Source organism: Diabrotica virgifera, chromosome 8, assembly GCF_917563875.1.
Source record: "Diabrotica virgifera virgifera chromosome 8, PGI_DIABVI_V3a".
NCBI classification, from domain to species: Eukaryota; Metazoa; Arthropoda; class Insecta; order Coleoptera; family Chrysomelidae; genus Diabrotica; species Diabrotica virgifera.
The window spans coordinates 20,603,343-20,675,431 of NC_065450.1; the positions used below are offsets into that span (position 1 = coordinate 20,603,343).

Below are 72,089 nucleotides of genomic sequence, written 5' to 3' on the forward strand. Positions count from 1 at the left end.
TGTATAAATTTAATGTATTTATGGTGCTTTTAAAGATATCAGAAAATGCCTGCATTTTTTATATTCTGTGTTTTCATTTTCTTTACATCCCAAAAATCTCAAGTAAAACCAAAATGGCGCATTAAACAATATTACTAAAAAAATACCTTATCACCAACCTTAGACGGATAAGACAACTTAGAAATCCAATCGCCAACCAAACCCGGCTGCGCCGACTATCAAAACCATTTTAGAACGCACCCTCTTATTGGGTGACAGAGGTCATGTGACCAGTGTCACAAGTGTATCATTCTCATTAACAGAGTTGCCACATTTAGCAGATTTCTACTTTTTTGGTAGATTTTTGATATTTTTTTAAAAAATTCTGTAGTTTATTTTTTAACCAGGAGGAGTAAACTTAAAAGGCAGATTCACGCCTAAGAAAGTCACTAGAATAATAACCAAATACATCTTCTTTTTTGGTTGATCATGTCGGCCCTCAACGGTAATCCATAAATATTATATTATATTAATACGTCGCTAAAGAGTTCTAAAAACGACTGCTTTTTATATAAAAGCAGACTAACAATCTAAAAATTAAAGGAATAACACAGATAACACAAAAAATCGCTGGTATAACTTAACTAACCTATGAAATTCCACTAGTGTCAAAATTTGATAAATGTCATTAGTGTCAAAATTTTATAAAGGCCGCGTCTCACCATCAAATAATTTGATCAAACAGTTTGAGCAAACTCCGGAAGTACGTCAAAGTGACGTCACAATTGCAGTTTTTTTGAAATTCTAAAAATCTGTTATCTCACTATCAGTCTAGTTTGATCAAATTTTTTGTATTGAGTTGTCTAACTTGTTTGTACTTTATTTAAAATTAAAATTTTTCATTATTATCCACAATCAACACTCAGGATGTGACGTCACTAACTGTCACTTTCAGTTTGCTCAAACCAGTTTGATCAAATTATTTGATGGTGGGACGCGGCCTTTAGAGTGGAGTAAACTTGCCGGCAGTTGGACCAATTACAAACAAGCATTATAGCGCGGTAAATTTGAATCACTCCTCTTGGTTAAAAACAAACCATTAGTAGGCAATATTTTTTAGTAGATTTTTGGTATATTTCAACAGAATTTGATCCATTTTTTTCAAATCATGAGGAAACTATAATAAGTATTTTTGAAAAATTTAAACGCAGAATGGAAGACTGCATTATTTAGAAAAACCAAAACGTTTCTTTTGAACGAGATATTTGGAATTAAAAGTCACACTAAATTTTTTCTTTTTTTCACCCCTGTAACTTATTAAAATAAACATTATAGAAGTTTTCAGGGACTTTCGGTCCTCGGTAATAACGTAATCTATCTTTGTGCGTTTAAATTTTTCAAAAATACTTATTAGTTTTCTAAGGATTCACAAAAAATGAAAACATTTAAAATACATTTAACATTTTAACAGGCGACATTTTGCGCCTATCCCCTTAAGTTAGCTGTTGTTTTTATTATAAAAAATCCCAAATATATTCCAAAAATCCTTAAGTATATTTTAGTTTTTGATTTAGTAGATTTTAGCTAAAAAATGGTAATTACCAGTTGGTGGTTTGGAATAATTAGGTTTCCAATTTTGTGGAATTCCTCTTGGGACATTTAGGACGGATGTGCATATCACTGTATTACTGTATATTTACATGGCCTAAAAAGAATCTACTGATTTTGTGAAAACAAAACTACTGAAAGAGTAAAAACTGACCTGTCAACCCTGTCTACGAAAGCTGATACAAAGATTAAGGTTATCAAATCTCAAATCTACTGATAAAACAATGGAATGGAAACCAGCTATTAAAAAAACAAATAAACAGGTTGTTAAATAAATCGAAAATTTCCATCAAAATAAAATATATAATAATAAGAAAAAATAAGGTTATAAAGTAAATTCTTTTTCTCCTCTGGAAGTTGCCGCAAACGTGTCACACCTCTAGAACAACACAAGGGTCGTGACGTGACAGATAACTACTCAACTACGTACAGAGTCGGCCAGGGCGTAAATTAGTTTAGCATTATAACATTTTTAAGTCGTTGCGATTGTTGAAAAAACTGAACCACACTGAACTGTGATATGTAGTTGTCACAATCATTGTGACACAATGGTAATAAATTAGTTGCCCGTATAACTAAAGGTTGTAACATCGTAATGTCAGTCGGGGTAGGGGACGTTGGCCGAAACAACTGAAAATGCTCTCAGGCAACGTTGTATACAGTGCATTTGTTTGTACTAACAACCAATGCGTCGAAAAATTGCTACTTGGGAACTTACTTAAAATTTAAAAAACTGATTATGAAACCGAGCGTTACAATCATTTTGAAAATTCTCCAAACCAATTATATGAAGATTTCCTTATTTAGATCTGGTATTTACCAGTTTCATTTCTCTGTCCATCTATTATCATCATCTACGTCCTGAATCTTATTTTCGGTAATGACATTGAGAAATTGTAACAAAATGTCTGAAAATTAATTTAGAAATAGGGTGAATACTATTAAAAAGCAAATTTATTTTAGTGATAACAAAATATTGAAATATACCAAACATCTAATAAAAAACATTGCCTACTAGAATTTTTTAAATAATATCAAAAATATACCAAAACAGTAGATATCTACTAAATGTGGCAACGCTGTTAAGGAGAATGATGCACTCGATGCACCTCATTGCACTGGTCACATGACCTCTGTCACCCAATAAGAGGGTGCGTTCTAAAGTGGTTGGGATAGTCGGTCCCAGGCCGTGTTTGGTCGGCGATTGGACTTCTCGGTTATCTATCTGTCTATGGTTGGTAATAAGGTATATTTTAAGTAATATTGGTAATGTTGTTTAATGCACTATTTTGGTTTTTTTTTGGGATGTAAAGAAAATAAAAACACAAAATATAAAAAATGCAGGCATTTTCTAATACCTTTAAAAGCACCATCAATACATTAAATTTATACAAAACATCTTTAACATAAATTCTGGCTTTTATATTAAAATTAGATTTTTTAAATTTACATATTTTTTGTTAAAAAGGTGATAAAAAATGAGCGCGTGTGTTTTTTAAAGGTGGAATATCCATATTTGACGGTAATCTGAGATGCGTTTATAAATTGCACATCAGGTAATTTTGTTTAAGTCCTTATTTATGTATTTATATAAATTTAAATACCTGCTATGATGTCAAAATAGTTTACTTTTTATATAGGTAAAAAAACATAACCAGTCCGACTCTTTGAGCAACCATTGCACGCAGGCACTTTTTATGGTCGTTTCAGTTGTCTTATGCAACGCTTAATGTTGACTAGGCAACGTCAAGACAACTCAAAAATCGTCCACCAAATTAGTGCAGAATTGGGTCGTCTTCTAGGCAATAACAACGTTGTAACAAAACGTTGCCACGCGGTAGACAACGTTGTCGCGTCGACAAATTGCTACTTGGGATCCCAAACCCAATAAAAATATAAATTGTCTTTCGGGCTGGAGACCAATCGTTTTATCATCGTGTGTTAGTAAACTTTTAGAGAACATGATAAAAATAAGGTTAGATTGGTATGTAGAACATTTTATGATCCTATCGCCTTTCCAGACTAGCTTTCGTAAAGGTAGAGGGGTGTCTGAAAACTTAATTCATCTGGTCAATGAAATCTCAATGAATATCTCAAAAAGGAAACCAGCAGCTGCTGTTATGTTAGACATTTCTTCTGCATATGATAAAGTGTCAATCATCCAATTATTGGACGCTTTGGGAGATCTCAATTTGCCATTGTTCCTTATTGAATTGGTTAAACATTTATTGACTAATCGTTTGGTGTCTGTTCGTGATCCCATTTCCTTAAATCTGCTAGGACCAAGAACTACCAATGTGGGCCTTCCTCAGGGTTCCCCTTTGAGTCCAGTACTATTTAATATTGTCATCAATATAATCTCATTTTGTGTGCCAGAGGATGTTCTAATTACTCAGTATGCAGACGATGTTGCCCTCTATTGCTCCGGTAACAGCTGAGTGGATGTTGTGGAAAAATTAAATGGTGCAGTAGAAAGTATTTCTAATAAACTTCATGATATGGGAATGTGTCTGTCATCTAGCAAAAGTCAAGCAATTTTTTTTGATAGAAATAGGAATAATATTCCGAATTCACTAATATCAGTGAATAACACACGTTTAGATTGGAAACAAGAAGTTTCTCATTTGGGAGTTATTCTAGATAGTTCCCTTTCTTGGAGAAGTCAAATTGAAAAGATGGCATTGAGGGCTTCCAGTGGAGTCAATATTATTCGTTGTTTGTGTCGAACTTGGTGGGGAGCACATCCTGCAACTTTACTCACTCTATATAAGGCATACATTAGATCACATCTTGACTATGGATCTATTTTTCTGGGAGGTTGTGCACGTTCTCTACTTGCAAAATTGGATAAGGTTCAGTATAGAGCTCTTAGAGTTGTAGGGGGATTTATGAGGTCTTCTCCAGTTCATATAATTTTGTCAGAGTGTGGAGAAACACCGTTAGATCTTAGAAGAATATGGCTAGCATCTAAATTCATTTTAAAAGTAGTAGCCTATGACAACCCAATATATGCCTCAATTGAGCAATTTCACAATGTTTTTCTGGGTTACTTTAGTTTTTGGAGAAGAAAATATTTCCCACCAATACTGGCTGCTTTCCAGAATACTTTACATGAAATTCATGAGGTAGCACATAGCTCCTTATTTCCTTGTCACTCCTTTCCACTTAATATTCAGATTTCTCCTATGGCTTATGAAACTGTCAATATGGGCAAAGAGGCAAATAACCAAACCAAGTTTATGGAATGGTACCTCAATAACTGGTCAGAATATAAACTTATTTTCACAGATGGATCCAAAGATAAACAAGGTAATGTAGGTATTGGGATATACCTTAACGAGAGAACACAGTTAACAGCAAGATTACCATCCGCTAATTCAATTTGCTCAGCAGAAGTATTTGCCATTAAAAAAGCATTAGAGTTAATCCAACAGAATAATTTTACAAAGTGCCTCATCTGTAGTGATTCTAAAAGTGCTCTAGAAAAAATCACAAGACCAAGCTACAAGGCGGCAATAGACTCACAAACTCTCCAACTAAAACAAAAACTATGTGAATTTGATGAACAACAAAGAGAAATTAAATTTGCATGGATTCCAAGTCACACTGGAATTATTGGGAATGATAGAGCTGACCATCTTGCGAATCTTGGAAGAAAGCTGCCTATTAGTGAAGAACCAAAGGCCCCCTTTAAAGATTTTCAAATTAAATATAAAGAAAATCTATGGATTGGTTGGGAAAATCGTTTCCAACAAATAGGACAGGCAAAAGGAATTACTTATTGCTCACAAGTTACAGTTCCATATAAAAAGGCATGGTTTACAAAATTTCCCAACCTGGGGAGAGGTATAATCACACAAATGTGTCGTATGAGAAGTGGACATTGTAGTGTTCCTGTACATTTATTTAGATTGAAGGTAGTGAATTCAAACCAGTGTTTATGTGGCAGTGTAGGAACTTTACAACATGTTTTATTGGAATGTACTAGGTTCCAAAGAGAGTCCCAGTTGCTTAGAAGGGAACTAGAACGTGATCCGACATTAACTGATGTGTTGTTTAAAAATTTAAACTCAAAGACATTAATCGCAGTGCAAAAGTTTTTAACATCAACAATGACTCGTGTGTAGCTTGCTTAAAACTTTAGACTTTAGCTTGCTTGCAATGCATGTGCTTTGTGCTTAGTGCGGTTTTGCGTGGTAGTACTAGACCATTAATAGTAGAACTTTAGTTATGGAACTTATAAACAATTACAAAGTTTTTTTTTAGCTCTTAATTATTTCAGATTCAGGAGCTATGAGCTTAAGCCCAGATGTACCTCAGGTACGGCTCTTGAATATTCAAGTCTATATTCACGGATCCTGGCCGGATAGCCCTAGTAGCTAAGGCCATTCAAATGAAGAGAAGAAGAAGAAAAAATAAATAATAAACAAAACAAAACAAGTTGGTTTAAGAGGTCAGCATGAATGCATGAATGTGTTTAAAAAAATATCTTTTTCTTTTGAGTCCAATTTAAATTTAAAAAGCTTTTAGGGATTTTAAAAACTAAAGTACATACAAATAATAATTTAATTTTTGTTGTTGTTTATAACCTGACTTGTTATAAATAACCGGACTTGTTATAACTCAAAGGTTAACTACACTCCGAGTTCCTAGAGTCTAGAGCCTTCCTTTTTTCCTTTGGTTAGTGGCATAGCGTGGATGGAGTACTGAATATAAATACGGACAATGGACGGTAAATTTGAAATTAAAGATTTTGGGGATTATGAACACAGATATGTGGACACTCAGCTCTCCCCATCCATAGATCTTGAAGACTATAAAAACGAACCCCAAGCAGCAAAATACTCAGGTAAGATTAATAAAGAAAAATGTAAACATAAGCTTTCATAAGAATATTGGATGGCAAGAAAAGAAGTAGTATGGTGATTTAGATTTTCATGTGTATGTGTGTGGTGTATTTCCTTAATACCTAATACAGTGGAACCTGCTTAATTCGAACTTTTATAATTCGAAGTCTTCTTTAATTCGAATTTTTATTCTGGTCCCTAGAATTTCCTATATAAGTAATAGTAAAAAGTCGTGAATAATTCGAATTATATTTTGGATAATTCGAACTTTTCTGCTATCTTTTCTGAATACCTATCTTCTAATATAATAATAATGATTCTAAAAAGCAGCTAAAAATTTCGGATTTCTTTGGAAAATAATTAAGTCAGTCTTTTTTATAGCTTGCAAATGTTTTAATTGGTAATTTTGGCCAAATTTTGTTAGCCCATTTTTTTAAGTTGACAAAACTCAGTCAAGAATAGGAACAAAAACATCTCCAAGTGATGAAAATGAGCAACTACTGTTTCTTTGCTGATCTACTACTGATATTTATCATTTGCAGATGTTTTTGTAGGTAATCCTTGTTTTTGTAGACTTATTTTTTAATTGGAATTTTTGGATATTTCGAATTTTTTTAATGGTCCCCGGAGATTCGAATTATCCAAGTTTCACTGTATATACAAGTAATTGGACTTCGAAAGTATTAAGTTTTCATCCAAAGTAATCAAAGGGAGAACTGGAAGTCGATATTTGAACTCTTTGTGTAACTTTGCTTCAATTGATATACAATTTTACTAATTTTGAGTAAATTTTACTAAACTTTGGGTCATCATTGTTTAAACATTTAATAAAATATATTTAAATTTCTAGTAATGGACGGTAAACTTGAAACTAAAGAAGAATTTGAGGAACAGAAACACAGATGTATGGAGAATCAACTATCCACCTCAATAGAACTTGAAGATTGTAAAAACGAAGCTGAAGAAACAAATAACTCAGGTGAGATTAATAATGGAAAAAGTAAAAATGGATAGTATGTTCTTTCACGGTTTTTGCTATAAATTTTAAACAACCGCCTGTATTGACACGAAATTTGGCATACCTATAGCCAGTGCTGTTTTTGTAACAATATAGGTTCCTGTATGCAATGTTCTTGGGGGTCTGGGAAGTGTTCATAAGGGGGGTCCGCCCTCGGGAAACTTTTTAAATTTAGGCCCAATAAGGGCGTTTTGGGAGCAAGGAAAAAATTCAGGAAGTTGTCTATAATTTTGTTTTTTTTTTTAATTTTTGTCCCAAGAGGTACCGGTACAGCATACCGGCACGTACCATCACAAAAACAGCACTGCCTATAGCTAACATGTCAAAGAAAAAAGTGATATTGTGCCGATGTGTGCTTTTATCTTGGGAGTGAGTACTACCCCTTCTCGGGGGTGAAAAAATGTATGTTCAAAATAAGTCTGGAAATGGATAAAATGACTAATTTTAAGGAATTTTTGTTCTAAAGAGCTTTTTTACCAACTCAACACTTTTTGAGTTATTTGCGAGTGAATATGTTCATTTTTCAAAAAAAACAAACATGTTTTGTAGTTGATTATTACAAGTAATTAAAAAAGTAAGTATTTTATTGAAAAAAAAAAAACATTCTTAGCAAAAATATAGCCTGTAAAAAAGTGGTGTATGCGTGAGGTCTCTATATCTAGTAGAAGCAGGGTTATAGGTAATGAAAAATAGGTTGATATTAAAATATCCAATATTATAAAATATCCAAAATATTGGTATTGATTATAAAATATCCAAAAAATAAAGTACTTTTTGTGGAAAACTCGTTACAACTGTTTTAAAGCGTTTAAAACAAAATCTTTATTTTGGTTTTTATAAAAAAAGTTTCTAGCATCAAATGGAAGCAAGTTACGCTCAAAGTAAAGTTAGTCCCTTTTATTTGGCAAAAAAATCGGGAGAATTACCCCATAATTAGCAAATTAAATGAAATTAATCATTACTGCTTCGCAATTTGCTTTACTGATGATGTGTTTATATGATCTGGTAAAAAAAATTTGGTTTTAAAGTAAAATTTTTAATTTGAAAAAATTGTTTTTTTCAAGATACTTAAAAATTATTAGATATATCAAAAATCTCGAACAGTAAAAATAGTCAGCTTTGTTTTTCTGGAAAAGTCAGCGTTGCTTGGAAAATAATGACAGTATTATTTCCCCCATAACTCTAAAAATATCGACCGCACGAAAAAAAAATTGTAATGAAAGAAATTATAGAAAATCACATTTTCAACAATTTTAGTTCTCATACTTTTTGTCGAGAATTTGAAAATGGAGGAGATATTGAGAAAAACGGTTTCAGTTTAAAATCAAAATGATGGCTAACACAACGCCAGAATTCAGTTGAGATTTTAAATTTATACTACTATTCATGCTCCCTAAAGATTAGAAGAATAAAATTTGGGACAGCTCGGCATGCAAGGTTAGGCCTGTTATTTGTCTAACCTGACTGGACTATCCCTGCTATCCTTGTTATCTACCACATATGGAAATTGTTGTGAGGAAAAAAGTTGGGCATCTGGTCGAAATAAAGCTACTCACGAAAAATTAGCTTGTTAGTAGTAAATGGTTAAAATAGGCCTGGGCTCCCTGACCCCTGAGTATTACTTTTGGTGCTAAATACTTTTTTAAAAATAAAAATTAACCTTTTTTTAAACATTTTAAAAAAGTTGTGATGAGTTTTCCCCGAATAGTGCTTTATTTTTTGGTTATTTCACATTGAAATATTCGATTTGGTATTAGATGAATAAGAACCTATTTTTGATTAGCTACAACTTTGCTTCTAGTGGGTCTACAGATTTCATACATACATTATTTTTTCACTTTTTTATAAGCTAAAAGTTTTTGCTATGAAAAAATTTTTTGGATAAAATACCTACTTAATTTTTGAGATATTTGCGAAAAACCGTCCAAAAACGTGTTTTATTTTTGTTGAAAAATTAATATATTTATTCACTCGCAAATAACTCGAAAAGTATTAACTTAGTGAAAAACTCTATAACAAAAGTTGCTTCAAATTAGTCGGTATATCCACTTCCAGACTTATTTTGAACCCATGTTTTTTCACCCCAGAGAAAGGGTTGTACTCACCCTTAGGGCAAAAGCACACTTCGGCATATTATCACTTTTTTCGTTGACATATTAGCTAGGTGTATGCCTCACCCCTAGGGCAAAAACACACATCGGCATAATATCACTTTTTTCGTTGACATATTAGCTAGGTGTATGCCAAATTTCATGTTATTTCAAGCGGTTCTTTAATATTCGGAGCAAAAACCATGAGTAGATATGGTTTATTTTTTAACCAGGAGGAGTAAACTAAAAAGACAGATTCACACCCAAGAAAGTCACTAGAATAATCATTAAGTACATCTTCTTTTTTGGTTGATAATCTCGGCCCTCGACTGTAATCCATAAATATTATATTATATTAATATGTCGCTAAAGAGTTCTAAAAATAATTGTTTTTATATAAGGTGTCCCAAAAGTAGCGGAACAAACAAATATTTCGCAAACTAAACATCGGATCGAAAAACTGAAAAATATTTTTTCAATAATTTTTAAAAATCCATCCAACTACATCAAATATGATCCCCCACTCCATTCCCTAGAGGTGGGGTGGGGGGTAACTTTGAAATCTTAAATGGAAACCCCAAGTTGATAGATGGCGCTAATAAATAGTCTTTTTTCAATTATAGCGCCATCTATCAACAATTCTAAAAAAAGTTTGAATAAATGTTGCTTAATTTTTCATGACGAATCCAAATCTGCAATAAAAAATGGAGGTTGCTATTTAAGATTTTAAAGTTACCCCCCACCCCACCTGTAGGAGGTGAGGTGGAGAGTCATGTTTAGCGTTATTCGATAAGTTTTTTAAAAATATTTAATATATATTTTTTGGTTTTTCATTTGGAAGTGTATTTCTCGAGATATTCGAGACTGTTTCTATAATTTACCTATGGTATCACAATAAATTGTTTTTTCCGATTATAGCACGCATCTATCCGTAATTCGAAAAAATGTCTCGAATAAAAGTTACTTACTTTTACATAAGGAATCCACATCTGAAATAAAAACTCAGGGTTACCATTTAAGATTTCAAAGTTACCCCCACCCCACCTGTGGGGGATGGTATTTGATGTCATTGGATAGATTTTTAAAAATTATTGAAATCATATTTTTCAGTTTTTTGATCCGATGTTTAGTTTGCGAAATATTCAACTGTTCCGCTACTTTTGGGACACCTTGTATAAAACCAGACTAAAAATCTAAAAATTAAAGGAATAAGGCAGAAAATACAAAAAATCGTCGATATAATTTAATTAACGTATGAAATGCCAATTGTGTCAAAATTTGAAAAAGTCATTAGTGTCAAAATTTTATAACAGTGCAGTGGAGTAAACTTGCCTGCGGTTGGACCAATTACAAACAAGCATTACAGCGCGGTAAATTTCAATCACTCCTCTTGGTTTAAAAACAAACTATAGACTAGCCATGGTTTAGATTATCATGTGTATGGTGTATTTCCTTAATATATTTTGTCAATTTCTAGTTATGGAAGGTAAACTTGAAATTAAAGAAGAATTTGAGGAACATGAACACATATGTATGGAGAGTCAGCTATGCAGCACAGGAGATCTTGATAACTGTAAAAATGAACCGGAAGAAACAAATTACTCAGGTGAGATTAAAAATGGAAAATGTAAAAATAAGCCTTCATAAAAAATATTATATTGCAACAAAAAAAACATTGCAAAAATATTATACTCCATCTAATTTACTTACCGTTGCACGTCATCCGCGTCATAGCCCGAGACGTTACATGATACCAACACGAAATATTTAGGCGGTAGGTGTGTTCTTTTTTAGAATCACTTTGCCGAGTACACTGGCGTTACAGCCACTAGGCATATTTTATTATATACGCGTAGAAATAATATTTAAATATTTCTATTAATGTCAACTTAAAGAAATACACAATAATATGTTTCATTTAATTTGTATATCTTTATTTATACGTCCATAGTATAAATCATGGACATATAAATAAAGATGGACTAGGCATGCTCTACTCTCTTTTCATCTAAATTTGAAGCCGAACAGTTTATAGGCGCAGAGAAAGAGACGAGGCGATAGACTGTGACACTTCCCGCTTAGTCAGTGGCGTACCTTCCAATAATTGAAAGGTATTTGAAACAACTTTTTTATTTGAATAAATGATGATTATTGGTATTTTTAGTATCGTAAACATATACAAATATTTGAAAGAGGTTAGAAACAACGAAAAATAAATAATTTTAATTTTCAATGTATAGAATATATTTACAAACATTGTTTTACACAAAAGAATAAAGATGAATGAGTATTGAAAATCTCAAATTACTATATGCTATATATATACAATATTTTATTTAAACTAAAATAATACATAATAGCGTGCATCGAAAAAATAAAAGTTGGAAATGTTATATCTAATAGCGTGACAAAGTTGGTAGTGTTATTTCTTAGCATATCAGTATTTTTATTTTTTTTTTCTAAACAAATTTTCTGGCTTCCAATAGACCTTGATTTTTATTATATATCTGATTTTTATGGAAATTTCAATTTATTTTATTTGGAATAAAATATGTGCTAGCTCATCTAACATCCAGAAAATATTTTCCAATGTAAACCGAATTTATTTGTTCAATTTTTATGAGCTATTACATTTCCCTTACAAAAGAAATTCGCATATTAATGTATTTTTTCTAATTTTTGGCTTACGTAGGATATTCTGAGCATTTTACGGTAACACCAGAGTTCGAATGCTTGGATTATTTGTTGTGTTGCTTCTGTCACTATCCAGGTTCAACACCATAGATCAAGGTGGAGAAAACATAGCATTTAAGTACTCTAGTTCTCAATAAAATACCCAGCTGGCGCTTGCATAGATTGCGGTGCAGTGCAATTGCGGTTGCAGTGCTGTAAAAGACTGTACGTGCCTTTTCCAGAAGTGTTCTTGTTTCTAGTGAGTGGTCCCAAGTTTCATCAAGATTACTTCCAAGGTAAGTTATTCTTCTCACTCTTTTGAGATGTGTTCCGTCGACATTGACCTTCACCCTTCTGTTTCGATGCTTGCTGATGACAATCGTTTTTGTCTTCTTTGTATTCCATTTCACTCTAAATTCTCTACAGGCTGTCATTACTCGGTCCATTAAGCGTTGCAGTGCTTCAGCATTATCTGGCAGAATACCCGGGTCATCAGCGTATCGCAGGTTATTTATACATTGCCCGTGTATAATTATACCAATATATTTTACAAATTAATATACGTATTTATAATATTAAACAAAAATCTTACATAACGTTATCTAGAACAATACGAGTTTGACATGTATAGTATAGATATCTTTGTTTCACACTCTTAAGCACAAAGAGAAACAGTATAGCTGGTAGCTGATGTGGCAAATATGAATGTGTTTTTTATATGTGCTTTTAAAAAAGCAGACTTAAAATCAAAAAATTAAAGGAGTAACACAGAAAACACAAAAAATCACCAGTATAACTTAATTAACCTATGAAATGCCAATAGTGTCAAAATTTCATAAATGTAAATAGTGTCAAAATTTCACAACAGTGGAGTAAACTTGCCTGCTGTGATAGATAAATATGTATTTTTAAAAAAGCCGACTAAAAATCTAAAAATGAAAGGAGTAACGCAGAAAACACAAAAAATCGCCAATATAAGTAACCTATAAAATGCCAATAGTGTTAAAATTTCATAAATGTAAATCGTGTCAAAACTTCATAACCGTGGAGTAAACTTGCGTGCAATTGGACCTAATTCAAATAAACATTACGGCGCAGTAAATTTGAATTACTCCTCCCGGTTTAAAAACAGAGCATAATTGGTATAATGGTCAACCATATTAATGATTAAAATATTTATAAACGATATACGATAAATAAGAAAACATAAAAACTAATAATGTCCGCCTGGTATATTATTTCACAAATAATGACATGATTTCGAAGTCAGTTAAGTATGATATAATACCCGAGGGCGTTATTGTGAAAATTTAAATAACTAGTTAAATACTGTCAAGTTGAAAAATAACAACCTAAGTAAAACTATGGTTACCACAATTACGTTAGGACTATTGCTGGTAAATGTACTTATTTGTAAACTAATTACAGTAGAACCCCGATTATCCGTGCTCCTCGGGACCGGACGTTGGCACGGATAATTGAAAAGCACGGATAATCCGAACATTTATTTCTGATTGTAATACATATGTACATATATCCATACATATAGCCCTACCATAAAAAGACAACAGAAAAAATAAATCTTTCATTACGAGTCTCCCTCTCCGCGTATAGAGTTTCGTCGAGTGATTTACAGTGCCGCTATTTTGATAAAACCTCAAAAATGCAATTTAAGTAATAGAAAATCATAGCATGGATAATCCGCAGCCCGGATAATCCGCACACGGATAATCGGGGTTCTACTGTAATTCAAAATTCGTTCAAATTTTTTGCATATAAAGAATAATTTAGTCCGACATTAAACGTTGAAGGCACCACGGGTATTATAGATAATAACGCTTTCGGTCATATCACATATCCAGCTGTTGATTCTTTACTGGGAACCTGCATATTATATTTCGTCGAATCAATATATTTGTAGAAATTATATTGTAGATTAGAATAAATAAATAAATGAATAAATGTATTTATAATACTAATACTACAAAATCTACTTTATTTCGCAAAATTAAGTTTTATTTATTTTATTTCAATTCAAGGATTAAGTAATATCATATCCCTGTGCTACGCCAATGGATGTTGTTTATAATACAATACTTGATAATATACTTACGAATAAAATGACAGTTCTGGATGTAAATATGCAGTTTTTCTGCATACAACACAGTTACGCACCATGATTAGGACAACGATTACGATTGTTCAATTCAAAGTCAAAATACGCTAACAAATTCACTTAAATGTCACAAATAAGGAAATTCTGAAATTATCAACACAAACGTAAACAAACACGACGCCATGTTCCTTCTTCTTGAAAGCGCGATGATTGGTTGATATTACCTATGGTGCCAAGTTTCACAAATAGTTAAAATTGTCAGAATATAGTTTCATTTAATAATTAAAAAATTAATGTTTTTCTTTTAATTCCTTGGTTACGAAATAAGTATATTTATAAATGGTTTCTAGTAACTAAGTAATATATTTTGATTTATAAATTAAAAGTAAATTATACTAAAAATTGAAAATTATTTTGAATATTGACTTGAAAACAAAATAATATGACAACGTCAAATTAAGGATTTGTGCCTATGACTGTGACAATCTCGTGACTTCAAGCAAAGATGTAAATAGCCCGGTCCATCTTTATTTATACGTCCATGGTAAGCACATTTGTTCGGAATACACTGTAACTATAATCGAACGAAGGTGATATTTTGGCATAAATTGGTAACATTTATTTGACAGTTGCGGTGATGACACTTCATATTTGTTTATATTCTTTACTATAAGTATTTGTTTCATTATTTTTACTGTTTTTATTATGTACTTTAACGTAAGATTATAGTTTAATGCTTGTTTTCTATTTCTAAAGTTTTTATTTATTTACATTGAATATTAATTTGTTTTGCTGTATAATCCACTTCCGCAAAAATTTTGTGATGTATTTGATTTAAAATGAATTCAAGAATTTTTTGTAATTGAGCAACAATTTCAACTTAGATCTCTAACGTAAATAATGACGTGCAACGGTGTAAGTAAATTAGACGGATTAATAAAAATATATCATAGTGTAGTTTCAATATTTCAGATAAATATGAGTGTTTATTAGTCTAATTCGGGGTTATCCACACATATACGATAGGTGAATCCAATAAACATTAAACATTTTAAAGACTAGGAAATGAAACAAAATAGTTGGAAATCCCACGGCACCAAGGAGCATACCTTCGTGTATTTCCTAATCCATGTAACACACAAAACGGTTACCTATATTTATATTATAATAAATAATAGTATAAATATATAAACACAAAGTTTGTTTACGGTTCGTATAATTTATAGGCTATGTTGTTGAATTAAGTCATTGTTTCTACTCATGCGCAAAAATTCCGCTACGTCGAATTATAAATTGACATATTATTTTCTTACGCTCCAGTCCGTTTCTTTCGTCTCCGTTGCGTCTACGACTACGCTACGTCAAAATGTATAAATCCAACTTTACTTAATTAGGGAATCCAACGATCTGTCAAACTATTCCAATATGTCTGGCGGCTGGCATGAATACATTGAAGGCATATGATAGTATTCGCGGTGTGCAAGTACTTGGAAGGGGAAACGAGAAACGACCGTGCGCGAGTCGCGGAGAAATATTGCGACTATCTTAAATAATCCATATTGTCAATTGAAATTGTCAAATTGACGTATATTTCATACCTTCTGTCAATGAAGCAGAAAAATTATATATTGCTCCACAATATTGATATGATATGCAATTATTATATAAAGGTAAATTTAATTAATTTTATTTTGCTTGCAGTACTGCATTTTAATAACTAATTTTATTTACTACATACAATTGTTGACGTTTTCATAACATAACCTGAATCTTATTTTTTCTTCTTATTATTTTTTTGGACTATGGCCTTGACAATTATCCAGTAACCAGGACTAATATAATTGGCCAATATAATTAAAAGTGCGAATTTTAGTATAGAGCGTAGAAATAGGGGTCGCTTTGCCGAACTTGCACGGTCCCAATAGTGTTATTTTAATATTTTAAAGTAATTTTCGTATTTTATGTCCGTGTAAATATTGCTAAATAATTCTGTGACATAGTAAAAAATATTGCTTACGTCAATTAACTTTAATAAGTAGTTAAAAAGTTTTAATTAAGTAATTTGGAAGATTGAAGAAAGCTAGGTTAACAAATTTTATGTTTTATAAGTTTAATAAAAAATAATATTGAGCATCCGTAAAATTAGATTTTAGGTAAAATCATCGGGGTAATATATATTTTATTATTTTAGGTACCTAGTAATACCACATTGTATCTTAAATTTGAAATTTTAATTTAAATAAAGTATCCAATAAAATCGCTTGTGTGCAGTGTTGCCAGAGAAATTTTTGTAAATGCACCGGAATGACTGGAATAGTGACACCAGTGATGTGGGAGGGAGGGGATGCGGCATACGGTGAAGTAGATGGGCTCGGTTTCACTCGCAAAAACGCTCCATCCAATATGGCGGAACAACTCTTTGGTAGTATATTCTGCTCTAATAAAAAATATACATTTATAAAATTATATTATATTATATAAATATATAAATAATTAATAATTTTAATAACTAATTAATAACATATTCCATATATAACGTATAAAAACCTGCCCGTCGCCATATTGGATGTAGCACAAAAGTGTCAAATCAAGTGGTCCCATTTAGTAAATACAAAATCATCGCCTATGTCGTATCCCCTCTCTTCCATATCACTGAGTGACACAAAGTACTAAGCCAACACATTTTGTACAAAAACTTTAAAAAACGTCGTTTAATATTATTTGAAGCAAATTTCTTGTCACAAAATTTTAGGTTTTTACTTTAGGAGACTTTAGTATCGAAAGTTTGGTTGTTAATTGTATCAAAATGGTACAATTGTAACAACTCCGGCAACGCTGAATTGCCTGCCAGTCGTCCTGTCATTAAAAATCACGTGGTTTGGATTGCCTAATTTTAGTGTTGACTTGTCAATAGCACACCCGAATACACTGAGAAAAGTCTCACACATTTCTGGCGTGTATCACCAAAATTTTAGTTGCACTGAGAAAAAGGTTGCATACAGGGCCGGCTTTTGTCGACATTCTTAAAAATGGTGGAATTATTTTTGATTTACAAAAGGTTGCAAAACGACACAAAGTAATGGTGAGAATAGACACCATGAATAAAATACCTTTTTTATCCTGATTTTACCATTGAAAGACCAATAATAAAATATATTATAGTAGGCGTGACTTCTTCTTCTTCTTAAGGTGCCGAGACCGCTTGTCGATCGTTGGCTCTCATGTTGCCCAGCATATTAACAATCATTGTCTTATTTGCAGCCGCACGAAATAGTTCAGTGCTAGTTTTGCCAAACCATTGGCGTAGGTTTTTAAGCCAAGAAGTTATACGGCGGCCCACACTTCTTTTTCGCATTATTTTACCTTGCATGACAAGGTGAAGTATGTCCTATTTTTCTGGGTGACGCATTACATGACCAAATTATTCCAATTTGCGCCTTTTAACCGTGTTCACTACTTCGCAACTTTTATTCAAACGTTGCAAAACCCTTTCGTTTGTGACTCTTTCTACCCAACTGATCTTCAGAATACGGCGGTAGACCCACATCTCAAATGCTTCTAGGTTTTTTAAAAGCCATTCTGTCAAGGTCCATGCTTCAACACCGTAAAGTAGTACTGGGAATGTAATATATATTATATTGTTATATAAAGAATTATTATATTATGTCATATACGTTATCAGCGATGGGTCGGGCGTACTGGGAAAATCCACTAACTCACAAAAGTAAAGTTTTGAGAAAAATGCATTTAAACATTATTTATTATACCTTATGGCTTACCTCTTAAAAATCGGGTATACTGTCTGTTCAAATTTTGGTAGTTACCTAGATATGATTTTGAAGGATGTTAACCACAGGTGGTGTGCACATACATGTACATAAAATATTTGAAAAAACATTATTTTATTCATGAAAACTTGGAAAAAGATGGAGTTAGTTGATTTTCTTTGACATTGAATGTATCAAGTTAAGCACGGTTGATGACGAATAGGGAACTTGCGTACATTTTTAAATTCGAAAAAAATGTTATAAATCACAACAGAACATAATTTAAAACATGTATCAAAGCTAAAAAAGTTTTGTTTGTCTTTCATTTGGCCCCTAAAGACAATTAAAAATTCAAATTAAAACGGGTGGCCCAAAACGCATCGTGACGTCACTCGTTTGTATGTTTACATTTTTCCAACAAAGTAAACAGAATTTTAAATTAGACGTTATAAACGTCAGTAGAAAATACACTTATGTGACGTTACAAGTGTTTTTGATCGTTTGAACTATTCATAGAAAACTTGTACTTTTACAAAATGGTTTTATTTTCCGTAGTAAACCTTCTTTCCTTTCCTTCAATAACTATATCAAACTCCAATGTCAACAAACTGGTGTATATTATTACAATGTCATACGATAAATGTTAATAGAATGTAAATATTTTTCCTTTATTTCGCGACGAGGTATACCCAAATAGGTGGAGGCCAATAAACTAAAGAAGAAGAATATACCTTTTTTTTTTCTCTGATTCTGGCCTTGGTTTAGAACTAGAACTTTTAGCCACGTGATTGTATAACTTATCACTAACTCAGGTGTAATGTGAAGTGTGTGTGTTAAGTAAGTGTCTTGTTACTTTGCAAAGTCGACGTCATTGTCTTTGCAAAGAGACGCTAATTGTATCCGAACGTCTGCGGTCCCTCCGGTGAGTACCGATCCCACAAGGACAGAAACTATTTTCATTTATTAATTTATAATAAATGAAAAAATTCCTGACCCTGGTGGGCTTCGAACTCACTACCATTCGGAACTTTCGATCCAAAGGTTAGGCGCTCTTAACACTGAGCGACAGAGGGGGTTAAGAATATACCTAATTATAACCATAAACGGAACCATATAGTTAAACTGTGTGACGTCACGGGCCGTTTGACCTATTTTAAAATACAGAAGACTTTAAATTTGTACTTCTAAGTTATTATGAGTTTTTGAAGCGTAAAAATTTGAAAATCTCATTTTTATACAAAACTGAACATTATTATGTAATAAAAAAAATGTGCAAGTTCCCTATTTGGAGATATACGGTTTTAACATATTGATGTTTGTGGATTTAATGGTATTAAAATGTCAAAATTGAAAAAAAAACTGGAGTTAGTGGATTTTTCCAGTACTCCCACGATTTATATTGTCAATGTTCCTTTGACAATGCATCCACGTCTGAAGTGACAGATAATATTTTGGCAGATAATATAAAACCGTAAACACCGATTTCACAAACAAATAGAAGAATCACTGTGGCAGTCGAAAAGAAAAAGAATTGGTTTGACTTTCTGACTACACCCTGTATATTATAAAAAGCGACAGATGGAAAGAAGAAGAGGCGGGCTCTGTGACGTCAGTGGGTGTGGCTTCGTTCTCATTGGTCAGTGGACGAGGATTGTGACGTCAGAGGTTGTGGCAGATGCAAACGTCAAAGGGTACCGCTTTTTCCCACGGTCGGCAAAATTTTCCCAGGCCAATCCGCCGCATCTCCTACGATGTTATAATATTTTTATATATTATAACATCGAACCATTCTTATGCGAAATTTAGATCATGACTGCACAGGATTTTCTTAAATTTCATAAAACTTGTTCGTGCTTTGGCAGTTCTACTTTTTATTTCTGTACTAGGGTTCCAGCTTTCATTAATATGAGTACTCAGATATACAAGATTACTTACTCGTTCAATTGAGTCATTACAAATTATTGTTACGTTATAGTTAGTATTATTTACGGCTGTCTGTTTACTAATAACCATAAATTTTGTTTTTCTTGCGTTTAGTTTAAGTCCATATATCGCGCAGAACGCCACCATTCGATTCAATAACGCTTGAAGATGTTCAATTGATCCTGTCACTAACAAGGTCTCATCTGCGTATCTGATATTGTCGTGTCGTATCTGCGTAGGAGTGACATTCACTAATTATTCTTCTTGGCTTATCCGCTCTGAGCTCGTTGGTAGAGGGAATATTTAATAGTTCGTGAGCGCCAGTAGTAACAAGTCAGTGAACTTTTTCTGGAAATTTGACATAAATGTCAAACTGATTAATTTAAAACATTGAAATTAAAAACATTAATAGGAAAAAATATTAGTTCGCCAAAGCTGTGGTATATATTTTTATATTAAATATACTTACGTTTTAAATACTGAAATTTGTTTTTTACATTTCGTGAATTAATCTATTAATCAAAGCGCCATCTACACGATAATTGTGAAAGTATCCGAAGTAAGAAAGAAGGAAACTAATATTTCATCAATAGAACGTCAAAATGGATTAGCAAAATCTTATTCTGTGGATATGTATTCTTTGGTGCCACTAAAAAGTGACGGCACAGTGGTCATACGTTTTCTTTTAGGTTCTACTATTTAAGTTATAGGGTCTTATCGTGCCTAAAATGATTAGCAAATTTCACCCATACCGGCTCTTAATCTGTTAATATATTTTGTCAATTTCTAGTTGTGGAAGGTAAACTTGAAATTAAAGAAGAATTTGAGGAACATGAACACATATGTATGGAGAGTCAGCTATCCAGCTCAGTAGATCTTGATGACTGTAAAAATGAACCGGACGAAACAAATTACTCAGGTGAGATTAATAATTTAGGCCAGAGGTTCTCAACCTATTCTCAACTAAAGAGTCATGTACCACCAAATTATTTTTGGTACCACCTAACTGAAATATCTGTCTAGCTAGGTAATCTAAGCAATTGTAATTTATTCACGGTGTGCAAGTACTTGGAAGGGATACGAGAAACGATCGTGCGCGAATAGCGGAGAAATATTCCAACTTTCTTAAATAATTCATATTGTCAATTGAAATTGTCAAATTGACGTACATTTCATACCTACTGTCATTGAACAAGAAAAATTATTTATTGCTCCACAATATTGATATGATATGCAATTATTATATAAAGGTAAATTTAATTAATTGTATTTTGCTTGCAGTACTGCATGTTAATAACTAATTTTATTTACTACATACAATTGTTTCGTTTGCATAACATAACCTGCATCTTATTTTTTCTTCTTATTATTTTTTTGGGCTATGGCCTTGACAATTATCCAGTAACCAGGACTAATATAATTGGCCAATATAATTAAAAGTGCGAATAAAGTTGCAGAGCGTAGAAACCAGGTGTCGCTTTGCCGAACTTGCACGGTCCCAATATGCTGGAATTTTAAAGAATGGGTAAAAAATTCAATAAGAGTAAAATTTTTGTTAAGTTATACAGGGTGTCCAGAAACTCTACCGACAAACGAAGATAGGAGATTCCTCAGATAACTTTAAGTTATTTTAACCCAATTCATCTTGTCTGAAAATGTTTCCAAATTCAGTCAAAGAAACATGAAACCTGAAACATTAAACGTGAAACATGATACAAATAAATTGTGAAGAACGAAACCGTTTCATGTTATATAATGTAGGAAACAGAGGTTGAACTTTGCAAATAAGTCCGGTTTTATTTGCTTTTCTAGTATATCAAGGGGTGCTTTTAATGAGACTAACTTTTTCTTAAAAGATTTCGCCCCGGAACACCCATTTTCATCCCTTTAAAGTGGGTAGTTGGTGGTTTTTGCGAAACGTAGCCCTTCCTGTACGTTATTGCAAAAAAATCCTTAGTAGAAATATGAAGAGGACTATATTTCCTACAATTTATTCCACGACAGCATATATCTATCACATACCGTTTAGCGGAGGTGGCGCCCCAAAGTTGACAAGTTTTTAAAAAATATGTTTTAAAAAAATATTTTTCCCTAACCGTAATGGGAATCAAGAAGCAACCCAACGGCCATTATTAATCACAAATAAATGTCTGATTTTTTGGTATAGGTTTCATTTAAGGGCAATTGTCCATTTTTTAATTACAGGGTGTTACATTTTAAAATCCCCCTTTTTATATATACCCTCTGAACCGCTTATGCTAGCGTAAAAAAACTTTCAGCGATTACCCATGTACAAGTATTTTTTACAAATTTGTATAATTCATCCCACATTTTCCCCGAAACCACCCAAAAAAAAAGGAAAATGAATAAAGAAAATATGCAAAAATTGACTCTGGGCCACCACTGTGGCTTTGAGATGCAAAGAAAGTAAAATACAGTCGGAAAAATGAAAGAATACCCATGAACGAACATATAAAACACGCTGTATTTTCTTGTCACCGTGTCACAAAGAAAATTGTCCAGTGCAAGTACATGTAACAATAATTATTACATGTACTTGCGCTGGCCAATTTTTTGTGTGACACGGTGAAAGAAAAATACAGCGTGTTTTATATGTTCGTTCATGGGTATTCTTTCATTTTTTCTACTGTATATATAATTTATAATATGTAGCAGACAGTGCGTTCTTTTATTTGTCAAAGTATTTTATTAATAAAATAAATAGGAATTTATGGAAATGGGTATTTAAGGAAGCTTTAGACGGTTGTGCCAAAGGAGTATTAATAAATGGTGAATGGTTGAATAACATTAGATATGCAGATGACACCATAGTTTTTGCCGATAATCTCAATGATTTACAGATATTAACAAATCGTATAACAGAAGTCAGCAACAGATACGGACTAGCTCTTAACATAACGAAGACCAAATTTATGACAATTAGTAAGAAACCAATACTAAATGCTCAACTTACAATCGACCAACAGAATATCGAAAGAGTTGAGCGATATACATATCTGGGTACGAATTTAAATAGCCAATGGGACCACTCAACAGAAATTAAACAGCGAATAATAAAAGCGAAAGCAGCATACGTTAAAATGAGACCCATTTTCAACAGTCGAGACATAGCATTAAAAACAAAATACCGTCTGTTGAAATGCTATATATTCTCAGTTCTGCTCTATGGAATGGAAGCATGGACACTAACTGTTGCATCTATGAATCGGCTCGAAGCTTTCAAAATGTGGTGTTATAGGCGCATCTTACGTATATCCTGGGTTGACCGAATTACCAATGTGGAAGTTCTGCGTAGAATGGGGAACGAGTGTGAAATTCCCATAACCATAAAAAAAATTAGAATATCTAGGACATGTACTGAGAAATCAAGAACGTTACGGCCTTCTCCAACTGATTCTCCAAGGGAAGGTAAATGGTAAAAGAGGACCGGGAAGAAAACGCATTTCCTGGCTTCAAAATTTACGTAAGTGGTATAACACGACTACCACTGAACTGTTCCGCGCTGCGGTAAACAAAGTCAAGATAGCCATGATGATCGCCAACATCCAGAACGGATAGGCACTTTAAGAAGAAGAATAACAATTAGTTTCCACGTTAACAAAAATAAACAGAATAATTCAATTTGGACGTTACGAATTTACATAGTTACGAAGTGTCGCCGTTACGAACTGTCGCTGTTACGAATTGTCCGTTACCATTTGTCCGGTTACGAACTGTCGCGTTACGAGATGTCAAGGACCATGGGGTCAGGATTCGTCGAATTCGCTTAAATCGCCAAAACGACGGGGTTCGGAAGGTCTGGTTAGTTATTCTCCGTTCAACGCACAGAGAATGCTCCAGTGGATTTCTGTTCGGTCTTTTATACTGTCAGACACGGCATAAGAACACGTTTTGTTTAATACCAGAAGATAAAAGTATGGTTCTTTTCATGAGCATTTTTCAGTTCGTCACAGTTTTTCGATTTCTCTCTAACGCATTAAATTGTATGTGACAGAAAAAAACGCACGTCGCTGATTACATTTCGTCGGTGACATTTATAACATTTAATCTAGTTGTCAATAGATGGCGCTAATAATATAATATTAAATAATATATTATTCTATATAAAAAAATTAATCTGTATAATTTATAAGACTATACAAATCAAAGAAAATACCATTTTATAAATGCAATAAACACGATTGATTTGTTTTTAAACCAAATTGTAAATAAAATGTGACAACTGTCAGATTTAACTAAAATGTCATGTTAGAATAAATGTCATAAATGTGTATTTATCACGGACTAACCTTTTTTTCTATCATTTGTGACGCACTGAAAAATGCTCATGAAAAGAACCATATCAATAGGATAATTTTTGATTATATTTTTTAAGAAACAGCTGTTTGGCAAATATAAAAACAAGCTTGTTTAGAAATGCATTTAAACGTCGGCGAATCGGCGAGCTAGTTTAATATTTTTTGTTTTATAGTTTGTACCTTATATCTTTCCACAAATTTTTATATTTTGGTTTTTATTTCAGAACTTCTTCAAAACGAAAGTACATCGGAAATAATGAAATCATTACCTAGACATTTATGTAGTAAAGAACAACTTATGAGCCGACCTACTGAAGAAAAAACAATGAAGTGTAAAATGTGTGTTAAGCGTTTTCCTTGCAAATATCATTTGAACAAATGTATAAGAATGAATACTGGTCAAACCTTAAAATGGAAAGTTTGTTTTAAGCCGTTTTCACACATAAGTACTTTGAAAATTCATTCAAGAACGCATACGGGAGAAAAACCTCACAAGTGTGAAATTTGTTTTAAGGAGTTTTCACAAATAAGTCATTTGAAAAGACATTTGAGAATGCATACGGGAGAAAAATCTCACAAGTGTGAAATTTGTTATAAGGAGTTTTCACAAAGAAGTCATTTGAAAATTCATTTGAGAATGCATACGGGAGAAAAACCTCACAGGTGTGAAAATTGTTTTCAGCGGTTTTCACAAATAAGTCATTTAAAAACTCATTTGAGAACCCACACCGGAGAAAAACCTCACAAGTGTGAAATTTGTTTAAAACGGTTGTCACGAATAACTCATTTTAAAACTCATTTGAGAACGCATACGGGAGAAAAACTTCACAGGTGTGAAATTTGTTTTAAGGGGTTTTCACATAAAAGTGCTTTGAAATCTCATTTGAGAACGCATACGGGAGAAAAACCTAACAAGTGTGAAATTTGTTTTAAACGGTTTGCTGAATTAACATCTTTAAATGTACATATAAGAACGCATACGGGAGAAAAACCTCACAAGTGTAAAATTTGTTTTAAGGGGTTTTCTCAGAATGGTGTTTTGAAAAGTCATTTGAGAATACACACTGGGGAAAAACCATACAAGTGTGAAATTTGTTTTAAGGCGTTTTCACAAATATGTACTTTGAAAGCACATTCGAGAACGCACTCGGAGAAAAATCTCAATTAGGACTCAAATACGTCTGTGAAATGCTTGTAAAGTCTTTCTATCTGTGAAATGTTCATAGGGCTTTTACATCTATGTTTTCATCATTTTTGATTTTTGATTATAATTTTTTAAGAAAACTCTGAAAAATTTACTCATGGACAAAAATATTGCATATGCATGTGGAATGAAATTTTTTGTGCTGTTATCCTTAGCCCCCCTGTATCGTAGGAATAGGATTTCTTTTCCAAAAGCGATGTTTTAGAGTATCATATAAATGCTATAATCGGATTTACATCTGATCTGGGCTTTATGCTGGCCAGTATAATTTTTAATGTTGTTCTGAAGCTATTTTCTTGTGGCATTTTTATGATCAACTATTTTCAATGGGAAATAAGCCACAATTTTACCAAAAAAATGATTTTCTTAACGTTTCGACGCCCAAAAAAATGGGCGCCGAAACGTTATTTTGGGCGTCGAAACGTTAATAAAATAATTTTTTTGGTAAAATTGTGGCTTATTTCCCATTGAAAATAGTTGAGTATAATTTTTAAATTTAATTTCATCAAGGTAAAGGCTCATTCTCCCGGTTCGATTTTAGTTGATCAACTTTAGTGGATAAACTAAAATCGGTCAAGTTTTTGTTCACACATTTCAAATAAAATTGAAGAAATTAGTTTTAATAAAATGGCGCCATGTGTAGTTATACGTAAAAGTATAAATATTATTAGTACCTAGTTTACTGATTCAGCAACTCACGAAAATTATGTTAAGATGGAATAAAGAACATAAAAAATGTCGTTTCTGGATACGAAATTGGATTAAAAGAACAAATGAATGTGGTATTTCAGAAACTCTGCTAAAAGAACTTGCTTTGAAAGTTAAAGAAGGATATAAAAATCTGAACATAACACTCGCTGACCACTTTAAACTCATTTTGTTGATTTGAAGGATAAATTTTTACGCAGACTCACTTCTTCTTCAAGTGCCGTCTCCTAATCGGAGGTTGGATATCATCATCACTGTCTTAACTCTATCCACCGCTGCTCTAAAGAGTTCTATAGAACTGCATCTAAACCAGTCCCTTAAATTCTTTAACGATGACACTCTCCTTAGACGACGAGACTAACAGACTCACGAGATAATAATAATTCAAATCGACCAACAAAGATTCATACGCTTCAAACGTGATTAAACTTGTCTGAAAAATGTCAAGTTGAACGATAGTATCTGTATCGAAAGTAAACTTTGTATCTGGGGCTTTTCGTTGTTTTCCTCGTATTGCGAGAGATGTCGCTAGATTGCGTCTCAAAAGGTGGAACCATTGCATCGCGATGGTTCGCCTTAAATAGGCAGGGTTGTTAATGTTTGTTTCAAAGTTGTGACTGCATAGCTCCACCGAGGACGCATGAGATGCAGAAATAGCTATCTGGAGATGGTGGTCCAACTCTGAATCAAATTAAAACAAAACTGCCGTTATCTCTTTTTCATCTTTACTCAGAATTGAGTATTATAAACTGTTTTTCGGTCCTTTTCCTTGACGAAGGGAACGTAAATGCGTGGCCAAAGTGTCCTCTATTTGCTTTCTCCTATTTTCGTCCTCTCTGTGTTTATATATTGTAAAAACCTGAGATACAGGATGCAGCCAGAAAGCAGTTCATTAGCGAAAAGTCTTAGATTTAAAATATTGTTTATTATATTTTTGATTTCAATTATTCTAATTGTTTAAAAAGTAGTAAACTTTGTATCTGGGGCTTTTCCTTGTTTTCCCCGTATTGCGAGAGATGTCGCTAGATTGCGTCTCAAAAGGTGGAATCATTGCATCGCGATGGTTCGCCTTAAATAGGCAGGGTTGTTAATGTTTGTTTCAGAGTTATGACTGCATAGCTCCACCGAGGACGCATGAGATGCAGAAATAGCTATCTGGAGATAGTGGTCCAACTCTGAATCAAATTAAAATAAAACTGCCGTTATCTCTTGAACGATAGAGTTTGACTCGATCAATCTTTTGTTGAATCGACAAAAGTTGACCGATTTAAATTGAAACATATGTTCTCACAGCTATTATCGTTCGATTTTAGTTGATCAACTAAAATAGAACCGTGAGAATGCGCCTTAAGTCTTCACTATGCTAGCAACGTGAAGACGTGCATTAACACCAATATGCCATATCCAATATAGCTTTCAAATGGCAAAACTTGATCTTATTAAATGGATTCCATGTACATATCAGTTGGCATTCGCCTAATCACCTCCACGTGTTCGGTATGTCCTTTCAAAGCAATACCGCTCCATAGCACTATACCGCCACCACCAAAACTAACGATCTATGTGAGGTTACAACTGACATACTGTTCGAGAAATCTTCTGTAGACAAAGTTTTGTAAATCTTGCTTCCATATGATTAATGCTATGCCAGATGTAACCTCATACAGAATGTTAATTTTGGTGGTGGCCGCATAGTGCTATGGAGTGGTATTTCTTGGAAAAGAGATACCGAACTTGTGGAGTTGATCGGGTGAATGACAGCTGATATCTACATTAAAAACATTTCAGAAGATCATGTTTTGCCATTTGCCAGCTACATTGGATAACAAATTCTTGTTAATGCACCATGAGGCAGGTCTTCCTCTTGGTAGAATAGTGAATACTTACCTTGATGAGATTCAATCTAAAAATTATACTGTCCACCATATAGCTCTTATCAAATCTAAATCCGATTGTACTATTTATATGATACTTCAAAACATCACATTCGGAAAAGAAATCCTATTCTTATGACACTGGAGGCAGCACAAAAAATTTTATTTCACACGTTAATTTCAAAATATCCAATATTTTTGTGCGTGAGTGTATATAAAAAATTGTTTCGAAATGCATTCTCACGTTCACTGTATAAATGCAATCGTTTTATTATTTTTTTATTGTTGATGTACATCATTATCTTTTATTATGTAGTTCAACAAACTTTTAAAAATTGTTAAAATAATTTTGCTAAATTTGGCGAATATCTAACAAGTCTTGATATTTTCTGTTTTATAATATGTACATTAAATATTTTCATATTAATAAAACACAAATTTTTATATTTTGGTTTTTATTTTAGGATTTTCCCAAAACGAAGATACATTGGAAATAATGAAATCATTATCTGGGCATTTATGTAGTAAAGAACAACTTATGAGTCGACCTACTGAAAAAAAAAACAATGAAGTGTGAAATGTGTGTTAAGCGTTTTTCTTGCAAAGATCATTTGAACAAATGTATAAGAACGAATACTGGTCAAACTTTAAAATGCAAAGTTTGTTTTAAACAGTTTTCACACATAAGTACTTTGAAAACTCATTCAAGAACGCATACGGGAGAAAAGCCTCACAAGTGTGAAAATTGTTTTCAGCGGTTTTCACGAATAACTCATTTGAAAACTCATTTGAGAACGCATACGGGAAAAAAACTTCACAAGTGTGAAATTTGTTTTAAACAGTTTTCTGAATTAACATCTTTAAAAGCACATTTGAGAACGCATACAGGAGAGAAACTTCACAAGTGTGAAATTTGTTTTAAGCAGTTTTCTCAGAATAGTGATTTGAAAAGTCATTTGAGAGTGCACACTGGTGAAAAACCATACAAGTGTGAAATTTGTTTTAAGGGGTTTTCACAAACAGGTACTTTGAAATCTCATTTGAGAACGCATACGGGAGAAAAACCTCACAAGTGTGAAATTTGTTTTAAGGAGTTTTCACAAATAAGTCATTTGAAAAGACATTTGAGAATGCATACGGGAGAAAAATCTCACAAGTGTGATATTTGTTGTAAGGAGTTTTCACAAAGAGGTCATTTGAAAATTCATTTGAGAATGCATACGGGAGAAAAACCTCACAGGTGTGAAAATTGTTTTCAGCGGTTTTCACAAATAAGTCATTTAAAAACTCATTTGAGAACCCACACCGGAGAAAAACCTCACAAGTGTGAAATTTGTTTAAAACGGTTTTCACGAATAACTCATTTTAAAACTCATTTGAGAACGCATACGGGAGAAAAACTTCACAGGTGTGAAATTTGTTTTAAGGGGTTTTCACATAAAAGTGCTTTGAAATCTCATTTGAGAATGCATACGGGAGAAAAACCTAACAAGTGTGAAATTTGTTTTAAACGGTTTGCTGAATTAACATCTTTAAATGTACATATCAGAACGCATACGGGAGAAAAACCTCACAAGTGTAAAATTTGTTTTAAGGGGTTTTCTCAGAATGGTGTTTTGAAAAGTCATTTGAGAATACACACTGGGGAAAAACCATACAAGTGTGAAATTTGTTTTAAGGCGTTGTCACAAATAAGTACTTTGAAAGCACATTCGAGAACGCACTCGGAGAAAAATCTCAATTAGGACTCAAATACTTACAGTTTGTAATGTCTTTCTATCTGTGAAATGTTCATAGGGCTTTTACATTTATGTTTTCATCATTTTTGATTTTTGATTATAATTTTTTAAGAAAACTCTGAAAAATTTACTCATGGACAAAAATATTGCATATGCATGTGGCATGAAATTTTTTGTGCTGTTATCCTTAACCCCCCTGTATCGTAGGAATAAGATTTCTTTTCCAAAAGCGATGTTTTAAAGTATCATATAAATGCTATAATCGGATTTACATCTGATCTGGGTTTATGCTGGCCAGTATAATTTTTAATGTTGTTCTGAAGCTATTTTCTTGTGTCATTTTTATGATCAACTATTTTCAATGGAAAGTAAGCCACAATTTTACCAAAAAAATTATTTTCTTAACGTTTCGACGCCCAAAAAAATGGGCGCCGAAACGTTAATAAAATAATTTTTTTGGTAAAATTGTGGCTTATTTCCCATTGAAAATAGTTGAGTATAATTTTTAAATTTAATTTCATCAAGGTAAAGGCTGATTCACCCTGTTCGATTTTAGTTGATCAACTTTAGTGGATCAACTAAAATCGGTCAAGTTTTTGTTCACACATTTCAAATAAAATTGAAGCAATTAGTTTTAATAAAATGGCGCCATGTGTAGTTATAGGTAAAAGTATAAATATTATTAGTACCTAGTCTACTGATTCAGCAACTCACGAAAATTATGTTAAGATGGAATAAAGAACATAAAAAGTGTCGTTTCTGGATACGAAATTGGATTAAAAGAACAAATGAATGTGGTATTTCAGAAACTCTGCTAAAAGAACTTGCTTTGAAAGATAAAGAAGGATATAAAAATCTGAACATAACACTCGCTGACCACTCTAAACTCATTTTGTTGATTTGAAGGATAAATTTTTACGCAGACTGACTTCTTCTTCAAGTGCCGTCTCCTAATCGGAGGTTGCATATCATCATCACTGTCTTAACTCTGTCCACCGCTGCTCTAAAGAGTTCTACAGAACTGCATCTAAACCAGTCCCTTAAATTCTTTAACGATGACACTCTCCTTAGACGACGAGACTAACAGACTGACGAGATAATAATAATTCAAATCGACCAACAAAGGTTCATACGATTCAAACGTGATTAAACTTGTCTGAAAAATGTCAAGTTGAACGATAAAGTTTGACTTGATCAATCTTTTGTTGTCAATCTAAATCAATGTCAAGTTGAACGATAGTATCTGTATCGAAAGTAAACTTTGTATCTGGGGCTTTTCGTTGTTTTCCTCGTATTGCGAGAGATGTCGCTAGATTGCGTCTCAAAAGGTGGAACCGTTGCATCGCGATGGTTCGCCTTAAATAGGCAGGGTTGTTAATGTTTGTTTCAAAGTTGTGACTGCATAGCTCCACCGAGGAGGCATGAGATGCAGAAATAGCTATCTGGAGATGGTGGTCCAACTCTGAATCAAATTAAAACAAAACTGCCGTTATCTCTTTTCCATCTTTACTCAGAATTGAGTATTATAAACTGTCTTTCGGTCCTTTTCCTTGACGAAGGGAAGGTAAATGCGTGGCCAAAGTGTCCTCTATTTTCGTCCTCTCTGTGTTTATATATTGTAAAAACCTGAGATACAGGATGCAGCCAGAAAGCAGTTCATTAGCGAAAAGTCTTAGATTTAAAATATTGTTTATTATATTTTTGATTTCAATTATTCTAATTGTTTAAAAAGTAGTAAACTTTGTATCTGGGGCTTTTCCTTGTTTTCCCCGTATTGCGAGAGATGTCGCTAAATTGCGTCTCAAAAGGTGGAATCATTGCATCGCGATGGTTCGCCTTAAATAGGCAGGGTTGTTAATGTTTGTTTCAGAGTTGTGACTGCATAGCTCCACCGAGGACGCATGAGATGCAGAAATAGCTATCTGGAGATAGTGGTCCAACTCTGAATCAAATTAAAATAAAACTGCCGTTATCTCTTGAAAGATAAAGTTTGACTCGATCAATCTTTTGTTGAATCGACAAAAGTTGACCGATTAAAATTGAAACATATGTTCTCACAGCTATTATCATTCGATTTTAGTTGATCAACTAAAATAGAACCGTAAGAATTCGCCTTAAGTCTTCACTATGCTAGCGACATGAAGACGTGCATTAACACCAATATGCCATATCCAATATAGCTTTCAAATGGCAAAACTTGATCTTATTAAATGGATTTTATTAAATGTACATATCAGTTGGCATTCGCCTAATCACCTCCACGTGTTCGGTATGTCCTTTCAAAGCAATGGTATCAGTATGGTAGCACTATGCCGCCACCACCAATACTAACGCTCTGTATGAGGTTACAACTGACATACTGTTCGAGAAATCTTCTGTAGACAAAGTTTTGTAAATCTTGCTTCCATATGATTAATGCTATGCCAGATGTAACCTCATACAGAATGTTAATTTTGGTGGTGGCCGCATAGTGCTATAAAGTGGTATTTCTTGGAAAAGAGATACCGAACTTGTGGAGTTGATCGGGTGAATGACAGCTGATATCTACATTAAAAACATTTCAGAAGATCATGTTTTGCCATTTGTCAGCTACATTGGATAACAAATTCGTGTTAATGCACCATGAGGCAGGTCTTCATCTTGGTAGAATAGTGAATACTTACCTTGATGAGATTCAATCTAAAAATTATACTGTCCATCATATAGCCCTTATCAAATCTAAATCCGATTGTACTATTTATATGATACTTCAAAACATCACATTCGGAAAAGAAATCCTATTCTTATGACACTGAGGCAGCACAAAAAATTTTATTTCACACGTTAATTTCAAAATATCCAATATTTTTGTGCGTGAGTGTATATAAAAAATTGTTTCGAAATGCATTCTCACGTTCACTGTATAAATGCAATCGTTTTATTATTTTTTTATTGTTGATGTACATCATTATCTTTTATTATGTAGTTCAACAAACTTTTAAAAATTGTTAAAATAATTTTGCTAAATTTGGCGAATACCTAACAAGTCATGATATTTTCTGTTTTATAATACATATGTACATTAAATATTTTCATATTAATAAAACACACATTTTTATATTTTGGTTTTTATTTTAGGATTTTCCCAAAACGAAGATACATTGAAAATAATGAAATCATTACCTGGGCATTTATGTAGTAAAGAACAACTTATGCGTCGACCTACTGAAGAAAAAACAATGAAGTGTGAAATGTGTGCTAAGCGTTTTTCTTGCAAAGATCATTTGAACAAATGTATAAGAACGAATACTGGTCAAACTTTAAAATGCAAAGTTTGTTTTAAACAGTTTTCACATATAAGTACTTTGAAAATTCATTCAAGAACGCATACGGGAGAAAAACCTCACAAGTGTGAAATTTGTTTTAAGGGGTTTTCACAAATAAGTCATTTGAAAAGACATTTGAGAATGCATACGGGAGAAAAATCTCACAAGTGTGATATTTGTTGTAAGGAGTTTTCACAAAGAGGTCATTTGAAAATTCATTTGAGAATGCATACGGGAGAAAAACCTCACAAGTGTGAAAATTGTTTTCAGCGGTTTTCACAAATGAGTCATTTGAAAACTCATTTGAGAACTCACACCGGAGAAAAACCTCACAAGTGTGAAATTTGTTTAAAACGGTTTTCACGAATAACTCATTTGAAAACTCATTTGAGAACGCATACGGGAGAAAAACTTCACAAGTGTGAAATTTGTTTTAAGAGGTTTGCTCAGAATTGTGAATTGAAAAGTCATTTGAGAGTACACACTGGTGAAAAGCCATACAAGTGTGAAATTTGTTTTAAGGGGTTTTCACAAATAAGTGTTTTGAAATCTCATTTGAGAACGCATACGGGAGAAAAACCTAACAAATGTGAAATTTGTTTTAAACGGTTTTCTGAATTAACATCTTTAAAGGTACATTTGAGAACGCATACGGGAGAAAAACCTCACAAGTGTGACATTTGTTTTAAGGGGTTTTCTCCGAATGGTGATTTGAAAAGTCATTTGAGAATACACACCGGGGAAAAACCATACAAGTGTGAAATTTGTTTTAAGGCGTTTTCACGAATACGTACTTTGAAAGCACATTCGAGAACGCACTCTGAGAAAAATCTCAATTAGGACTCAGTTACAGTTTGTAAAGTCTTTCTATCTGTGAAATGTTCATAGGACTTTTACATCTATGTATTCAGCATTTTTGATTTTTGATTATAATTTTTTAAGAAAACGCTGTTTGAAAAATATACTCACAGACAAAAAATGCTATAATCGGATTTACATCTGATCTGGGCTTTATGCTGGCCAGTATAATTTTTAAATTTAATTTCATCAAGGTAAAGGCGGATTCTCCCGGTTCGATTTTGATCCCGGTCTGAAAAATCGGTCAAGTTTTTGTTCACACATTTCAAACAAAGTTGAAGCAATTAGTTTTAATCACATGGCGCCATGTGTAGTTATACGTAAAAGTATAAAATTTATACTTCAGTAAACTAGGTACTAATAATATTTAATATTTAATATTATTAGTACCTAGTTCACTGATTCAGCAACTCACGAAAATTATGTTAAGATGGAATAAAGAACATAAAAATTGTCGTTTCTGGATACGAAATTGGATTAAAAGAACAAATGAATGTGGTATTTCAGAAATTCTGATAAAAGAACTTGCTTTGGAAGATAAAGAAGGATATAAAAATCTGAACATAACACTCTCTGACCCTGACCACCTTAAATTCATTTTGTTAATTTGAAGGATAACTTTTTACGCAGAATGACGAGATAATAGTAATTGCAGTGACCAACAAATGTTCATACGCTTCAAGCGTGATTCAACTTGTCTGAAAAATGTCCAAGTTGAACGATAAAGTTCAATCTTTTGTTAAATCGACAAAAGTTTACCGATTAAAATTGAAACATGTTCTCACAGCTATTATCATTCGATTTTAGTTGATCCACTAAAGTTGATCAACTAAAATCGAACCGTGAGAATGCGCCTTAAGTCTTCACTATGCTATCGATATGAAGACGTGCATTAACACCAATATGGCATATCCAATAAAGCTTTCAAATGGCAAAACTTGATCTTATTAAATGGATTCCATGTACATATCAGTTGGAATTCACGTAATGACCTCCAAGTGTTCGGTATGTCCTTTCAAAGCAATACCGCTCCGTAGCACTAAGCCGCCACCACCAAAACTAACGATCTATGTGAGGTTACAACTGACATACTGTTCGAGAAATCTTCTGTAGACAAAGTTTTGTAAATCTTGCTTCCATATGATTAATGCTATGCCAGATGTAACCTCATACAGAATGTTAATTTTGGTGGTGGCCGCATAGTGCTATGGAGTGGTATTTCTTGGAAAAGAGATACCGAACTTGTGGAGTTGATCGGGTGAATGACAGCTGATATCTACATTAAAAACATTTCAGAAGATCATGTTTTGCCATTTGCCAGCTACATTGGATAACAAATTCTTGTTAATGCACCATGAGGCAGGTCTTCCTCTTGGTAGAATAGTGAATACTTACCTTGATGAGATTCAATCTAAAAATTATACTGTCCACCATATAGCTCTTATCAAATCTAAATCCGATTGTACTATTTATATGATACTTCAAAACATCACATTCGGAAAAGAAATCCTATTCTTATGACACTGAGGCAGCACAAAAAATTTTATTTCACACGTTAATTTCAAAATATCCAATATTTTTGTGCGTGAGTGTATATAAAAAATTGTTTCGAAATGCATTCTCACGTTCACTGTATAAATGCAATCGTTTTATTATTTTTTTATTGTTGATGTACATCATTATCTTTTATTATGTAGTTCAACAAACTTTTAAAAATTGTTAAAATAATTTTGCTAAATTTGGCGAATATCTAACAAGTCTTGATATTTTCTGTTTTATAATATGTACATTAAATATTTTCATATTAATAAAACACAAATTTTTATATTTTGGTTTTTATTTTAGGATTTTCCCAAAACGAAGATACATTGGAAATAATGAAATCATTATCTGGGCATTTATGTAGTAAAGAACAACTTATGAGTCGACCTACTGAAAAAAAAACAATGAAGTGTGAAATGTGTGTTAAGCGTTTTTCTTGCAAAGATCATTTGAACAAATGTATAAGAACGAATACTGGTCAAACTTTAAAATGCAAAGTTTGTTTTAAACAGTTTTCACACATAAGTACTTTGAAAACTCATTCAAGAACGCCACATTCAGAACGTAGGACTATGCCACCACCATCAAAACTTACGCTCAGTATGAGGTTACAACTGACATACTGTTCGAAAAATCTTCTGTAGACGAAGTTTTGTAAATCTTGCTTCCATATGATCAATGCTATGCCAGATGTAACCTCATACAGAATGTTAATTTTGGTGGTGGCCTCATAGTGCTATGGAGTGGTATTTTTTTGGAAAAGACATACCGAACTTGTGGAGGTGATCGGGTGAATGACAGCTGATATGTACATTAAAAACATTTTAGAAGATCATGTTTTGCCATTTGCCAGCTACATTGGATAACAAATTCGTGTTAATGCACCATGAGGCAGGTCTTCATCTCGGTAGAATAGTGAGTACTTACCTTGATGAGATTCAATCTAAAAATTATATTGTCTACCATATAGCCCATATCAAATTTAAATCCGATTATACCATTTATTAGCCAGCGAAATCCCTGTGAGCAAAACATCATCAGACATAAGATGAAAATGAAGAATGCGTATAAAATAGCTACATGGAATGTAACAAATTTATATGAAGCCGGTAAGCTGAGAAATCTACTCTCTGAAATGGACAGACTAAACATTACCATCATGGGGGTATGTGAAACAAGATGGCCAAATACAGGGAATTTCATAGCACACGGATACGCCGTTTATTTTTCTGGAAATCAAGACCATATGCATCGAAACGGAGTAGCAATAATTATGAAACAGCATATTAGTAAATATGTGACTAACTTCATCCCAATGTCAGACAGAGTAATTTTAATACAGCTGAATGCTAAACCTGTAAATATAAATATCATCCAAGTTTATGCTCCCACTACAGATGCAGATGAGCAGAAAATGGAAGAATGCTACCATCAAATAGAAGAAGTGCTAAAAACAACAAAGAAACACGAAACAACAATAATTATGGGAGACTTTAACGCTAAAGTTGGACAAAAGATGACACAAAACATCACCGGAAAGTTCGGCTTGGGAGAGAGAAATCAAAGAGATGAGCGTCTAATAGAATTCTGCCAAGAAAATGACTTCGTCATTACAAATACCTGGTTTCAACTTCCAGAAAGGCGTCTCTACACGTGGAAATCCCCTCAAGATGGACATCAAGGTAAAATAGTACGGAATCAAATATACTACATCCTAATAAACCATCGATTTCGGAACAATATTAAAGATGTAAGAACTTACCCCGGCGCCGACATAAACTCAAATCATAATTTACTCTGCTCCAAAATACAAATTAAATTAAAGAAACTAACAAAGCCAACTAAGCCTAGTAAGATATATCTCGACCTCCTTAAAAACACCCAAACGCGCGAACACATAGCACAGCAGATAAATAGTAAAATGCACAGAATATCAAATATACCAAACGAAAACAGAACTATTAACGAATGTTGGTACGATATTCAAAACTCGATTTTAGAGGACGTAAGGGAATCTTTAAAAACACCTACAATGTTGGCAAAAAATGAATGGATGAACCAAGAAATTCTAGACTTGATGGAAGTTCGACGAAAATACAAAAATAGAAATATTATCAAATACCGTGAAATTAACAAACTCATAAAAAGAAAAATTAAACAGGCCAAAGAATCCTGGCTCGAGAATTCATGTAAAGAAATAGAAGACCTCCAAAAAAAGCATGACAGTTTCAACCTCCACAAGAAACTTAAATATACCTCCGGAATTAGAAAACAGAAAAATGCTCACGTACTTAAAACCGCAGACGGAAAAATTTGTGATCACGAACAACAGTGCAAAGAATGGGAGAGACACATCAGTGACCTTTTTGACGATGCTTCTCGAGAAAATGCTCCAAATACTACCTGTGACAACCAATTAGACAGAGGTCCCAGTATACTGAAGTCAGAAGTCATAAAAGCAATACAACAAGCCAAAAACAATAAAGCACCTGGACCAGATCAAATCCCTGTTGAGCTACTTAAACTTTTGGATGAGGAAAACATTACCTACTTGACTACTTTCTTTAACAAAATTTACAACGAAGGAAAAATACCAGATGATTGGTTGGAGTCACTGTTTATAACATTACCAAAGAAAAGCAGGCCCACCAAATGCAGCGATTTTAGACTAATCAGTTTGATGAGTCACAAACTTAAGATACTTTTACGTATTATACAAAACCGAGTATTCCTTCTGTGCGAAACTAGAATGGGTAATAAGCAATTTGGATTTAGAAATGGTCTAGGAACTAGAGAAGCACTAGTTTGTATGCGCGTTCTATTACAAAAAAGTGGTGAATTCCGAAAGAACGTTTATGTTTGTTTCATCGACTTCGAGAAGGCATTCGACTGAGTACAACATGATACACTTTTCGATTGCCTGCAGGCAGCAAGACTTGACCACTACGATATAAGACTGCTGAAATACTTATATTACAATCAAGTAGCTTCTATCCAAATTGGAGACAGTCGTACTAAAAAACTGCCGATAAAACGTGGAGTACGACAAGGTTGTGTTTTATCACCCACCCTTTTTAATCTGTACTCTGAAGAAATCTTTAGGGAGGCTTTGGATGACAGACAAGAGGGAGTAAGGCTAGGCGGAGAAGTAATCGACAATATTAGATACGCTGACGATACAGCCATTCTTGCTGAAAATTTACAAGATCTTCAGACACTACTAAATCTAGTCAGTGAAGCAAGCTATCGGAGAGGCCTTAAAATCAACATTTCAAAAACAAAGTGGATGGCAGTTGGAAAGATTAATATAGATCAAGGTCAGCTTTCTCTTGATCGAGAGCAGTTAGAACGGGTAAATCATTTCAAGTACCTTGGCAGCTGGTTAAATGTAAATTGTGACTCTGATGAAGAGATAATAACTAGGATCGAAATATCCCGGAAGGCTTTTATGACCTGGAAACCAGTTTTATGTAATAGAAACCTGTCGATGAATATTCGAAAGAAGGTGCTGAAATGTTATGTGTGGTCTATCCTATTGTATGGTTGTGAGACATGGACGTTAAAAACCACAATGCTAAACAAAATAGAAGCATTCGAATTGTGGTGCTATCGACGAATCCTAAAGATATCGTGGGTTTCGCACACTTCCAATGAAGATGTTCTTCAAATGATGAATTCGGAACGTCTGCTCATAAGCATCATAAGGAGGACAAAAACAGAATACTTCGGCCATATAATTAGAGGACCTAAATACCATCTGCTTCGCCTTATAATACAAGGAAAAGTGGAGGGAAAGAGATGGATTCGTCGAAAGAAACTTTCATGGCTGCGTAATATTAGACAATGGTGTGGCTGCACAGTAGAAGAATTATTTCGCGCAGCAGCCGATAGAGAGAGATTTCAGGAAATTGTAAACATGATGACGGCCAACGTCTGAATACAGACACGGCACCTAAAGAAGAAGAAGATACCATTTATACGATACTTCAAAACATCACATTCGGAAAAGAAATCCTATTCCTACGACACTGGGGCAGCATAAAAATTTTTATTTCACACGTTAATTTCAAAATATCCAATATTTTTGTCCGTGAGTGTATATAAACAATTGTTTCGAAATGCATTCTCACGTTCACTGTATAAATGCAATCGTTTTGTTGAATTTTTTTAGTGTTGATGTACATCATTATCTTTTATTATCTAGTTGAACAAACTTTTAAAAATTGTTAAAATAATTTTGCTAAATTTGCCGAATATCTAACAAGTCTTGATATTTTCTGTTTTATAATACATTAAAATTTTCATATTAATAAAACACAAATTTTTATAGTTTGGTTTTTATTTTAGGATTTTCCCAAAACGAAGATACATTGGAAATAATGAAGTCATTATCTGGGCATTTATGTAGTAAAGAACAACTTATGAGTCGACCTACTGAAGAAAAAACAATGAAGTGTGAAATGTGTGTTAAGCGTTTTTCTTGCAAAGATCATTTGAACAAATGTATAAGAACGAATACTGGTCAAACTTTAAAATGCAAAGCTTGTTTTAAGCAGTTTTCACACATAAGTACTTTGAAAACTCATTCAAGAACGCATACGGGAGAAAAGCCTCACAACTGTGAAAATTGTTTTCAGCGGTTTTCACGAATAACTCATTTGAAAACTCATTTGAGAACGCATACGGGAAAAAACTTCACAAGTGTGAAATTTGTTTTAAGCAGTTTTCTCAGAATAGTGATTTGAAAAGTCATTTGAGAGTGCACACTGGTGAAAAACCATACAAGTGTGAAATTTGTTTTAAGGGGTTTTCACAAACAGGTACTTTGAAATCTCATTTGAGAACGCATACGGGAGAAAAACCTCACAAGTGTGAAATTTGTTTTAAAGAGTTTTCACACATAAGTAATTTGAAAAGACATTTGACAATGCATACGGGAGAAAAATCTCACAAGTGTGAAATTTGTTGTAAGGAGTTTTCACGAAGAGGTCATTTGAAAATTCATTTGAGAATGCATACGGGAGAAAAACCTGACAAGTGTGAAAACTGTTTTCAGCGGTTTTCACAAATAAGTCATTTGAAAACTCATTTGAGAGCCCACACCGGAGAAAAATCTCACCCATGTGAAATTTGTTTAAAACGGTTTTCACGAATAACTCATTTGAAAACTCATTTAAGAACGCATACGGGAGAAAAACTTCACAAGTGTGAAATTTGTTTTAAGGGGTTTTCTCAGATTTGTGATTTGAAAAGTCATTTGAGAGTGCATACTGGTGAAAAACCATACAAGTGTGAAATTTGTTTTAAACAGTTTTCTGAATTAACATATTTAAAAGCACATTTGAGAACGCATATAGGAGAGAAACCTCACAAGTGTGAAATTTGTTTTAAGCAGTTTTCTCAGAATGGTGATTTGAAAAGTCATTTGAGAGTGCACACTGGTGAAAAACCATACAATTGTGAAATTTGTTTTAAGAGGTTTTCACAAATAAGTACTTTGAAATCTCATTCGAGAACGCACACGGGAGAAAAATCTCAGTTAGGACTCCAATAGTTACAGCTTGTAAAGACTTTCTATCTGTGAAATGTCCATAGGATTTTTACATGGTGGTAGTTGGGGGTAAAAACACGCACGGGGCAAAAGAACGCACCTGATTTAAATTTGCCGCTAATGTCCAGTTTGAATCGATTTTAGTTACAAACATTTTGCAATAGTGTGCCATATGTGTTGTTTTAAGTTTAAAGCTGATTCAAGGCGTTGTTTACAAACTATGAGGTAAATATTATCAAACTGGCATTTTTCGTTGAATTAGTTTATTCGGTTGTTTTTTTGGCTTGATTGTGGATTATTTTATGTTAAGAGTTTTCGAGGTTAGGTCCTGAAAATCTTAACATATGGTTTTGACAGTGTTGCCGAGTGGGACAAAAATACATGAGTTATGGGGCAAAACTACGAATGCGTATATTTTCCCCATTATTATAAATTATTTTTGTTTCTACTAATTTCGGAATTAAATATTCAATTTATCTAAATCTTGGTTTCTGTTTTCCAAAAACTACAAGAAAATGAGAGCGCAAGCCTTTGACAGAAGTTATTTTGTGCGAAACTCGCGAACTTATTAATAATAGCGTTTATATACGTCAGACAGTAAAAGCTGTGGGATTTCATGAAGCGACACTACGGCAAAGGTTGAAAAAAAGGAAATGGTGTCCAGTCTTTTAGTCAGATTTAAAGCAGTTCTAACCAAGATCCAGGAAAACGAAATAGTTCAGCATTGCAAAGAACTCGACAAACGATTTTACGGAATGACGCTGAAGTCATTACGTTTTTTAATTTACTCTTATTGTGTAAGAAACCGTATTGAGGATCAATTTTCACCTGTAATCAGTTGGCTGGTCGGGACTTTACTAAATCTTTCATGAAAAGGAACCGGCTATCTTTACGAGTTCCACGGAAAACAAGTATTGCTAGAACCATGGGCTTCAATAGAGTACAACTAGCTCAGTATTTTGAAATTTTGGAGAACACTATAAAAAAATATAAGTTACCTCCCAACCGTATCTGTAACGTTGATGAAAAGGCCACTCAGACAGTCCCAAACCATCTGCCCAAGCATGTTACCCCAGTTGGAAAGAGAGATGTAGCAAAAGTTGTAGCTGCCGGGCAAGGACAAACGATTACGTCTGTTTGCTGTATGAGCGCAACTGGTCACCCCTAATAACACAAAACATTCCAGGAATGTTCCTACAAGGTACTCACAGGACATTGAAAACATTCCTGGAATGTCCCCAAATGCACACGAATGTCCCTGGAAAGTCCCAGGAAAGTGCTGTGTCAGCATTTTAAATATTCTTAGAATGTTCTGTTCGAACATTCCATGAATGTCTACGAATGTTCTTTGGACATTGACAGTATATGTTTTAGACTGAATGTCTTGTTGGAACATTCCATGAATGTATACGAATGTTCTTTGGACATTCACAGTATATTTTTTAGACTGAATGTCTTGTTGGGACATTCCATGAATGTTGGAACATTCCATGAATGTTCTTTGGACATTCACAGTATATTTTTTTAGACTAAATGTCTTGTTGGAACATTCCATGAATGTCTATGAACGTTCTTTGAACATTCACAGTATATTTTTTAGACATTCTCTGAAATATATCGTCAGTGATGTGACAATACCTCCTATATCTTTTTTCATGAGGTTTGCAGGAGACGAAAAACATTTTTTAAGGTCACCTCCTGTTTTCATACGTAAGTTCTGACTTGTTTTGTAGTAAATAGATAGTTAAATTTACTGCAAAACAAGTCAAAAAATATATGAAAACAGGAGGTGGCCAAGTTTTTAGTCTATCTTACAAATCTCATGAAAAAACAGATAGGAGGTATTGTCACATCACTGACGATATGTGGCCATACCAAATAATACATCCTTGATAAATATAAACATTTTTATTGCAAAAAATCTTTTCATACATTTTTTTAATGTAATTTACTGATATTCCTATAAAAAAATGTGTCACATTTGCTTTGTAAACCTTTCTTTTGCCTTTCATAGCCACATATTCCATTTCCTTCCTGGTTTTTTGTAGACCACTTCTCTCAGCTGATTCTAAAAGAAAATAAAATAAATGGTAATTTTTCTATCCTTTACAATTAACAATCATAAGAAATATTTACAGGTAATAATATGCATAAATAATAATAATAATAATAATAAAATAAATAATAAATTAAATAATATTTAAATAAATAATAAATAATATTTAATAAAGAAAATAATAAAACATTTTGTATTTTGACAACGACGTCCGATGTGGAAGTAGAAACCATAATAAAGTTATTTTTTCAAGTAAATTGTGGCTTATTTCCCCATTAAAATAGTTACAATAATTACAAAAATGCCACAAAGAAATAGCTTTTTCACAAACAAATAAGTATTTTGTTTTATTATATTTATTGTTTTTATTATTTACTTTAACTTAAGATTATAACTTAATTCTTGTTTTCTATTTCTGATGTTTTTATTTATTTACATTCAATATTAATCTGTTTTCTTGTATAATCTACTTCGCAATAATTATGTGATACATTGGACTTAAACTGAATTCAAAAATTTTTTGTAATTGGGCAACATTGTCAACTTAGATCTCTGATGTAGATAATGAAGAGCAACGGTATCTACAGTTGGAAAAATGAAAGAATAGGGCTTTTCATCGATTGTCATTTGTTTCGAGCTTCTGTCATGTGTCACATAATATTAATATATCTACGTCATATGTCTTTGGTTTGTATTATTGTATATACCTTAGACAAGGAAAAAAAGAGAGGACGGGTAACACTCATTTAACACACACGTTCCAAAAGTGAAGCCGGTTTTTGGTTTGTTTGTCACCAGAAACATGGCGGTCACGTCAAAAATAACAATGGGTTGCCAGTGGTGGGTGTTCGTTGAAGGTTAAAATTTCATAAAAAATAAAGTAAATAATCATCTAAAATTCGTAATAAAAACATATGTATGACTTGAAACATATGTACGTAATATGAGAAACTTAATAAAACATTTACCGTACACAAATTCTTCATTTTAAATACATTTCATGTTTTTATTTTAAATACTCAATGCATAACAATACCCCAAAGATACGTCGATGATCAAAATCTCTGGTGTCAGTTTGGCTTCACTTTTGGTCATAGGATTACTCGTCCTCTCTCTTTCCTTGTCTAAGGTATATACCAATAACGTATGTCGTAGATATATTAATATTATGTGACACATGACGAAAGCTCGAACAAATGACTGTGAATGAAAAGCCCTATACCCATGAACGATCACATCAATCACTTATTTTGTATTTGCTATCTTTTTCTATTTTAGAACAAATAGAAAATTATATAAAAACCTTAAAAATAAAAAACTGGAGAAAAAAAGCACGAAACATCAGAGTGGAGAAGAATCCTGGAACAGGCCAAGACCCAGAAAGGGCTGTCGAGCCAATGATGATGATGATGATGATCTTTTTCTATAACAAACGTTTGTGATTTATAGAAAAAGACAGCAAATACAAAATAAGTGATTGATGTGATCGTTCATGGTTATAGGGCTTTTCATTCACAGTCGTTTGTTTCGAGCTTCTGTCATGTGTCACATAATATTAATATATCTACGTCATACGTTATTGATATAACCAATGATACAAACCAAAGACGTATGACGTAGATATATTAATATACGTGACACATGACAGAAGCTCGAAACAAATGACAATGAACAAAGCCCTATAGGGCTTTTCATCGATTGTCATTTGTTTCGAGCTTCTGTCATATGTTATATAATCTGTGTATAATATTAATACAACACGGATTATACGACATATGACAGAAGCTCGAAACAAATGACTGTAAATGAAAAGCCCTATTCTTTAATTTTTCCAACTGTATATTGTAATTGTATTATTAATTGGGTTAAGCATATTACCTGCGTGATATAAGCTATTGGAACAGCACAGTCTCTCAAACGAACAGTTGAAAGTGAAGTTCTGTCAATATCTTTTTCTAAAAATGTTTTGAACATACTGCTCTATTAACAAATCTGGTCAATACTTCATGCCTTCTTCGCAGGATCTTCTGGAAAGCTAAAAATACAAAATATATGCATTACTGAGCATTATTAACAAATTTTAGTTTTAAATAAAAAATATGATTAATGAACTAACAAAATATTATAAAAAGCAGCTTAGAAATTATTTATTAGTACAGTCGTTTCCCTAGACACATCTGGCTAGTGATTTTAGTAGGTAATTTTTTTGTTTTTGGCCAATTTTGCCAAAATTACTAACTATTTAGTTATTCTTTTTTTGCCAATTTTACCAAATTGTCAAAATTATTTACTAAAATCACTAGCCAGTTGTGTCTGAGACTAAGTTTAGCGAACCGACTATACTATTCATACTGTGTATTCATTAGTTGGTACTATTATAGTGTGTGGTCTACCATCCTGTTTATAAACGCATACATTAGCAAAAAAGCAAAAAAAATAATTAATTTTACAAATAATCCGTTTGTTATTATCTCTATTTACTATTTTAGCTAGGAATAAGCAAGTTTGTGGATTAATTATTAAAATAATAAATGGATATTTCCTGAAATAGGGGCATGCCTTTGTTTACATATTTGCATATACTAACCTTTATGAAACGTTATTCCTGCAGATTTTTTATCTACATTGCTTCTGCTACTCCAACTGATTTAATGCACTATGTTAATAATAGGTACTATTAAAGTTATTATAAAAGTATCCGAATTAAAAAATATTCTTAAAAAGCACAAACAAAAACAAACAACGATCACGCACGGCAAGGTGGCCAAGCCCAAGATGCATGCCAAGATGGCCGAAGCGCCGAAGTCCGAAGTGAGGTCATTGGCCGTTTTTAGTCACGTGATGCCCTCTCTAAGCACCATGCACAAATACATGCGCCGTGAATTTGAAAATGAACATATAGGAACATTGGTAGTATGTTCACAGAATGTCTTATGGTAACATTCCAGGAATAATTTAATCAGATGTTCACCGTATGTTCCCTAAATGTCCAGGACATTCAAATATTGATAGAACTTTGGTAGTACATTCCTGGAATGTTGTGTGTTGTTAGGGACCATGTCTGTCCATTTTCTTATTTGCTCGAAAACGGATGAATCTTCTTCTAATCAAAGACGGGCCCACTGCCTTTGACATGGCTATTACTGATAGTGGTTACATGAACACTCCCACGTTTATCAAGTACCTGGAGCATTTTAAAAACCATACAAGTCCAACAGAGGAGAACCTGTTCTCCTGATTCTAGATAATCATGTATCGCACACAAGTCTTCAAGCAGTAACATTTGCAAAAAATAACTTCATCCATTTATTAAGTCTGCCACCACATAGCAGCCATAAGACCCGGCCACTCGATCGGGCATTTTCAAACCATTAAAAGCTTATTATGACTAGATAAAAATATTTTTTCGGACGTAGATTTTAAGCCAGCGGAAGTAACAGAGCAAGATTTAGGTGAAGATTCAGACGATGAAGGTCATGTTTTTATCCAATTTCAGCAAGAAGAAGAACTTGTTACTGATGCGATAGAGCTCCAGCCGTCATCAAAATCGGAAGTCAGAATTTCTCTACCTGGTCCTTCAAATATTGAAAAATAAACTGTTACTGACACGAAATAGCCCCAGCCGTCATTAAAACCAGGACATTCAGTAATTTCACCTTATTATTCCCTTCCCAAAAATTAAGATAAAAAGGAAACGGACCAGGAAAAGTTTGAAGTCAACCCTACTAACATCGACACCTAATAGGCAGCTACTTTTAGAAGAACAAGAAGAAAAGAAGGAAGCACAGAAAGAGAGGAGAGAAAAGCATTACTGAAGAAACAAAAGATCGAATCTCAAAGTGCTCATGCTCGTGCTGCCAAAAGGAACGTTTTCGACGAATCATCATCTGATGAATCGGTAGCACTCTCCTATCAAGAAAGTATTGATTCTTGTGACAATCATTTTTCCGATAACGATGAAGAGCAAGACATTGACGTACCAAATATTTTACCTCATAGTTCTCTTTTAGATTAACGTTTTGTATTTTACGTTTGGTTTTTTTCAATAAAGATTGGTTTCTTTTAAACGTCTACTATCTCTTTTATCTGGGGTTTTATACATTTTAGTTTTGGGGCCAAAATACGCACTTGCGTACTACTGCCCCATTTGAAGGGGCAAGAGTACGCAAATGAAGATTTTTTAAAAACTTCTTTTTTCATTTATTAGTGAACTTATATGTAAGGTCTCCCGTAATAACATTGAAAAAGTTCTAAACTGTTATAATTTCTGAAGACGACAGGAGATAACGAAACTGCGTGTATTTGCTCCCAACTACCTAATTATCATTTTTGATTATAATTTTTTAAGAAAACGCTGTTTGAAAAATGTATAAAAAACTTGTTTCGAAATGCATTCCCACTTCCACTGTAAAAATGCAATAGTTTTGTTAAATATTTTTAATGTTGACGTAAATAATTATCTTTTATTATTTTTTACTTCAACAAACTTTTAGAAATTGTTAAAATTAATTGTGCCAAATTCGGCTAACAGCCAACAAGTTTTGATATTGTTTGTTTTATAGTTTGTATATTAAATATTTTTATATTAATAAAACACAACTTTTTATATTTTTGTTTTTAATTTACGATTTTCCCAAAACAAAGATATATTGGAAGTAATGAAATCATTACCCGGGCATTTATTTAGTAAAGAACAACTTATGAGTCGACCTACTGAAAAAGAAACAGTGAAGTGTGACATGTGTGTTAAGCGGTTTTCTTGTAAAGGTTATTTGAACAAACATATGGGAACGCATACTGGTCAAACTTTAAAATGCAAAGTTTGTTTTAAGCAGTTTTCACACATAAGTACTTTGAAAGCTCATTCAAGAACGCATACGGCAGAAAAACCTCACAAGTGTGAAATTTGTTTTAAGGGGTTTCCACAAATAAATAGTTTGAAGCTGCATTTGAGAACGCATACTGGAGAAAAATCTCATAAGTGTAAAATTTGTTTTAAGAAGTTTTCTCAGAATGGTGATTTGAAAAGTCATTTGAGAGTGAACACTGGTGAAAAACCATCCTCCTCCTCCTAAGTGCCTTGAAGGCAACTGCCAATCTCGTTGCATATTACCCTTCAGACTTTGCTGATCCAGAAGCCCTATTTGAAGAAACTCTTCATATGAAGAATGTATTTGTAACAGTGTTCCAGTCAGAAAAGGACCCATTGAAGCTTCTAAACTCAATATATGAGAAAAACCTCCAGCCCATTTTCTTGAACCTGTGCACAGCTGTACGACTTTTCTGTACAATCCCAGTGACAGTTTCAACGGCTGAAAGGTCTTTTAGTAGGTTGTCTAATTCACTTAAAACTTGGCAACGAAGCACAACTGGCCAAACTCATCTGAACCATCTGGCAATGTTGGCAATTGAGAATGAATTGGCCAAAACTGTTGACTTTTCTGATGTTATAAATGATTTTAGTGAAAAGAAAGCTAGGAAATCTATGATTAAATAGACTATCAAACATCAAAGTAAGCGTTTTCTTGTCAGTGTATTAAACACTTAAAAAACATTTTAATTGTTTAGCTCCTAACTTTCTTATAATCTCATTCTTAGTATTTTGTCAACTTGAATTTTATTCTTGGTCAGTAAGGGAAATCAATCTCAAAATGGAAATGTACTGTACTTTCAGTAAAATATAAATGATTTACTTTATGTTTGCAACAATTTTGTCAATAAAGTTTGGTTTTTAGATTAAAATAATAGCCTTAATTATTCCTTAATATCAATAATCATCAGTTTAAATAAAATTTGTAAACTAAAAAATTACCATGTAAATTGTTGAAACATAGCATAGCACGCGAACATAGGGGGGCCCGAGCCTGATCCTGGTTACAGGGCCCGCAATGGAATGTGGGGGCCATGGTGCCTTCTCTATTGAGTTTGGCGATCAATATGGCAAATTTCTCTGTGTTCTGGGCTTGATGGATTAAGTCATTCCCTGTTGTGTGGGTCCTATCTCTGATGTTTCAGAGCAAGGATTTTTCTTTCTTTCTATACTCGCTTTACCTTCGATTTTGCCTTCTAATATTACCTGGAGCTGCTCAAATGCCACATGGCGCATTAGGTGTCCTAGATATGACGTCTTTCTAATTTTGATTGTATTGACCAGATGAGGACGTGTGTTTATTATTTATACATACGGGAGAAAAACCTCACAAGTGTGAAAATTGTTTTCAGCGGTTTTCACGAATAACTCGCTTGAAAATTCATTTGAGAACGCATACGGGAAAAAACTTCACAAGTGTGAAATTTGTTTTAAGCAGTTTTCTCAGAATTGTGATTTGAAAAGTCATTTGAATGTGCACACTGGTGAAAAACCATACAAGTGTTTAATTTGTTTTAAGGGGTTTTCACAAATAAGTACTTTGAAATCTTATTTCAGAACGCATACGGGAGAAAAACGCCACAAATGTGAAATTTATTTCAAAGAGTTTTCATAAATAAATCATTTGAAAAGACATATGACAATGCATACAGGAGAAAAATCTCACAAGGGTCAAATTTGTTTTATACAGTTTTCACAAAAAGGTCATTTGAAAATTCATTTGAGAATGCATACGGGAGAAAAACCTCTCAAGTGTGAAAATTGTTTTCAGCGGTTTTCACAAATAAGTCATTTGAAAACTCATTTGAGAACGCATAAGTACGGGAGAAAAACACAAATGTGAAATTGGTTTTAAGCAATTTTCTCAGAATTGTGATTTGAAAAGTCATTTGAGAGTGCACACTGGTGAGAAACCATACAAGTGTGAAATTTGTTTTAAGGCGTTTTCACAAACAATTACTTTGAAATCTCATTCGAGAACGCACACGGGAGAAAAATCTCAGTTAGGACTCAAATAGTTCCAGTTTTTAAAGTCTTTCTATCTGTGAAATGTCCATAGTGAAATGATTTTTACATCTATATATTCATCATTTTTATTATAATTTTTTAAGAAAACGCTGTTTGAAAAATATACTCACGGACAAAAATATTGCATATGCATGTGGAATGAAATTTTTTGTGCTGTTATCCTTAGCCCCCCGGTATCATATAGGATTTCTTTTCCAAAAGCGATGTTTTAAAGTATCGTATAAATATTATAATCAGATTTAAATCTGATCTGGGCTTTATGCTGGCCAGTATAATTTTTAAATTGAATCTCATCAAGGTAACTCTTCACGATGATAGCGACATGAAGACGTGCCTTAACAGCAATTGTCATATCCAATATAGCTTTCAAATGGAAATACATGATCTTATTTAATGGTTGCAATATACATATCAGTTGGCATTCGCCTAATCACATCCACGTGTTCGGTATGTCCTTTCAAAGCAATACCGCTCCGTAGGACTATGCCACCACCATCAAAACTTACGCTCAGTATGAGGTTACAACTGACATACTTTTCGCCATCTCTTCTGTAGACGAAGTTTTGTAAATCTTACTTCCATATAATAATTAACGCTATGCCAGATGTAACGTCATACAGAGTGATAATTTTAGTGGTGGCCTCATAGTGCTATGGAGTGGTATCTTTTGGAAAAGAGATACCGAACTTGTGGAGGTGCTATGGTGAATGACAGCTGATATGTACATTAAAAACATTTTAGATCATGTTTTGCTATTTGCCAGCCACATTGGATAACAAATTCGTGTTAATGCACCATGACGCAGGTCTTCATCTCGGTAGAATAGTGAATACTCACCTTGATGAGATTCAATTTAAAAATTATATTGTCCACCATATTGCCCATATCAAATTTACCTAAATCCGATTATACAATTTATACATTTATATTTATACATTTTTATTACTTCAAAACATCACATTTGGAAAGGAAACCTAATTCCTATCACACTGGGAGCAGAAAAAAAATTATTTCACACGTTAATTTCAAAATATCTAATATTTTTGTCCGTGAGTGTATATAAATAACTTGTTTCGAAATGCATTCCCACGTCCACTGTATAAATGCAATATATTTATTAATTTTTTAGTGTTAATGTACATCATTATCTTTTATTATCTAGTTTGAACAAACTTTTAAAAATTGTTAAAATAATTTTGCTAAAAACGGTGAATACCTAACAAGTTTTGATATTTTCTGTTTATACTACATATGTACAATGTACAGGGTTATTCATTATATTTTGACCCCCGTGTAAACTGCTTTATTTACAGAATTAGAAAAAAATGTAAAATACAAAAGTTATTCGATTTTTAAATTATGATTTTTTGACATATATATCGTACTAGTGACGTCATCTATTTGGGCGTGATGACGTCATCCACTATTTTTTTAAATGGGAATAGGGGTCGAGTGCTAGCTAATTTGAAAGGTTTCCTATTCAGTAATATAAATATTAACATGATTAAGTATAAAGGGTGTCCAAAAAAACTTTTTTTAATTAAATTAATTGACACAAAAAGAAGAATGTATGTAATTTATTTAATTCAAAATACGTTCTACTACTGTCAGAAATCAGAAATAAATGTTTATTGAACAAATAACATTACTTTTCACTTAAATTCAATGTTCAAGGTGCCACTCATCTGCCTCTTGGCAGTTTGAACATTGAATTTAAGCCAAAATCAATGTTTATTTGTGCAATAAACTTTTATTTCTGTTTTCTAACAGCAGTAAAATGTATTTTAAATTAAATAAATTACATACATTCTTCTTTTTGTGTCAATTAATTTAATTCAAAAATTTTTTTTGGACACCCTGTATAAATAATTATCCTAATAATGTTTATATTACTGAATAGGGAATTAAATTACATTTCAAATGAGCTAGCACATGACCCCTATTCTCATTTAAAAAAATAGTCGATTACGTCATCACGCCCACATGGATGACGTCACTAGTATGTTATATATGTCAAAAAATCATATTTAAAAGATCGAATAACTTTTGTATTTTACATTTTTTTCTAATTCTGTAAATAAAGCAGTTTACAGGGGGTCAAAATATAGTGTACATTAAATATTTTCATATTAATAAAACACAAATTTTTATATTTTGGTTTTTATTTTAGGATTTTCCCAAAACGAAGATACATTGAAAATAATGAAATCATTACCTGGGCATTTATGTAGTAAAGAACAACTTATGAGTCGACCTACTGAAGAAAAAACAGTGAAGCGTGAAATGTGTGTTAAGCGTTTTTCTTGCAAAGATCATTTGAACAAATTATGTATAAGAATGAATACTGGTCAAACTTTAAAATGCATAGTCTGTTTTAAGCAGTTTTCACACATAAGTACTTTGAAAACTCATTCAAGAACGCATACGGGCGAAAAGCCTCACACGTGTGAAATTTGTTTTAAGGAGTTTTCACGCAGAAGGAGTCCATACGGGAGAAAAATCTCACAAGTGTGAAATTTGTTGTAAGGAGTTTTCACAAAGAGGTCATTTGAAAACTCATTTGAGAACGCATACGGGAGAAAACTTCATAAGTGTGAAATTTGTTTTAAGCAGTTTTCTGTGAGTGGTGATTTGAAAAGTAATTTGAGAGTGCACACTGGTGAAAAATCATACACGCGTGAAATTTGTTTTAAGCAGTTTTCTCTGAGTGGTAGTTTGAAAAGTCATTTGAGATTGCACACTGGTGAGAAACCATACAAGTGTGAAATTTGTTTTAAGGGGTTTTCACAAATAAGTACTTTGAAAGCTCATTCGAGAACGCACACCGGAGAAAAATCTCAGATAGGACTCAAATAGTTACAGTTTTTAAAGTCTTTGTATTTATGAAATATCCACAGGGCAAAAGACGATTTTTACATCTATGTATTCTTTTTCTCATGAGGATCTTTCAGTGCGTCACAGTTTTTCGATTTCTTTCTAACGCATTAAATTGTATGTGACAGAAAAAAACGCACGTCGGTGATTACATTTCTTCGGTGACATTTATAACATTTATTCTAGTTGTCAATAGATGGCGCCATAATCGAAAATAAAATAATTTGCGAATTATATAATATATCTCTGAATATAATCTGAACAATTTATAAGACTATACAAATCAAAGAAAATACCATTTTATAAATGCAATAAATACAATTGATTTGATTTTATGCCAAATTGTAAATAAAATGAGACAACTGTCAGATTTAACTAAAATGTCATGTCACTAAAATGTATATTATTACGGACTTACCTTTTTTTCTATCATTTGTGACGTACTGAAAAATGCTCATGAAAAGAAGCATATTCATCATTTTTGATTTTTGATTATAATTTTTTAAGAAAACGTTGTTTGAAAAATATATAAAAAACTTGTTTCGAAAAGCATTTCCACGTCCACTGTATAAATGCAATAGTATTGATAAATTTTTTAGTGTTGATGTAGATCATTATCTTTTATTATTTAGTTCAACAAACTGTTAGAAATTGTTAAAATTAATTGTGCCAAATTCGGCGAATAGCCACAAAGTTTTGATATTTTCTGTTTTATAGTTTGTACATACATTAAATATTTTCATATTAATAAAACACAAATTTTTATATTTTGGTTTTTATTTTAAATTTTCCCAAAACGAAGGTATATTGAAAATAGTGAAATTCTTCTTCTTCTTCTTTAACTGCCGTCTCGTACTCGGAGGTTGGATATCATCATCACTATCTTTACTCTATCTACTGCTGCTCTGAAGAGTTCAATAGAACTGCATTTAAATAAGTCCCTTAAATTCTTCAACCATGACACTCTCCTTCCTATATTTCTTCCGCCTCCCTTATATTATCAGTCTTAGCATTTCATATCGCTGTCCCCTCATTACGGGTCCCGGACAATTGCCCGAAAACAGTTTCCCGCAAGACAATTCCCCGAATGGACAATTCCCCGAATGAACAATTCCCTGAATGGATAATTGGCCGTATAGACAATTGACAGATAAACAATTGCCCAAAAAGAGAATTGACCGAAAAATATATTTCAAGTATTTATTTGAAATTTAGTTGTTTTTGTTAGTATTAAGACTAATGGCACAGATTGTAATCTCTGTTAATGGCAGTGGCGTAGCGTGAGTGTCGGCCGCCCGGGGCGAAAGACAATTTTGTCGCCCTCTTATTTAGGTATTCTAATTTATTGTATACTATACATTACATACTTTAATTATAGAGAACTTTTCGGCGAGAACAGCCATCAATATACAGGTTAGATTTTAAATAAAAAATTTTATCTAAGTTTTACAATCATGTTTATCAATACAAAAATTCTTTTACCTTAACCAATTAGATACATTGATATAACTTAGGTACCTATTAATTAAGATTAGGTACCTACACCTTGACAATCGACAAAATTAAATACAATCAATTTTTAATTAGAATTAGAACGATACTATAATGTTATATTTTTATGTTTATTGAAAGTAATATGAGTATGTATTGGTTAGAATTGAAAACAAAACCTCCGTCTTCAATTAAAAATTTATAAGTATACTTTTTTAAGAGCAAAGTCTTTTATTGAACCGTCAATGTCTATCGGATCACACACCTCTTGCTTAATATACAAAATACCCAAATTAGTTACTCTTATGAGTACTCATTGTAGATCTTAAATAATTTTTAATTAATTTCAATTTTAAAAAACTCATCTCACAGCTGGCATTGCTTATAGCAACTGTAAAAATATTCGGAACAATATTAAAATAATGGGCAGAGTATCTTCCAGCTTGGATTTAACAATAAATTTAAATAATTCAAGCAAGTCTGCATTAATCAATTTCGTTGCCTGTAGCAGCAACGAAAGTCAGCAGTCAAAGTCTTTCCAGCTTGAAATCCTGCTAGTCAATTTCGTCAGATGCGTAGTCTAGGTCTAGATTACATTCACTGTTGTCTAATAATATAGCCGGCGCGGCGTTAGATAAACAAATTTATCCGTTGAATTCTGTAGCTGTTGGGGACACTCACGAATTTCTACAATAACTATCTAACAAAGAAAACAGCTTTCTTCTCAACTCATTTTCACAAGATAATTTAGCACCTCTAGTTCCGTCATCAAAAATATGTTTTCTTGTTATACGCCTTCGAGGTTTTATGGAAATTCCAAGCTCTTCACACATATTTTTGTATAACCTACAGTGCCATTTGCCCATTCCTCTGTTTTCTCTGTCAATATCATCTGCAAAGCATTTACTTTCTGGGCGCACAATCTTATGTCAAGTCCCTTTGTTTGTAAATATTTTTGTGACTGTGACTCATTCACTTCATGTAGCACAGGTTGCCACAGGCCCAAAAAACAAAGAAAGGAAAATGACTGCATCGAAACTAGTACATAAAACACCTGCATCTGTTCTAGTGTTTAAGCTTTCACCTGCCACTGTCACTTTTTCCAAAGTGACGAGAATGCCTTTGTAATGATGCAATGTCACATTTATGGCATCGCCTCTTGCACTCCACCGTGTGTCTTGAATCCTTATTTTGCCTGTAGCTGCTATCAGAACTTCTCAACGATGTGTCGATGAGGAAAAAAAGAATAGCAACGTTCTAAAGTGCCGAAAAAAGTTGTGCTGATTGCTAGGTCATAAACGGGGAATTTCCACAAGACAGTATACCTATAGACGTTGTTGCCAGTCGCTACAAAATATCATTCAAAGAAAAGGAATTCCCCGTAACAAAATAAGTAATGAAAAATTCCGTACTTCTTTCAATCGGTCCAAATTTGTAGTTGCGATAAAAATATAAAATGGTTCAAATATTTACAAAATATTTTTATTATTTATTGTTAAAAAGTGCCGCCCGGGGCGGACCGCCCCTGCCGCCCCTACTACTCTACGCCACTGGTTAATGGGGTGTACTTATAAAGAATTTAAGAGTGGGATTTCCCAACTTCAGATAATCAGGTAAAATAGAATTTATTTTAAAAATCCACAAGGAAGAATTTCCTGTAGTTGGCTGTATGCCATTAAAATTATAAGTAAAATTTAATAAAAAAATTTTTCTCTTCGTAAAAGGTATATTTGTTTAAAATGCCCCTATAGGACTACAAACATAGAAACAAAAAGTTTTCGCTCTGTAACAAGAGCATCATCAGTGTTACCTAAAATAAGTATAACCATATTAATTAAAGCAAAATGTTAAAGTTAAAATGATGACCAAGGTAAAAGCAAAGTTTGGTTATACTTACAAAAACATGGTGAGCCAACCAAAAAATACAAAGGTCAAAGCCTTTCAAAAACAGACTAAAAGTCTTATATAGATGCCAACATGGCAAAATCCAAAGGATGGATAAAATTCCTAAGGATACGACCCTAGGGCAACATATATGACTCCCACACGTGGTAAGTGGGTCAAAAGGTAACAATTAGGTCATTATGTTACAAGAGGTGGCAGGCAACTAAGAGATAAGACTTCAAAAGCGAATCTGTCTGATGTCAGGACGACAATTGTCAATGATTGAAGTTTTATGAAATGTTGGTTACGCAGCTACTAAATTTAAAGTTGTTTATGGTACAAGCAATGATCAGTTGTACAAACAGCTATCAGTGTGTTGGAATTATAAAATTACAAGAACTTAGTGAGAGTAAATTATCTAGTTCCTTGTATTTAGTTGCAGCAAATGCCTGACAGCTAGTGGTAATATGTTAAATGGTTTCTTGAGCTTGACATCCATATCGGCATCTGTCGTTTTGAACCTGGGGGTCTTTGACGATATATTTCTGGTACTATCTGGTTGGTATAACCTGATCCTGAATGGCCAGTAATGAACCTTCCGTTTCGGGGAACATCTTTCCTGAAGTCAACCAGTAGTTCGACGCTATATTGTCTACGTAATCTTGGCTGACCTCCTTGGGAGGTGGCCTGTGCAGAGATTTACCTATCCAGGTGCGCACTTTTTCGTCCTTAGTGAGGTGGTTTATGCGCATTTCTGGTTCCCTCAGTTTGATCGGTGTTGTGTCATCTACTGCGCAGATAGTGCGATGTAGAGTAGATGTCTTAGCCTGCATCTGAAAATAAGTTCTTAAATTAGCAATTTTTTTATCTAATTGCTCACCTATATCCGTAAGTCCTCTTCCTCCTAGATTCCGTGGTAATGTCGTTCTTTCTACTGCACTCTTAGGATGGTGTTTTTGTGCCTTTGTGAGGTGTGTTCTTACTTTTCGCTGAAGATTTTCTATGTTCGTTTTTGTCTACTTAACAATGCCAAATGAATAGCTAAGCGCGGAATAAGCGTAGATGTTTAGTGCCTTAAACAAATTTTTACTGTTAAGCTGTGAACGAAGCAGCTGTTCTATCCTTCGTATAAACTCATTAGTTATCTCAGTTTTCATTTGCTTATAGTCAATTTTCCGCGCCTGCTTTACTCCAAGATATTTGTTAATATCGTTTTCACCCATGGACTCGATATTCTGGCCATTTTGCATATCAAATCCACCGGGATGTACCTTTCCTCTGACTATATTTAAAACACGCACTTGTCTAGTCCGAAGTGCATATTAATATCATTAGAGAATGTTTCTACTGTTTTTAGCATCTGTTCTAGATTGTCTCGAGTAGAAGCCATTAATTTCAAATCATCCATATACAACAGATGATTAAGCTTCGCTACTAGAGTATTGTTGTTTTTAATGCTAAAACCTGAGTCAGTGGAGTTTAATAGCTGGGATAGGGGGTTCATAGCTAAACAGAACCACAGTGGACTCAGCGATGAGTCTCCTTGAAACAGGCCCAGGTCGATTGCGATATTTTCCGTTTCGATATTGTTTTCACCAGGTGTTTGGAGATGAATTTTAGTCTTCCAACTTGTCATTATATGCATTAAAAAGGTCAGAATGTTATCATCGACTTTGTATATACTCTGGGCTAATTATCAAAATACAAGGAAAAGTTATTTACCAGCAATTTTATTGCTGGAATCGAATCTTATGATTCTATATATTAATAATATAGGTATGCAAAGTTCGCAGATAGTGTGCTACTTTTTTTATAAACAAAATGGCGCCCGAAAATCGTGTTTTTTTCAGTTTTTGCTCTATAATAGGTCTGGATCCCGCGTATGAAAAAAAAGTTGATTAATAGCAAGCTGAAAATTTGTTAATAGCTTAAGGGTGTCTAGTTAAACAGACTTTGATATATGGGAACACTGGAACAGGGGACGTTTTAACTGTGGAACAGGTTAAAAATTTGGAACGGTCAGAATACGAAAACGGCACATTTGTTTTGTCCGACAGAACAGACTTAAACTCTCCGAACAGAGATTAAACTCTCATGCAAAAATCAGACAGCTATTTATCATCTGTCATAATTCCTGTCATTTGGCATATTCTATATGTTCCACTCATTAAAACGCCCATTTGGTGTTAAATAGCAGTCTGATTTTTGCAATAGAATTTAATCTCTGTTCGGAGAGTTTAAGTCTGTTCTGTCGAACAAAATACATGTGCCGTTTTCGTGGTCTGACCGTTCCAAATTTTTAACCTGTTCCACAGTTAAAACGCCCCTGTTCCAGTGTTCCCATATATCAAAGTTTGTTTAACTAGACACCCTTAAGCTATTAACAAATTTTCAGCTTGCTATTAATCAACTTTTTTTTCATACGCGGGATCCAGACCTGTAACTCCAAATATTTTAACTTTACACCAAAAACACCCAAATAAAAACTCACCGTAATTAAATTCTGCATAGACCCGCGTTTTTCCCGGTTTACTTCGACGAAAATTTTTCCCGGAAAACGTGGGGTTTTCCAACAAAATCTTTAATTTTCAACTAAAATTTTAGATAAGTAATTGTTAAGCAATAATTAAATAACTTCATAATATGAAAGCTCTTTTCGTATGGATTATAATTCCAGAAGCAGATGGAAATTGAATGAACAGTTTAGCAACAATTGAATTGTTAATGTAATAGATGTATCCGAGATGAAAATAATAAAATACTAGTTCACGAAAAGGATGTCAAAAAGAGATAGAGAAAGTAGTTTGACAGCTTATTAAATGGAGAATTTGACAGACAGCCTGTGGAGTCAACGGAGACAGTAACAGCAATGGTCACCACAATATCAAATGAGGAAGTGGCTCAAGCGCTTCAAACAATAAAGAAAGAAAAGCGGTAGGATCAGATGGTATTCCTGGGGAAGTATGGAGAGCATTGGGAGAGACAGGAACAAGGTGGTTAGCAGGTTTATTTAATAGAATTATGGAAGTTGGACAAATGCCAGACGAATGGAGAAGCAGTATACTAGTACCTGTCTACAAAACAACGGAGATATACAACAATGTACAAACTACAGGGCTATAAAACTGCTTAGCCACACCATGAAAATATGGGAGATAGTAATTGATAGACGGGTACGTGAAGAGACCGAAATATCCGAGAATCAATTTGGCTTTATGTATGGCAGATCAACAACAGACGCAATTTTCATTATAAGGCAGTTGATGGAAAAATACAGGAGTAAAGAAACAAACGCTCATATGGTATTCATTGATATGGTATTCCTACCGGGGCTAGGGTGTAAGGCGTCCGCCTGCAAAACTAGCTTAGGCGCCCTTCGGTTTCTTTTAAATTAGTATTTTGTATGGCACCAGCAGCAAAAAGCTCATTTTGGCGCCCCCTAAACAGGGGCGTCCGCCTGCAGTGCATCCCTTGCAGGCCCGTTATCGCCGGCCCTGAGTTCCTGGAGAGATTCTGTGATAGGCACTCAATAAGAAAGGAGTCCCTGGTGAATATGTAAAGATTGTGAGGGATATGTATGAGGGAGTAACGACTAGTGTTAGGACAGGTGTGGGAGAGACTGATAAAAATGTGAAAGTAGGATTGCACCAAGGCTTGGTGCATAGTCCATATTTATTCTTATTAGTTTTGGACCAGATAACAGCGAAACTAGAGGGTAACATTCCATGGTGCTTAATGTATGCTGATGATGTCGTATTAGTAGGAAATAGTGACAGATACTTAGAACAAAAATTTAGTAGGACAAAGGTATTTGGAATGTTCATTTAAAGATGGAGTCACTACAAATAAAATGGTATCTTTGGATGATGAACTGATTGTAAAAAGCAATAGTTTTAAATACCTGGGATCGGTATTACAGAGTAATGGAGAAATATATGGAGATGCATGCAATAAAATTAAGGCTGGATGGATGAAGTGGAAGGCAGCGAGTGGTGTGTGGTGTGACAGAAAAGTTCCAATGAAGCTGAAAGGAAAATTCTATAAAACAGCCATAAGACCGGCTCTGATGTATGGAACAGAATGTTCCGGGCAGTGAAAAAGAAAGAGGAACAACGAATGCATGTAGCGGAAATGAGAATGCTTAGATGGATGAGTGGAATGACAAGAAAGGATAAAACTAAAATGAATATATTAGGAAAAGTCTAGGTGTGGCACCAATTGATGCCAAAATGAGAGAGCATAGGTTGAGATGGTTATCATCCAATACAAAGAGTAGCTGAAATGCAGATTCTTGGAAGGAGTAGGAGAGGAAGACCAAAGAAGACGTGGGGGGAGACGATTAGGCAGGACATGTTGGTAAAGGGGATTAATATTGATACGACCCAAGAGAGAATTGTGCGGAGAAATGCAATTAGGGAAGCCGATCCCGCATAGGGATAAGGCAAAGAGAATGACGATGATGATGGTGAATTGTTAATTAAAAATTTACGGCCGCTATAATAACCACAATAATTATGATACATAAGAATAACTATGATTTTTGTATAAAAAGGCACTGTACCTATCTAACGTTCTTTACAGAATTGAAATTGGACTATTTAAGCGGCATCAGGAATATTTTAAAATTATAAAAAAATGTTTGGCTTATAAACTAATAGAATATCTCGGGAAATATAAAATTAAATTAAATTGTGAAAATGGTAATGGAAAAAAATCGGCAGGACGCTCCTTTTAAAAGAAAAAACGTTTAATTTTGATGAGCGGTTTCTGAAATACAACCGGTCAAAGTTGACCGGCATTTACAGCAAAGATATAAATAATAGGATCATAATTTTCGAACCATCACCTTTTTATTTTTATCCTCTTTCTCCACACCAATTTTCATATCTTTAAAAAAGTCATAACATGTATTATTATAGCAAAATTCCAATCAAAAATTAGGTTGGAGAAAATGTAATCTCAAAGTTCAAAATCGGTATACGTTAAAAAAATGCATTTTCTCGACTTCCCATGGAGCAATTTTCTTCATTATTTTTTTGTTTCCAAGTAACTCGAGTAAAGCCATCTAACTAACGTATTATTAAATCTTAAAGTTGCTTTTATTTTGTTATAATAAATTAATTTATTTATAAGAAAAGAAAACTACATATTTGTTCCAGTTGTAGACTTTTTTTAGATAAATTTACTACAAGTGTACCTTTCAACGAAAGGTACGTTCAAGAAGAGGAACCTAACAGACAACCAATGAACATGAACACCGAAGGATTCACCCATGAAGAGATAAAAGATGCAATTAAACAATTAAAAAGAGGAAAAACTGCAGGAATAGACAATATCCCTGCTGAGTTAATCAAAGCAGACATCGAAACGTCCACCTCTATACTGTACACACTTTTAAATAAAATTTGGAGAACCGAAGAGCTACCTAGAGAATGAACGCAAGGCTTAATTATTGTAAAAATTCCTAAGAAGGGCGACACATCCAAATGTGAAAATTGGAGGCCGATCACCTTGCTATGCACAACAAGCAAAATAATGACCCGAATCATGCTTCAAAGAATGAAGAAGGAATTTGATAAAGTTATAAGAGAAAACCAAGCTGGATTCCGGGCACGAAGATCCTGTATTGACCATATTTGTACGATGAGAACGATTATAGAGCAATCATTAGAGTGGCAGAATAAGCTATATGTGAACTTTATAGACTTCGAGAAAGCGTTTGATCGTGTAGATCGCAAAGCCTTATGGAAATTGCTAGAGAAATACGGAATGCCTCTTAAGTATATCAGAATTATAAAACTGTTCTATGAAGGGTCCACAGTACGCATAGTCCACGAAGGCAAGTTAACAGAACAAATAGATATTGGTACAGGAGTAAGGCAAGGCTGTGTGCTCTCTCCAACCTTATTCCTGATAGTAATCGACTGGATCATGTCTAAGGCTACTAGTAATAAGACTGGAATAAGATGGAATGTTTTTAACCAACTTGAGGACTTGGAATTTGCAGATGACATATGCCTTTTAACAGAAAAAAGACAACACATGCAACGCAAAACTGAAAAAGTATCAGAGGCAGGGAAAAAGGTCGGACTTAACATAAACGTCAGAAAAACTAAGATAATGAAAATAAATACACCAAGAGAAATGGGAATATCACTGGGAGGCACGGAATTAGAAACGGTAGAGAAATTTACTTGGGCAGTATTTTGAATAACAAAGGAGGGACGGAGGAGGATGTAAAACGGAGAATAGGAATAGCTCAAAATGCATTCAATATGCTAAGAAAAATGTGGTCTTCACGTCAGATGACAAGTAAAACCAAGATAAGATTATTCAACAGCAACGTGAAGACTGTGTTATTATACGGAGCAGAAACTTGGAAAGTGTCAAGAAAATGTATCGGGCAGATGCAAGTGTTTATAAATACATGCCTAAGGAAGATTCTTAACATTTACTGGCCAAAGCGCATATCAAACCAAGAATTATGGACAAGAACTAACCAGGTACCTATATCTAAGACAATATGCAAAAGGAAATGGAGTTGGATGGGGCACACACTAAGAAGACCTGATACAGACATAGCGAGGCAAGCCCTAGAATACACACCATATGGCAAGAGAAGACCAGGTAGACCCGTAGAAACGTGTAAAAGAAGTGTGGACAAAGAAATTAGTGCTATTGGGAAAACCTGGGCGGAAATAAAGATTAGTGCAAAGGATAGGGCAGAATGGAGGCAGACAGTTGACGCCCTATGCTCCGCATGGAGTGAAGAGGAATAAGTAAGTAAGTACCTTTCAACGTTAAAAACACAAATATTCTCATTTGAAAGCTGTATAATTATTTAAACAATATTTATTTAAACAAATTAAAAATTTTTGTTATAATAATTTTACCATATACCGATTTTGAACTTTGAGATTACATTATCTCCAACCTAATTTTTGATTGGAATTTTTGATTTTTGGCAATTTTCACTCGTAATATCGATAGTTTTTATTATAATAATATATTATGTTATGAGTATTTTAAAGATATGAAAATTGGTGTGGAGAAAGAGGACCGAAATAAAAAGGTTCAAAAATTATGATCCTATTAGGCAATCCAAACCACGTGACCTCTGGTTGGCACTCAAACTAACAAAGAGGTTATGTTTGTATCTATTTTTCAATGATTTTTCATTGTTTATCGTCGTATTTTGTCTATTTTGGATTCATTTGGATTTCGTTTCCTGTTTTTGTGAACTTTATAAACTTTACCACAATGCAAACTGATTATTTAAGGAAATTATTATTGGAAACTCCAGATGTTGCGAGAAAGGTAGGCGAAACAAATTTTATTTACTATCATTTTGCCCCGATATTTATCAATAATGATGGATTTTGCAAGCAATAACATTAATTCTTTTATTGTTTTAGATATTTATTGAAGCTGAAAATAATTGGGGATTTAGATCCATACGCAATTCAGTCAGAATTGGATTTTACAGTAAAGTGCAGACCATCAAGTTACTATTATAGATATTTATACATATCTGGTGGAATCTCGCAGTTGCTACTCTAAGCAGCAGATGAAAGCATACAAATGCCTTCAGGCACATAAATATTGTTTTGAATTTAGTAAAAATTGTTAATGATTTCCTGATTTCCATATTATTGTTGGAAAGGTATGCCTTTATTTTATTTATTCACCATTAAGAAATATATGGATAACAGTATTAGTGTCTTTTGGATAAATTGGTTCTAAATATTAGATTTATTTACGTTTATATATCTGTATGAAACCAGACATATCGTCGTCCTAATCTGTAAACTGCGAACTCCATAATTATCTGAAAATGATTTATTAATGCCATCTATTTGAATTACTCTCATGATTGTTGTAAAATTATATTATATGAATGTCTGATTTTAAATAAAATATTCTCAATCATTGTAAAGAACGCAAATACTCTAATAAAAATAAATTTTTTTAGTTCAAGAATTTCCAAAAAAAATAAAATATTTTTTTAGGTGAAGCATTTCCAAAAATCTAGTGCTAAACGACTAAATGCTTGGGTGGGGTGATAGCCAGTTCTGATGACATAGCAAATGCAGATTGTATGCGTATGGCCGGTAATAGTGAAGTCTGCAGCAATCCTATTTTTAGCTGAGTATGCCCAGGGCAAGACAGACGAAGAAGAACCCAATGTTACAGCTACATGGTTTGGAGATAGCAACATATGCATTCTCTGATGAAAAACTAACGAGTTTTGAAACTGTTCGGTCAGAGTGCTTGTTGTGCTCACTAAACGAACTGAAATATAAGATGGCTTTGGCATTGTGTTGCAGCGATATGAAAATGGTTTTTCATTTTTAATTATAATGTACTTCTTCATCATGAGTAATTATGTATTGGTCTTTTAAATGTGTATTTATTTTTGTAATTAGTATCAACTTGTAATGATAATATACATTTATCGTTTAAGGTATGACTATGTTTTGACTCTAAAATAAATGATTTAAAAATCGAATCCTGCCTCTTTCTGTTAGTAACTACCCATGGATATCACAAATAGTGATTACTGATAGGTTTGTTCGTAGAATGATCAGCAACTCTTGCCAACCATCAGACACATACGCATTCGTAGTCTATGAATGCTAACTATTAACTGCTCATGCATCTGATGGTTGGCAGCAGTTGCTAATTGTTTGTGTCGTACTACGAACAAACCTATTAGGTCTTAATCCCATGTACCAAAAAAATTGATTAATAGCAAGCTGAAAATTTGTTAATAGCTTAACGGTGTCCAGTTGGACAAACTTTGATGTATTGTGACACTGGAACAGGGATAGTTTTAATTGTGAAACAGTTTGGAAACTCAGATTTGGAACATCAGATTACAAAAACATCCCATATATTTTGTCGGACAGAACATCCAATTGATTTGTTATCCTTTCATTAAATTCTCATGCAAAAATCAGACTACTATTACTAACCAACATGATTCCTGTAGTTTGACATGGTCTTCGTGTTCTACTCATTAAAATGCCCAGTTGGTGATTTTTTCACCAGTCTGGTTTTTGCATGAGAGTTTAATGAATTGGTAGCAAATCAATTGGAAGTTTTATCTGACAAATTACATAAACATTTTCGTAGTTTGACGTTCCAAATTTTTAACCTGTTCCGCAGTTAAAACTTCCGGTGTTCCCGTACATCAAAGTTTGTCGGACTAGACACCGTTAAGCTATTAATAAATTTTCAGCTTGCTATTAATCAACTTTTTTTTGGTACGCGAGATCCAGGTCTATATGGAATAAATAAATAACAAAACAAATTCCCTGTCAAAACTGCATTTATTTTGAATACAATGAAAAACAAAATAATATTGTTTTAACAAAATAGGGGATAAATGTTAAAATTTAGTATTAATAAAGTTTGTCACATTGGCCTAAAAATTAATGTCACTAGTTACGTTAGTGTCACATATAAATAATTGTAATAATATTAATAAAAACCATAATTCCTAGCATGAGTGCGTCCTGTTTTTTGATAATTTAGTTAGGCGAGGAAACATAAATGAGTTTCTAATAGGGCTTTTCATCGATTGTCATTTGTTTCGAGCTTCTGTTAGATGTTGTATAATCCGTGTATAATATTACTATACACGGATTATATGACATATGACAGAAGCTCAAAACAAATGACTGTGAATTAAAAGCCCTATAGAGGGAACACGAAAAAAATTAACATTAACCGATCAGCTCGACTTCCACATTTCACTACTATACAAGTTACAGACATGTTTTCAGCACTTAAAATCACCAAAAACGAAAAGTTTATAAAATAATCAATATAATGAATGTCTTTAAATACTATATTAAGCTCAAAATCACGACAAAAAACAAATTAAAATTAACATTATTCTGATCAGTTGGACTTCCACAGTTCACTACTATACAATCACAGGCATGTTGTCAGCACTCAAAATCACCAAAAACGTAAAGTTTGTAAAATAATTAATCTAATGAATGTCTTTAAATACTATATTAAGCTCAAAATCACGACAAAAAACAAATTAAAATTAACATTATTCTGATCAGTTGGACTTCCACAGTTCACTATTATACAAGTGACAGGCATGTTGTCAGCACTCAAAATCACCAAAAACGTAAAGTTTATAAAATAATTTATCTAATGAATGTCTTTAAATACTATATTAGCTCAAAATCAGGACGAAAAACAAATTAAAATTAACATTATCCCGATCAGTTGGACTTCCACAGTTCACTACTATACAAGTCACAGGCATGTTGTCAGCACTTAAAATCACCAAAAACGTAAAGTTTATAAAATAATTAATCTAATGAATGTCTTTAAATACTATACTACCTCAAAATCAAGACAAAAAAAAATAAGAAAAATCAATAATTACATTGAGTTTAGGTTAGGAACAGTTTTGTGTGCCAACCAAAGATCACGTGGTTTATCTTTGACAGGTCGATGGATTGCCTAATTGTTTATATCTTTGCCGTAAATGCCGGTCAAATTTGACCGGTCATATCTCAGGATCCACTATTCACAATTAAACGTTTTTTCTTTTATCAGAAGCGTCCTGCCTCTTTTTCTCCAACATCGTTTGATGTTCCAGCGCAGCACCCTCGGCGGGTGGAGTTCTTGTTGTTGTTCTGTTAAATAAAAGGGATCTTGCACTTTGTCAGGTTTATTGAACTCAATACAAAACAGTCAGGTTAGAAGAGATGAGATCTGCCATCATCGATCTCGGCCTTGACGTATTAGTGACTGACTTCACAACTTAGAGTTGCCAGATAATGCCGATACTACATCTCCCTCTTTACAAAAACAAGTTTTCATGAAATTAAATAATCATTCAAATACGTTGGCCGTCGAGATATTCTTTTCGGGCGGAAAGAATCCTGTTCCATATCAGTTATTTCCTGTATTTGGAACTGTTAACGCATTATTGTTATCACTACACAACTCACCGTTTCCCGCACAATCCTTCCGACTCGCACAATCTTCCCAACTACCTTCTTTACAATTGGAATCAGAACCAGAAATGGGCAGAGACAGTGTTGGAGTAAATTCAGGTTCAATGTAGTGTGGTGCTGGAATGAGGTCATGACGGTTTCGTCTGTAATTTCCAGACTTGGTTTTTACTATAAAAGATCTTGGTTTATTTAAAATGGACGAAATTTTACCGTACAACCTCAGACCAATTACCCAAACACTGTCTCCTATAGATAAATCTGACAAAGTCCTGGCCCTATGTCTTTTATTAAATTGGGAGGCTGATTTTTCTTTCGCTCTATTTTCTCTTTCTACTACCGAATTGGTATTAACGGGAGTATTTAACAGTTCTGGAATTACGGGTAAGGGGAATCTCAATTATTTACGATACATTAATAGTTCGGAAGGTGAAAATCCACATTCAAGGGGTGTGGTACGGTAAGCTAATAAAGCTAGACTAAGGTCTTCATTTTTCTTAGGGAGATTTTTTGCTATCTTAACTGCAGCCTCTACACATCCATTGGATTGAGAGAAATAAGGACTGCTAGTAATATGTTTGAAATCATATTGAGAAGCAAATATTTTAAATTGAGTACTGAATTGAGGCCCATTATCCGAAAGCACTATCTCCGGAATCCCATACCGACTAAAAAGTTCTTTAGTTTGGAGATTATTACCAATTCAGTCATAGTGGTCAATTTGAATATCTCAAAGAAACGGGAATAAGAGCCAGTAACGATTAAGTACCAACAGATTTGTTTAAAAGGTCCAAAGAAATTTTCTGCCATGGGCGCTTAGGAAAAAGATCCCTTATAAGGATCTTTACTTAACTTAAAACCTCTACCGGATTTTTTCTATGTTCTATGCATATAGGACAATTTCTGACTAAATTTTCGATCTGAGGAGATAGACCCAACCACCATATTGAAGCTTTTGCTCTCGCTCTACATTTTACAGTCCCTAAATAACCTTGGTGGAGATATTCTAAACACCGAAATTGTAGACTTCTAGGGATAAATAATCGGAAATTTCTCAATAATAGATTATCGCTACAAGACAACTCCAGCCTATAATTATAATAAGGCTTGAAGCATTCCTCTATTTTATTTTGTTGAGGCCAACCCGACGTACAATATTCTTTTAATTTTAAGCAAATGAGATATTTTTTCTGTTGTTCCTTAATTTTTTCAAAAAAATACGGCTTTACTTGAACCGAACTAACTATATGATGTACATGAGTTTCTACTTCGCTTGCTAATTCATCTTCAATTGGGTCACTGCTCTTCTCATCAAACCGACGTGAAAGAGCATCCGCTACAACCAGCTCTTTGCCTGGAGTATAATGAACCTCATAATCAAATCCCATCAATCTAATTCCAGGTCTTTGCAAGCGAGGTGTGAGCTCATCAATGATTTTAGTATTTGGACCAACGGTTTGTGGTCAGTCTCTAAAACAGTCGGTATCCCAGTGATATATTCTTGAAACTTATCAGCAGCCAATATCAGAGCTTGGACTTCCCGCTCTATTTGGGCATATCTTTCTTCAGTGGAAGAAAGCAAACGAGAAGCATAGGCAACAATTTCCTTTTTACCCTCACTAAACTGAATCAAACATTCTCCCAATCCAAATGATGAGGCATCCGCTGAAACTGCTATCTGTTTGGTAGGGTCAAAGTAAGCTAAACAATTGTAGTAATTCCTTAACTCTTACAAAGGCTTGTTTCTGCGGACTGTCCCAGATAAATGTAACACTCTTTTTCAATAATGACGTAAGGGGCTCTAGGATTTCAGAGCGATTAGGTATAAATCTACATGAAAAATTTATCATACCTAAAAACTGTAGTAATTCTGTTTTATTAGTCGGTTTTGGAAAGTGAACAAATGCCGAAATCCTTTCAGGTACAATTAACACTCCTCTATTTGAAATTTCGTGACCTAAATACTGGAGTTTTTGAACAGCAATCATACATTTATCTTTATTTAGAGATATACCTTCGGCTTCTATTCTGGAAAATACTTCATCCAAAATTTTGTTGTGTTCTTCTAGTGTTGGAAAATTGATTAATATATCATCTATATGACTAATTACACCATCCAAACCAGCTAATATTTTGTTTAATAATATAGAAACATATTCAGGGGCACGGGCACAAGAAGTGACACCGAAGGGAACTCAAGTGAATAGATACCATGATACTACGACAACCAGAGATAAATCCACTTCGAGAACAATTTTTAACCGGTGCGCGCAAGACGTCAGCGCCCGACAAACTTGTATGAAGGCTTATTGGAAAGCATAGAGTTTTATACGCTTTTATACATTCTCGTGTTATTAAATAACTGAAATTGCCGTTCGTCTGTTCTGTTACACTGTTTAATTTATACTTTGATAAATTATTATAATCATACCAGTAAAATAATACAACATATGTAGGTACTGTACTAAAAAACGTAATAGTTTTTTCACTCCAAAAATTTAAGAGGTTTTTTGACATGCAGAAAACTTTAAATAAACCGCGTCAAATAAAAGATGGTTTACTAACAAATAATAAAAAAACTAAAGTTTCAAAAAAGTATTAAAATTACAAAAACAAAATTAAGTAGATAGATTTAGATGGATTTAAAGAGGTGGCCGTTTAGCCTATTCCACTGCTACCTTTTCATATCTACTGTGGTCCTCTAATTCTAGATTACATTCTTTAGTCTGGCCCTTTTTAGAAGTTCCAATAAGCCCCAATTCTCATGGAGTATTCCATTTCAGCCTATGATCAGTATAAGTTCCTCCCAGCACCGGTAGTTTTAAGCCTTCTAGTGCTGTCCTTTGGGTGCAGTTGGCGATTTGTTTCCTGAGCATTGACTATCAGTCTCTCTTATTTACACCGATCGTCAACTATATTTGGGGCTGCTTACATTCTCCCAGACATCAACTGGGCAAACGTGCCCCTGATGACGATTGATATATCGTCAGTGTATCTTAGACAAAAAAGTCTTCTGTGGAGAGATTTTTGAGATCATCTACCAAGGTTGCTCAAAGTAGAGGTGACAGAACTCCTCCTTGTGGACAGTCTCCACCTACTCTTGCTTTGATGGTTACTTTAACTAGAGTTGATATTACTATCCTATTCTCCAGGTATAACCTTATCTATCTGAATAATACCGCAGGGATTGTTTATCGACTATCTATGTAATCTAGATCCGCTAAGTTTAGTTTCAACAGGGCCACCACGAGAAGGGTGCAATCAAAGATTACACACCCCCAATCAATGTTGGGAGTACCCAGCGGTCTTGAGATGGTTTAAGGAGGTGCAAAGTCCTAAGTCTCTCCAAGCAAAACTCATTCCCTGAGATTAGTTCTTTTCCCGCTCAGCTTTACGCCGACTAGAAAAAGAGCACATCCTCGGACCAAAAAAAAAAACAAAAAACAAAACAAAAACAAAAAAAAACAATATTACATTTGATTCATTTTACTTAACGATTTTTGCAATTTTTTTTTTGTTTTTTAGACTTTTCTTTCAACTTTTGGTTCAAAACGCGCATTCGAAAATACATCCGACATCTAAAAAATAGTGTTTTCACATCACCAGATATTTTAACATGAACTGATCTTTCCAATAAAGATTTTTGATAATTTTTGATGCCAATTTTAATAATATCCCCATTGAATTGGCAAAAAATATTTTCTAGTTCACGACAGTTCGTAAGTAATATTTCTGAAGGCTTCACCAAACCCCCTTCTGAGAGATGATTTACCCACGAGGAAGAAGTGTTACTATTTGTAGAACTGCCCAAACTCCCTTCATGTCCTAGCTTGAAAGCTATGAAACCAGCTAAATTTTCTAGTCCATCATGATACAACTCTTCCATTTCAAAATCTGTTTGATGGTTTTCATTTTCTGAAGTTACTGGAAGATTTAATTGACTAAAGAGTGGTTCCGTTATCATCACTGAATCTACTACGTCATTGTTGTAACAATCAAGATTTAAAGAACTTCCTGCTTTCATGTTTTGAAGCGACATGTTTGTTGTTTCTGGTAGGTTACTTACATTAGCTGAGAGTGAAATAACTTCATCGATCCGACCCATAATAAAATTACGAAGACGGTATTTAAATTGCAAAGGAGACGGATGATCATGTAAACCTCTAATCGCACGTATTACTGAAAATAGTCCTTCTAAGCAATCTTGATTTAAATTATATGTTGTTATATAATTGATGTTGAAATCTTTTTTTAAATCTAGAAAGAGTAGTCGCAAAGATTTAATACTAACAATAATACCACGCTGAAAGGTCACTAATGACTATTTCTAATTATATTTAAGAATTTGATCCCGAAAATATAGGTTTATGCTTTCCGAAAACTTTCGCAAACTGCATAAAAATAACAAACCCAAGTTAAAAATCGGCGTTTGTCGGTCAGTGACGTAGGCGTAGAAGAGAGAGAGAGAGACAGGCTTATTCATGCGCGTGGGCGTGGCTTTATCTCTAGTTGTCGTAGTATCATGATATTTACCTACCGAAGGGAGTTATGAATGTGGTAAGGTGTTGAGACTCTGGGTCTAAAGGAATCTGATAAAATCCAGAAGAAGTACCAAGTTTTGAGAAAAATATTTAATATCTTTTATTCTGGCTAAAATACTTTCAACTTTGTTTATAGGAAAATATGAACGAAGAACAGATTTGTTTAAATGGGTATCTATAATCCACCCAGAGTCGAACTTTTTGGACCACAACAATGGGACTTACCCACTCTATAGGAT

At 33.5% G+C, this 72,089-nt stretch overlaps 1 protein-coding gene across 6 annotated transcripts; it reads left to right on the top strand.

The window, feature by feature from the left end:
* The first annotated feature begins 6,033 nt into the window (after positions 1 to 6,033).
* On the top strand, positions 6,034 to 53,626 carry LOC126890026 (zinc finger protein 664-like). Of its 6 annotated transcripts, XR_007700256.1 has the most exons (6): positions 6,034 to 6,436; positions 7,285 to 7,413; positions 11,020 to 11,148; positions 20,812 to 20,940; positions 35,874 to 36,485; positions 39,918 to 40,058. XR_007700256.1 is itself a non-coding variant. In XM_050658837.1 (5 exons), exons 1-5 carry the CDS (start codon positions 6,313 to 6,315, stop codon positions 52,587 to 52,589), a joined length of 855 nt encoding a protein of 284 aa, XP_050514794.1. In that variant the 5' UTR covers positions 6,034 to 6,312; the 3' UTR covers positions 52,590 to 53,626. The 6 variants fall into 6 exon arrangements, 5 of the variants coding, with proteins under 5 accessions (XP_050514794.1, XP_050514793.1, XP_050514790.1 ...); XM_050658837.1 differs by lacking the exons at positions 35,874 to 36,485; positions 39,918 to 40,058 and adding an exon at positions 52,246 to 53,626; XM_050658836.1 differs by lacking the exon at positions 35,874 to 36,485 and having other exon boundaries at positions 39,918 to 43,097.
* Positions 53,627 to 72,089: the final 18,463 nt, after the last annotated feature.

What these genes read in the sequence shown, in the direction of transcription:
- LOC126890026 (XM_050658833.1), top strand. Translation starts at nt 6,313, where the DNA reads ATGGACGGTAAATTTGAAATTAAAGATTTTGGGGATTATGAACACAGA. An exon ending in TGAAGAAACAAATAACTCAG is followed by an intron (nt 7,414 to 11,019) that starts GTGAGATTAATA and finishes GTCAATTTCTAG; the next exon opens with TTATGGAAGGTAAACTTGAA. An exon ending in GGAAGAAACAAATTACTCAG is followed by an intron (nt 11,149 to 20,811) that starts GTGAGATTAAAA and finishes GTCAATTTCTAG; the next exon opens with TTGTGGAAGGTAAACTTGAA.